This window comes from Nicotiana sylvestris, chromosome 5 (genome assembly GCF_000393655.2).
Source record: "Nicotiana sylvestris chromosome 5, ASM39365v2, whole genome shotgun sequence".
NCBI lineage: Eukaryota > Viridiplantae > Streptophyta > Magnoliopsida > Solanales > Solanaceae > Nicotiana > Nicotiana sylvestris.
The window spans coordinates 107,843,928-107,916,016 of NC_091061.1; the positions used below are offsets into that span (position 1 = coordinate 107,843,928).

The 72,089-nt window shown below is 39.3% G+C and overlaps 2 protein-coding genes and 2 long non-coding RNA genes across 10 annotated transcripts; 1 reads left to right on the forward strand and 3 right to left on the reverse strand.

Moving 5' to 3' along the window:
* Positions 1 to 19,340: 19,340 nt before the first annotated feature.
* Positions 19,341 to 27,688, reverse strand: LOC104212693 (uncharacterized). The gene is made up of 2 exons (XR_707411.2): positions 27,011 to 27,688; positions 19,341 to 19,674 (listed from the first exon to the last, which is right to left on the reverse strand). It is a non-coding gene; the product is annotated as an uncharacterized lncRNA (long non-coding RNA).
* A 4,736-nt stretch (positions 27,689 to 32,424) lies between these two features.
* On the reverse strand, positions 32,425 to 33,475 carry LOC104212692 (uncharacterized). Its single transcript, XR_707410.2, has 2 exons — positions 33,048 to 33,475; positions 32,425 to 32,660 (listed from the first exon to the last, which is right to left on the reverse strand). It is a non-coding gene; the product is annotated as an uncharacterized lncRNA (long non-coding RNA).
* A 1,637-nt stretch (positions 33,476 to 35,112) lies between these two features.
* Positions 35,113 to 38,632, forward strand: LOC104212694 (uncharacterized). Of its 7 annotated transcripts, none has more exons than XM_009762039.2 (4): positions 35,113 to 35,271; positions 35,375 to 35,456; positions 35,897 to 36,847; positions 37,095 to 38,632. In XM_009762039.2, exons 3-4 carry the CDS (start codon positions 35,912 to 35,914, stop codon positions 37,989 to 37,991), a joined length of 1,833 nt encoding a protein of 610 aa, XP_009760341.1. In that variant the 5' UTR covers positions 35,113 to 35,271; positions 35,375 to 35,456; positions 35,897 to 35,911; the 3' UTR covers positions 37,992 to 38,632. The 7 variants fall into 7 exon arrangements, with proteins under 7 accessions (XP_009760341.1, XP_009760340.1, XP_070030676.1 ...); XM_009762038.2 differs by having other exon boundaries at positions 35,902 to 36,847; XM_070174575.1 differs by having other exon boundaries at positions 35,406 to 35,456; positions 35,902 to 36,847.
* Positions 38,633 to 67,820: 29,188 nt separating this feature from the next.
* On the reverse strand, positions 67,821 to 69,183 carry LOC138869126 (uncharacterized). Its single transcript, XM_070146719.1, has 2 exons — positions 68,823 to 69,183; positions 67,821 to 68,080 (listed from the first exon to the last, which is right to left on the reverse strand). Exons 1-2 carry the CDS (start codon positions 69,181 to 69,183, stop codon positions 67,821 to 67,823), a joined length of 621 nt encoding a protein of 206 aa, XP_070002820.1.
* Between the last annotated feature and the right edge of the window lie 2,906 nt (positions 69,184 to 72,089).

Genomic DNA, 72,089 nt, shown 5'->3' on the forward strand with positions numbered 1-72,089 from the left:
TAGGCAAACTACAGGCTTAATTATAAAGTTGCATATAGATACCATGTTTGTAAGACTCTTGTTAAAAAAGTGTTAAAATCAGTTAACGTATAGAAAGCATGCCTATAGGAACTTCGAGTTGGAATTGTATCATTTGTTTAAAACAGCACCAACCGTTTAAATTAATATATACTTTGGTAAAACTGGCAGTCTTCTGTGATTTTCTAAACCTCGTAAGTTAACAAACATTTTCTAAACCAAACTGGCATTTTCTGAAACTCACTTTTTCTGATAAGGTTCGTGAAACTCTTTTTTTCAACTAGTCTGCATGTCTTCTGAAGCTCCTTTCTTTTCTTTTAAATCTTTTTCAAAACAGTACATTCTTTTTCTGAAACTCGTTTCACTCTGATAAAAAAACTGGTAACTCTTCATAACCAGTTCGTTTTTTGAAATCGTTAGTTCTATCCAACACATAGCTGAAAGTAGACTAGTCCTTAAGAACTGCATTCGAGCGAGCCTAATACGGACTTCCTGTCTAAAAATATGTGTTGAACCAGTCCGCTTATCGCTTTAATTTTAAATACCAAACCAGTACATACAAGACATGCTAAACTCTATGGCTTATCTAAATTAAGGAGGTTTACTTGAGCCTTACTTGCTTATCTGCTTCCCCTTTTACTTACATTATGTGTTTTGATTGACGCCTAGTGTTTTGTCCTTTGAAAGCTCTCAAAAGGCCCCAAATCCCTTTCCCTTTAGGATTAGTAGTCCTAAATGCCTCCGGGACTGATAGGATTGGGACGGGTACTAGCATGCAATAAGTAACGAAACTTTCCGCGTTTTAATACCTTAACGGGGTGGGATGGGTAGAATATAGAAATGATGACCGATGCGCTAATATCACGTGCGACCCCTCTTTTTTGAGGAGTGATTGCTGGGTATTGCATTGAAGTGATCCATATTAATCGTAAACTTAGGACCCCCCTGCCCTTATTTGCTTTCATCTCTTCTCGTGAGACCATTCAAATCTTTTTTTTCATAAATTTCTGTCCCCTCTACTTACCTTCAAAAGTTTTCAACCTAATTGCAATGTTGTATGCAAGTCCTTATTTGAGCCTTGATTGTTTACTTGTAAAGTCACAATTGTAACATGGCCAGGACCATACTAGTGGATCTTGAGGGGTGCCTAACACCTTCCCCTCGAGATAATTTCTAGCCCTTACCCGAACTCTGGTTTTTCCAACTCAAACCTTTCATAAAGTGTCCTAATGCACTATAATCATTAGGTGGCGACTCTTCAACTTCTAAACCCAATTCTCGAAAGGGAATACAGTTGTCCTCCCAAATGTTGTATATCCAATTTTGACCCGTAGAAAAAGGGGGCATCGACAGCATGCCGACTCTGCTGGGGATTATTTAGGCTTTTACCACTGCATGCTGCAGACTCTATTATCTCATTAATTGCTTTATTTATTGTCTTTTATTCTTTCACTGCGAAACTGACTTGGCTCTTCATGTCTTTTCTTTCCTTTAACTGCTTTCATTTACTACTTTATTTCAATACTGTTGTAATTACTGCAATTATTGTAATCATTTATCTTATGAACGTGGAAATACATGTCAATTTGTTTCATTCTTGTAAACTGCATCTTCAACATCATATTCCACTCGTGCCAAACAAATACCATAGCAACGCTTATAATGAGTGGTTGCGCTCTTCCAATATTATCACCCTTTAAATTCGGCAAAGGCGTATTTGCGGTAAAACCAGTCGATCAACAGTGCAGTCGACGGTTCTACGCCATCCCTCTTGAGTTGTCCGCTCAAGGGTACCTGTCTAATACCCCAATAGAAACCTTACTCTATTTAACTATGCATGCATCATGGTCAAACCTAGCTGAGTCAGTTATGTTGTCCACATAATGACTTATTAAGATAGCCTTGTCCAAAGTCCACTGGGTTTCCTTGAAACCCAAACAGACACCACCATATTCTGTACATTTATTTGGAGAACTAAATGCTTTTTATGCTGATTATTGGTATTAAATAGTCGAGTCCGATGGGGTGAGATCTTAACCCTTTTGTTTTGCAGAAAATGAATGACAAAGTTCCTGACTTCGGTATGGTAAACATACCTTCACTTTTGCAGACTTGGTGGAGAAACCTCCCATCGAGCAACCAAATCAACGAATGGAAAGAGAGAGTCACCAAGGCTAGTGAGAAGCTAGAATACCTGGAGTACAGCTTGCTGGAATTGGAAGGGAAAGTGAGGAAAAGAGTTATCGACTGTCAAAATGCTGAGGAAGGCAAAGGAGAACGTCTGGCGATAGCATTTTTACTAGAAAATCTGCGCGAGCTGGAGGACTTGATCAACGAGAACATTCAACCTGAAGAAGGTCCTTCTGGGACCAAGTAGTTAGGAGTCTTTCTTTTCGCTTTTAATGTAATAAGGCCAGTGGCAATTAGTGACATTTTTACTTTCCGCTATTTTAGTGTCGTTTTGGGATTCGTCTTATTTTTGTCAACAAAATGAGGCATTTAGCATTATAAGTTCTCCAAATTAACTTGTCTCTAGGCCTACCTCGGGCACAACGAGGCACCCAAATTAGGACGCGATTTATATTCTTGCACAATGTGTTTAAATACTGCAACATTTTTCCTCATAATTCGCGCTAACTTGTTACCTTTTTGTTTTTCTTTTATTTTTATTCCCCTCTCCAAAGGTTAGTTCGTGCATTCTGGCACCATCATCATATAGTACGAGATCCAAGGGCCCTCCACCTCCTCCTCCTCCGAGTCCTATCCGAAACAAGAACAAAAGTAGAATGGAAGATTCAAGCGCCGGAAAGGAAAGAACTGAGATTCTTCAGGGTACCCCGATTGCTAAGGAAACTACTGCCCAACTTGAGCAGAAATTATTGAAGTTCCGAGAAGAACTGGATCAAGTTCAGAACTTGACAAATTTATCATTCTCTCTCACCGCTCCTGATGTCAACTTTCCAAATGCTCAAAATCCCGCACCTCCACAAAACACCCCACAACCACAGATGCAACCCACTCATGCTCAACACTGCAACACATGCCACACTCCAAACAACACTCCACTACTCATTCCTGAACCACTAAACACCACAAATGACCACCTCCACAACACTCCCATCTACGTAGATACTGTACCCCACTACACTCAACCAATCTCAAGTGCACCTGAGTCTGATGACAAGGACTCTCTTATCAGAAACTTGGCAGCAGAACTCAAGAAGTTGACCAGCCGAGTCCAGGGCATGGAAGGAAACAGAGGTATAAAGGGACTTAATTATGAGGACCTCTGCATTCAGCCAGATGTTGAACTTCCGGAAGGGTACAAACCTCCCAAGTTCGAAATGTTCGATGGCACGGGAGATTCCAGAGTCCATTTGAGGACATATTGTGATAAGCTGGCTGGAGTCGAAAGGGATGAGAAAATCCGTATGAAACTCTTCATGAGAAGTCTGAAAGGGGATGCTTTATCCTGGTACATCAGCCAGGACCCCAAGAAATGGACAAGCTGGGTAGGTATGGCATCGAATTTCATGGATAGGTTCCGATTCAATACAGAAAATGCACCGGATGCATTCTACATCCAGAATTTGAAGAAGAAGCCTACCGAGACATTTCACGAGTATGCTACTCGTTGGAGATCAGAGGCTGCTAAGGTCAGGCCAGCCTTAGAAGAGGAACAGATGAACAGATTCTTCGTCCCGGCTCAGGATCCATAATATTATGAGAGGTTGATGTTGATCGAGGGCCAGAAATTCTCCGATATCATCAAGATGGGAGAAAGAATTGAGGAAGGCATTAAGAATGGTATGTTTACTAATCTTGAAGCATTGCAGGCCACCAACAAGGCTTTACACTCTGGGGGCACGTCCAAGAAGAAGGATGTCAGTGCCATGATGGTCGCACAGGGAGCCAAATCACCACTAAAATACCACACTTACCTGTCACCTCCACTTACAAAGCAGCCTATCCCGAATTACCAAGCACCTGCACCCTCTTACCAAAATCCACCGCCCGTTTACCAATCATCTACACCCCCACATATCAACACACTTCACCCAGCTACTCTCAACCTGCACCTGTTTACCAAGCTTATAATGCCCAACCCTCTCACTACCAATCACCTCCCACTTGCCAAAATTTCCCTAGACCTAGACCAAATTTTGACCGCAGACCTCCCAAACAATACACAGCCATCGCCGAACCAATTGACCAGCTATATGAGAGACTCAAAGCTACTGGTTACGTCTTCCCTATCCCTGCCATAACTCCAGAAAATCCTTCCCTGTGGGTCAACCCTAATAAGACATGTGTGTACCACTCCGGCATGAAAGGTCACACCATTGACAAATGCCGCTCATTGAAGGACAAGATTCAAACCCTGATCGACAATAAGGTCATCGTAGCAAAGGAGCCTGCTCCTAATGTCCGCAACAACCCTCTACCTGACCACAACGGTGGAGACATTCACATGATCGAGATCGAAGATGACTGGGACCCCAAGGGGTCGATAGGATTGATTGCTGAGGGCGATAAGCCAAAGAAACCAGCGGTCACGCTTAACCCAATTATTGTGCAGATTCAGCCCTCCAAGGGCGATGAAGTAAATATGTTTATACCTCCAATGGCATGCAGTGGTAAAAGCCTAAAGAAGTTTAGCAAGTTCAAAACGCACATCGATCGGAGCAACTCCCTACATGTTGGTTTATGGTATAGAGGCGGTCATCCCCGCCGAGGTAGAAATTACCTCCTTAAGGATCACACAAGAAGCAGAGTTGGATGATGCAGAATGGGTAAAAGTATGCTACGAGCAGTTAGCCCTTATAGGTAGAAAAAGGATGAATGCAGTTTGCCACGGTCAGTTGTATCAGAACAAAATGTCCAGAGCCTTCAACAAAAGAGTTAAGCCAAGGAAGTTTACACCGGGGCAGCTGGTGTTGAAGAAAATATTCCCACATCAAGATGAAGCCAAGGGGAAGTTCTCTCCCAATTGGCAGGGTCCGTACATGGTTCACCGGGTTCTAACTGGAAGAGCCCTTATTCTTGCAGAAATGGACGAAGAAGTCTGGCCAAAGCGGATCAATTCAGATGCAGTAAAACGATATTATATGTAATCACTTATGATTCCCTCTATGATGTAATTTGAACTACGCCTGACCTGATTCCCATTTAAGAGGGGATATGTAGGCAGCCCTATGGGTTCGATCACAATTTAATAAAAAATTCATTTTTCCCCGCTATTGGAACTGGGGCAGAATTTTGAGGAGGACCCTCAAAATTTTGAAGACGATTTTTTTAGTCATTCAGCACAGTCGTCAGAAATGTTCGCTCAGCAAACTGGGGCAGAATTTTGAGGAGGACCCTTAAAATTTCGGAGCGAAAGAGGTTGCAATGTCTGGAACCACGTCGCAATCGTTGGTTCATCTAAAGAAAACTATTTTCGATTATATACTTATGTTATATTTACTAAATCATGCATAACTATTATCCGGATTGCTGTTGTTTAGCGATGCTACCCCAATGACACACAACGTCAAGAGCCCGGGGAAGACGAACTAACCTTTTCCCCTTACAGAACTCACAATTTTTCTTTGGATACAGGCACTCGACTTGCAGTATCGTTAAGTATATTTATGTACGCATACTTTCCCAAGAATGAAACTTCTCAGAATCATCACTTTCCCGCAATTGCTATCCGTACACAATCTCCCCAGCAGTCATATTGTTGTAATCGGCTATCAGCTAAGAGATCTTACTACTAATTGCCCTTTTACATTCTTGCACTGCATAAGGCTACTTATCTGCCTTTCGAGACTAAGCATTGTCTCCATCTGCATAAGGCTACTTTATCTGCCTTTCGAGGCTAAGAATTGTCTCCATCCTGCATGGCTGAAATATCTCCTCTTTACTTTTCTCGCACGGCTGCAACATCGCCACCTTCATTTAAATTCTGTACCGGCTGAAAGATCGCCACCTTTTGCATTTCATGGGCTGAAAGATCGCCAACCTATTCAAAGGCATCATAGTTTGGAGGTACCATCTACATGGCCCGAGAACATCATTTCATGTCCTGCGAATTTTTATTTACGCTCTTCATAGCCCGGGACGTCATGGTCCGAGGACGTCATCCTAACCGTCCAAAGACAGCATTCATGGTCCAATGGGAACTTGCATCACGTTTAAATTTATGTACAATCTATGTTGTATTGCCCACTTGCAGGTACACCGACGAGCAAAGGGTCGTCTCGGTAGTAGCGATCCCGCTCCGGTTCTCGCAGCCTATCAGACTTCGACTGTCCTTCTCAACTTAGGCATCGCGTCCGTTCCTTTCAATAACTCTATCGGCATATTTCGTTGATGGATCCTGAACTACATATGACCTGATTCCTGTAAGACTAGGGATATGTTGGCAGCTCAAGAGCCAGAGCTCGATCAGAATTCTTTGCAAATCATCTCTTTCGGTCAAAATTGGCCATCATATCTTTACCCGACAACTCTTTCATCCTTCCCAGGTAAAGAGGGGCAGCTGTTGATACCCAATTTTTCCCTATGTATTTCTTTTACATACAAGTACTTTCAAATATCATATACATACATATATAAGTATGCCCAAGTGTTTTAGTATTTTTCAAATTTTTTAAAAGATTTTTAAATTGATTTATTGCTCAATAATTATATCCAAAATTATCACTTTGGTGAATAACTTATTTTATTCTCATATTTATACCAAAATATAGGTAGGTTACTTTTCATATATTTTTACAAATTAATTTGGTATTTTAAAAGCTAAATTGCATATAATTGCAATTTTAGCCTGCTTTAAGATTTAATAGCATTTTATAATTATGAAACTGGTTCCAATATTTTTAAATTAATATTTATATACTATTAACGGATCCAGTGCTTTTAATTTGCTTTCAAAATCATTTTTTACTATTTTTATAAAATAAAAAGGGAAAACTGGCTATTTAAATTTTGGCCTCAGTTCGTTTCAATTGTAGCCCCATTACATTTCGATTTTAGCCTAAAATTGACCCAATTTCAAACTCAAATTTGGACCAGCCCAATTACCACTCTAACCCGACCCAACACCTATTCAACCAACCCAGCCCATAACCTTTTAATCCCGGCTGTTGATCATTTAGATCAACGACCACCGTTGCTTCTTACTTTTTTTAATCCAAACGACCCTAAACCCTACCTCATTCTTTCAGAGACGCTGCCTTTGAATCCCTTCTTTCTCTCAGCTCACCTCAAACCCTAGCCGCCGTCTCTCACTGAAACCCTAATCCATGGCTTCCCAGGCTTATTGGAGGCCTATATCAGCCTCGCATGGCTTCTACGTGCTCATTTCTAAGGTCCTATGACCAGATCTTGAAAAGGTTTCGACCAAGCCTTTGCTTGATAACTGTTCTCCGGTCGTCTTCAACCTTTGTCCAGCCAACCATAGCTATCCGAGTTCGACCTTCGACTCTCCTTCTTAGATCGATGGTTTCAAAGCCTTCCTCATTACCTGGGTTTCTTACGAAACCCTAATCTCTAAGGTTCCTCTGATTTTATTTCAGATCTGCTCCGGATCTATGTGTGTTTTGAACTTGCTAAGCATTTTTTCTCGAAGTTTCTTTAATTTTGCTTTCAAAACTCTTTATTCTTCAACTAGGGTTTCATGTTAAGTTATTTCGAATCTCTTCTCTGATTCTCGACATGTTTTGCTGTGTTTTGCTTGTGTTGTTTTTCTATTTGAGTTAGCTTGTTGAAAACCCTAATTTTTGAAATTTTGTTTGAGTTTCTTAGTTTGTTTGTTTGTATTAGTTTGATTTACCTTGTTTACATCTGATTAGCGTTGAAAACCCTAATTTTTGGGGTTTATTTGAGATTCTGAATTCGCTTGTTTGTTTCACTTGTTTATCGCCTCTAAACTCGACTAATTTTCGAAAACCCTAGTTCTTTGGGGCCTATTCGAGTCCCTTGAGTTTATTCGTGCAATTCGTCTGTCTGAAGTTGCTCAACCTGATTCTTTTTGTTTCAGCATCTCTCTTCCTTATGTGATTCCTTTTTGTTCTGAGTTCCGACTATCTGTCAAACTCTACTGTGTTTTCAGAAGGGTTTTTACTTGATTCTTCGCATGCTTCTGATCTTTTCCTCTACTACTAAATCACTGAAATCTGACCTACGTGACTATCATGCTATGAATGTTTGCTCTATGCTATTACTGTATACTGTTCCTTCTCGCCATAGCTTGGCCTCACATGCTTACTACTTGTGCACTTCCTTTATATACTGAGTCCCTTCTGTGATTGATTTTCAAACTCGTGATGAAATTCTGATTTTTTACTCGCCCGTTAAGGGTTAATTGATTCTCTCTCTTTGTTTGGCCTTACCAGATCCTTTCCAAAATAAGTACATTCCTGTATTTAGACTTAATCCCTTACTATATGGTTTTACTGCTCCTTTTATGGTAACAATCATTCTGCTTACAAATTGATCTTCTTTCCTTATATTAATCCTGTTAGTGTCCGTTTGAGCAGTAATCCCTTGATTAAAGGGGAATACCTGTGTTAATTGATTCTGACTGTGTTTATTTCCATGTTTGTGTTGACACCTTATTTGTTACCTTATTCTATACTCGCTTTCAAAACTATAAATACTTGTACCTCTTCTCTTTCAAAAAACAAGTTCGAACACACAGCATAAGTCACCACTTCTTCTCTCAAATACACTTAGGTTTTCTAAAAAAGCATTCGAGTTTTCTCTGAACTCATAAGCTCTCTTCTCTGATTGTGTTTTGGCTGCAAGTATCCTGCTTTTCTTTGTGCTTACTTTTCTGCAACTGGTATGTCTCTTCTTGTTTAAATTCTGCCCCCTCTCTTATGTATTTATGCTTCAGTTTTTTCTTTGTTTATTTTACTGCTTTCTGCAAGCTTGTTATTCCTGCTCCTATATGAATCTCCATCCCTGAACCCTTTGTTTGCTGAGTTATGGTTCAGAAAACATGACAACCCTTGACATTATTGTTCATGTATATGGACTGGACTCCCTGAGTCCTAAACTCTTTCAATTCCCTTTTCTTTTCCCCCTTATATGTATTCTGCGCTTGAGACCTTGGTCTAGGAGTGTCCTAATCACTGCCCAGACCATAGTTTGACCTTCAATAGGTCTGTGCTCTTATTTGTTGACTGACCAGGCTTGGTCAGGGGTGTGCCAGCCTACCTTGTGGCTAGGCATGACCACCAGCCTGCCATGGCATTCCCCAACCCCCTCTCTTACACTTACACTCATTCTTAGAACCTAAGTTCTGCCCCTCTCTTGTGAGCCTTGCTTTGGGATCCATGAGCTCCCTCTGAACTTGGACACCTGAGGGCTGGCTTTCCCACACTACACTGTAACTCTTTCTAATTAACATCTTGGGTGAAATCACTGCCTGGAGTTCCTGAAACTCCTTGGATCTCTGAAACACCCTAGATAAGAGAAGGCTTTGGAAATCTGGATCTCGGAAGGGTTCAATCTCATATTGTTAGATACTAAGTCTGAATTAGGCTGCTCGGATGAAGCTATAATTTCTGATGTATTTTTAATTTCTGTCTTATTTGTTTACTGGTCTGTAATAATTTGTATAAACTCATGGGATTTTAGTGAAAAGGGGAGGGGGTTACTTTTCATGCACAAAAGGGTAGAAATCATGTCTATAGGTTTAATTTCTACACTGCGCAATTTCACACGTAGAGACCATGCCTATAGGATTTAACTTCTAAACTTTCTGCAACTATGCATATAGATACCGTGCTCATAGGGGTTTACATTTCTGCACATAATGATACCATTAGGCAAACTGCAGGCTTAATTATAAAGTTGCATATAGATACCATGTTTGTAAGACTCCTGTTAAACAAGTGTTAAAATCAGTTACGTATAGAAAGCATGCCTATAGGAACTTCGAGTCGGAACTGTCTCATTTGTTTAAAACAGCACCAACCGTTTAAATTAATATATACTTTGGTAAAACTGGCAGTCTTTTATGATTTTCTGAACCTCGTAAGTTAACAAACATTTTCTAAACCAAACTGGCATTTTCTGATACTCACTTTTTCTGATAAGGTTCGTGAAACTCTTTTTTCAACTAGTCTGCATGTCTTCTGAAGCTCCTTTCTTTTCTTTTAAATCTTTTTCAAAACAGTACATTCTTTTTCTGAAACTCGTTTCACTCTGATAAAAAAACTGGTAACTCTTCATTACCAGTTCGCTTTTCGAAATCGTTAGTTCTATCCAACACATAGCTGAAAGTAGACTAGTCCTTAAGAACTGCATTCGAGCGAGCCTAATGCGGACTTCCTGTCTAAAAGTATGTGTTGAACCAGTCTGCTTATCGCTTTAATTTTAAAGACCAAACCAGTACATGCAAGACATGCTAAACTCTACGGCTTATCTGAATTAAAAAGGTTTACTTGATCCTTACTTGCTTATCTGCTTCCCCTTTTACTTGCATTATGTGTTTTGATTGACGCCTAGTGTTTTGTCCTTTGAAAGCTCTCAAAAGGTCCCAAATCCCTTTCCCTTTAGGATTAGTAGTCCTAAATGCCTCCGAGACTGATAGGATTGGGACGGGTACTAGCATGCAATAAGTAACGAAACTTTCCGCGCTTTAATACCTTAACGGGGTGGGATGGGTAGAATATGGAGATGATGACCGATGCGCTAATATCACGTGCGACCCCTCTTTTTGAGGAGTGATTGCTGGGTATTGCATTGAAGTGATCCATATTAATCGTAAACCTAGGACCCCCCTCCCCTTATTTGCTTTCATCTCTTCTCGTGAGACCATTCAAATCTTTTTTTCCATAAATTTCTGTCCTCTCTACTTACCTTCAAAAGTTTTCAACCTAATTGCAATGTTGTATGCAAATCCTTATTTGAGCCTTGATTGTTTACTTGTAAAGTCACAATTGTAACATGGTCGGGACCACACTAGTGGATCTTGAGGGGTGCCTAACATCTTCCCCTCGAGATAATTTCTAGCCCTTACCCGAACTCTGGTTTTTCCAACTCAAACCTTTCTTAAAGTGTCCTAATGTACTATAATCATTAGGTGGCGACTCTTCAACTTCTAAACCCAATTCTCGAAAGGGAATAGAGTTGTCCTCCCAAATGTCATATACCCGATTTCGACCCGTAGAAAAAGGGGGCGTCGACACAAGAGGGGGAGGATGTAACGACCCGACCAGTCGTCTCATGAGTTACAACTCTGTTTTCCTTGTTTCTGCTTTCGTATGTGTTTTTCAGTTGTGTTTTATTGTATCATGTTGGTTGATTTGGTTCCGAAATAGTTTTGGAGTGAAATGAGGCACTTAGCCTCCTATTTAGAATCTTAAGTTGGGTAAAGTCAACTAGATGTTGACTTATGTGTAGACAGTCTCGGAATGGAATTTCGAGAGTTGGAGTAGCTTTGTAGGGTCATTTGTGACGTGTGTGCAAAATTTGAGAATATTCGTATGAGGTTTGATTGGTTTCGGAGTCATTTGTGGAATTTATGAGTTTAGAGTTCTTAGGCTTGAATCCGAGGTTTGATTCGATGTTTGGTGTTGTTTTGAGTGATTCGCAGATTCGACTAAGTTTGAATGATGTTATGGGATGTGTTGGTATATTTGGTTGAGGTCCCAAGGGCCTCGGATGTGTTGAAATAGGTGTTGGTTGCTGAAGGGAGTTGTTAGAGTTTCAGTGGGATAATCTGAAGTTGAGAATGCGGACCGTGCCAGAAATTCGCGGTCAGCGGTGTATTTTCCCGGAAGTGGCAGAATTGTGCGCTCAACAGAGGAGGTTGGCGTGGACAGCGGTGAAGGATGCGGGCGGCTGTAATTCCGCGGCTAGCGGTGAAGGACGCGGCGGCGGTAGATTTTTGGCGGTCAGCGAATTTGGTATCCGGGAGTGCACTATAAATACGAGATTCAGGGTTTTAGTTTTATATTTTAACCTAGAGAGCTTCGGCTTTGGCGACTTTTCGAGGGGTTTTCAAGAAAACTATCAGGGTAAGTGATTCTAACTCAATTTTGTCTAAACTACATGATTATAACGTTGGATTCATCATTTGGGTAGAGATTTGTGATGAAAATTGGGGAAAATTTGTGGAACTTCATAAAATGAACAATTGAGATTTGAAAGTCGATTCAAAGTTAGAATTGACTAAAACAAGTATGGTTAGTCTCGTAATTGAATGGATTGATGGATTTTGTGACGTTGGTCAGATTTCGAGACGTGGGCCCGAGGCCCGTCTTTTGAGTTAGCTTTTTGACTTTTGATCTTAAGCTTAGCATTTTCTTATAGGATTGATTCCTTTAGCTCGTATTGATTGTATCAAATTGTTTATGGTTAGATTCGGAGCGTTTAGAAGTCGATTTGAGGGGCAAAGGCATCGCGGAGTAGGATTTTGGCATGGTTGAGTTAAGTAACGCTTTCAAACTAGGTTCAAAGGGTTCGAAACCCCGAGCTATGTGCTATATAACGTTATTGAGGTGACGCACATGCCAAGTGACCGGCGTGCGGGCATGCACCATGTGAGTTGTGATCTGGTTCATTCCATGGCACCGATTAGTAATTCTATCATGTTGATATCTGTGTTTCTTCATGTGATGAAGTAAATGGTGTCACGATCCAATTCCATTATAGGTCATGATGGCACCCAACACCCTTGTCAGGAAAGCCAACGCGGAAGTATTAATAAGTTCTCATTTTCACTTTACTAAAACAAGTATAGAAATTTCTAAATTTAATGTTAAAAGCATGTGATAATTAGTAACATAAGAAAATAGTTATACAATCCCCAAAAGAATAGTCTACTAATGTGTGTGCCAAGACCTGGTGTCACAAGTTTATGGGCAACTAGTAGAATATACAAAAGAATAAATCTATCCTACTGTCTGAAATAGAATAGACAGCCAAAATAATGAGAGACTCCATCATGCTGCTGAACGGCACAGAAAGGGAGCAGCTCATCGTGAAAGTCTCGAACACTGATCAAGAATGCGCACCAGACGAGTAACCAGATGTACCTGCCTCAGATACTGTACAGTTAAGTATAGAAGTGTAGTATGAGTACATAAAAAATATGTACCCAGTAAGTATCCTGTCTAATCTCGAAGAAGTAGAGACGAGAGGTCGACTTGACACTTACTAGGGTCAAATAATATGAGAAATGAATCATATTGAGCATGGATAGTACAAATAATTAACAGTTTATATCAGGAAATAACAGATCCTTTCCTAGATAATATCACAGTTGGCCACTTACATTTTAGGGAATATAACAAATCTCAATCCACATAAAAAATACTGAGTAAAAGCATGCGCAAGTAGTGCAGAGATCGTACGACCCGATCCAACATAAAAGTAAATTGTCGAGGGTCGAACGACGTGAACCATAGATGTATCTATTACTCCGCTCGCAAATCAGACATGCGACACGGTCAAATATAATTAAACACAACAACAGGCAGACAAGAATATATATCTGGGGAGCAATTACTCACAGAAATATCAATTTCTCTTTAAAAGGGGCAAGAAGATAATGTTCCTCCTATTAGTCTCATTTACCATAATCATCATGTTTTAAACAATCCAAATTAAACATAAAATTACAAGAATATCACATAAAGCATGCTTTTGGGTCCTAGACTACCCGGACTTAGCCTATTAGAACCTACGCACGGACTCTCGTCACCTAGTGCATATGTAGCCCCCGCATTCAATGGCAAAATATTTGATTATATCACCTATAGGGACAATTCCCTTTTACAAGGTTATATAGGAGACTCACATCACTCCAAAGTGTACTTCAAATACCAAGAACGTGCTCAAACCCCTCAATTTGGAGCCGAACGATCTAAAACTAATTAAACGAGGTAGGAACTAGTCAATACAAGCTCAAGAGTTCATATTTTAATTATTAAAGTAATTTTCCAACCTTAAACACAAGTTTTCTAAAATCCGACCCCGAGCCCACGTGCCCGGATTCCAAAATTTTACGAAGAAAGTTGTTCTTTATAACCTAAGGATCAATAATATATGATTTCTAATGCATTTCATAACAAATTTCGTGGTTAAATCTAACTTTTATCAAAACCCTAGGTTTTGCTCTAACCCCATGATTTTACCTTAATCTTTGTGTGTTAATCTACCCAAGGGTCAAGTATTAAACTAGAATTAGGTAGGATAAACTTACCTCAAGATGCTAGGTGGAAGTCCTCTCTCAAGAGCTCCAAAATCACCTAATGGGTGAGTGAAAAATAGCCAAAATAGCTTAGAGCCCGACTCGTAACACCTCATAAGAAATCTCCCCAACTCGCTTCAACACCTCAAATGGGCCAATAAACCTTGGGCTCAGCTTGCCCCTCTTCCCGAAACTCATAACACCCTTCATTGGCGAGACTTTCAAGAGGACCTTCTCGCCAACCATGAATGATACATCGCGTGCCTTCTGATCTGCGTAACTCTTCTGTCTGGACTGAGCTATGCGAAGCCTCTCCTGAATCAACTTTACCTTGTCCAAGGCATCTTGCACCAAGTCTGTACCGTATAACTTAGCCTCACCAGGATCAAACCACCCGATAGGAAATGACACCGCCGACAATACAAAGCCTCAAATAAAGCCATCTCTATGCTGGACTGATAGATGTTGTTGTAAGCAAACTCTGCCAAGGGCAAGAACTGATCCCACCATCCTCCAAAATCAATCACGCATGCTCTAAGCATGTCCTCCAAGATCTGAACTGTCTGCTCCGACTACCCGTCGGTCTGAGGATGAAATGTTGTGCTAATCTCTACACGGGTCCCCAACTCACTCTGAACGGCTCTCCAGAAATGGGAAGTGATCTGAGCGCCTCTATTTGATATGATGGAAACAGGCACACCATGCAACCGGACTATCTCCCGAATGTAAATCTGAGCCAATCTCTCTGAAGTGTAAGTAGTCACAACCGGAATAAAGTGTGTTGATTTGGTCAACCTGTCAACTATGATCCATACTGCATCAAACTTCCGCAAAGTCCGGGGCAACCCAACTACGAAGTCCATAGTAATGCGCTCCCACTTCCACTATGGTATAGGCATCTGCTGAAGTAGGCCACCCAGCCTCTGGTGCTCATACTTAACTTGCTGGCAATTCAAACACCTAGCCACATACTCTACTATGTCCTTCTTCATCCTCCGCCACCAATAATGCTATCTCAAGTCATGATACATCTTTGTCGCACTCGGATAAATGGAATACCACGAACTGTGTGCCTCCTCTAGTATTCTTTCCCTCAGACCATCAACATTAGGAACACATAGGCAACCCTGGAGTTGCAAAACACCATCCTCACCAATAGAAACCTCTTTGGCACCTCCTTGCATCACTGTCTCTCTGAGAACTGCCAAATATGGATCATCGAACTGTCGGGCCTTGATCTGCCCCAATAATGAAGACTAAGCAACTACACACACAAGAACTCGGTTGGGCTCTGAAATATCCAACCTCACAAGTCTGTTAGCCAACGATTGAATGTCCAAAGTTAGTGACCTCTCCTCTGCTGGAATGAATGACAAGCTACCCATACTCTCTGCTTTCCTGCTTAAGGTATCGCGACCACATTTGCCTTGCCTGGATGATAAAGAATGGTGATGTCATAATCTTTCAGTAACTCAAGCCATCTACACTGCCTTAAATTGAGATCCCTCTGCTTGAACAAATGTTGTAAGCTGCGATGATCAGTAAAAACCTCACATGACACCCCGTACAGATAATGCCTCCATATCTTAAGAGCATGAACAATCGCGGCCAACTCCAAATCGTGCACAAGATAATTCTTCTCATGAATCTTCAGCTGACGCGAAGCATATGCAATAACTCGCCCCTCCTGCATCAATACACATTCCAATCCAATGCGCGAAGTGTCACAATATACCGTATACATCCTTGAACCGGAAGGCAACACAAGAAGTGGCGTTATAGTTAGAGCTGTCTTGAGCTTCTGAAAGCTCGCCTCAAAATCATCGGACCAACGGAAAGGAGCACCCTTCTGGGTCAATCTAGTTAGGGGTGATGCAATAGATGAAAAGCCCTGCACGAATCATCTGTAATAACCTGCTAACCCCAGGAAACTCCTTATATTGATCACTGAAGTAGGACGTGGCCAACTCTGAACTACCTCAATCTTTTTGAGATCCACCTTAATACCTTCTCCTAACACAACATGCCCCAAGAATGCTACTAACTCTAGCCAAAACTCACACTTAGACAACTTAGCATATAGCTTCTACTCTCGCAAGGTCTGAAGCACTACTCTCAAATGCTGCTCGTACTCCCCCAGGCTACGCGAGTATATCAAGATGTCGTCAATGAAGACGATGACAAAGGAATCAATATAAGGCCTAAATGCCATGTTCATCAAGTCCATAAATGATGATGGGGCATTAGACAAGCCAAAGGAGATCACCAAAAACTCATAATGGCCATATCTAGTCCGGAATGCAGTCTTCAGAACATCCGAGTACCGAATCTTCAACTGATAATACCCTGACCTCAAGTCGATCTTAGAGAACACCCTAGCACCCTACAACTATCAAACAAATCATTGATATGAGGTAATGGGTAATTGTTTTTTATGGTGACTTTGTTCAACTAGCGGTAATCAATGCACATCCGCATAGTCCCATCCTTTTTCTTCACAATTAACACTGGTGCACCTCAAGGTGATAGACTGGGTCTAACAAACCCCTTTGCTAACAACTCCTCAAGCTGCTCCTTCAACTCCTTCAACTCTTTAGGAGCCATACGGTATGGTGGGATAGATATAGGGTGGGTGCCTGGAGCCAAATCAATACAGAAATCAATATCACGATCCAGTGTCATGCCAGGAAGATCAGAAGGAAACACATCGGTGAAATCTCAGACTACTGGAACTGAATCAATCGTTGGAGATTCTATTGTGGTGTCCCGAGCATAAGCCAGATATGCCAAACATCTCTTCTCGACCATATGCTGAGCCTTCAGGAAAGAGATAACCCGACTAGATGTATCAATAGTGGAACCCTTCCACTCCAACCTCAGCAACCCTGACATTGCTAATGTAATAGTCTTGGCATAGCAATCTAGGACGGTGTGATATGGAGATAACCAATCCATGCCTAGGATGATCTCAAAGTCAATCATATTAAGCAACAGGAGATCTGCACTAGTCTCGAGACCACAGAATATGAGCATGCAGGACTAGTAGATCCGATCCACAACCACAAAATCACCCATAGGAGTGGACACATGAATCAGAGTGCCCAAAGGCTTAGGAGAAATAACCAGGAAACAAGCAAACAGAGATGATACATATGAATAGGTGGACCCTGGATCAAATAATACCGAAGCATCTCTACCGCAGACAGAAATAATACCTGTGATGACGGCATTTGAGGCCAATGCATCTGGCCTAGCCGGAAGAGCATAGAATCTGGCTGGAGCGCCGGCTGGCTTGCCTCCACCTGACTGAGTAGTAGCTGGCTGACCTCTCCCTGTTTGGCCTCCACCTCTAGGACGACCTCTACCAGTCTACCCCCTCCCCCACCTCTAGACGACTGGGCAACTGGTGCTGAAATCATAGGCAACCCTGTTGTACTACCTTGCCCCGAAGCCTGGGGTAGGTCCTCTTCATGTGACTCGGATCTCCACACTCGTAGCAACCTCTTGGCACCATAGCCTGCTGCCCTGAAGTCTGAGCCTGCTGACCCGAATATCCATTAAAAGAACCCTGAATGGCTGATGGGCGATATGAACTCTCTGGCATGGCACTGAAGTAAGTACTGGAAGAACCCTGATGACCAGAATACCCGCCGGAGGAACCTTGAATAGCTGGTAGACGGTAAGAACTCTCCAGCATCACACTGAAATAAGGCCTCACTAGAGTACCTCGGGGAGGTGGTGGTGGTACTGAATACGGGAGCCTGCTGGGCTGACCCCTCCCGGAGTGCCCTCTACCCCTAGCTGGGGCACCTTTGAACTCTCCAAAAAATCGGGCCCTCTTGTCCTGCTGAATCTGCTCTCTACCCCTCTGACGATAACCCTCTATCCTACGAGCAATCTCAACCACTAGCTGATACTCAGTACCCATCTCCACCTCTCGAGCCATGCTAACTCGAATATCGGGGTGCAACCCCGCAATAAATCTCCGTACTGTCTTTGAATCTATGGGAAGTATCATGAGTGCATGGCGAAACAACTCAGAAAACCTCGCCTCATAATCGATCACGAACATCTGACCTTGCTCAAGATGCTCAAACTGATACCGTAGCTCTTCCCTCTCAGAGGGTGGAATATATCTGTCCAAGAATAACTATGTGAATTGACCCCAAGTGATGGGAGGAGAACCTGCTGGCCTGCCAAGAACATAAGACTACCACCATCTACAGGCCCTGCCCTCCAGCTGAAAAGTAGTAAAGTCAACCCCATGTGACTCCAATATCCTCATGTTGTGCAGTATGTCCCTGCATCTATCTATGAAGTCTTGGGCATCCTCATGACGCTCACCCCCGAAGACAGGAGGGTGAAGTCTAGTCCATCTATCCAATAACTTCTGTGGGTCACCATCTGCAGCTAGTCTGGGCTCGGGCACCACTGCAGTAACTGGCTGAGCCCCATCTACGGGTAGTGCACCCAGAGTCTGATACACTGTAATTGCATGACCAGGAGCCTAAGCAGTAGGGGTCTATTCTCCCCTTCCTGCTTGTGATGTAGCTGTATCCGCTGGAAATAAACCAGCCTGAGTCATGGTGTCCATGAACCACAACATATAGCCCATGATCTCCTGGAAACCTAGTGTTGTCATAAAGTCCGGTCGGGGTAGGCTCAGCTACGGGTACCTCGCCCTGCTCCTCAATGATAAGATCTCTCGCAGGATCTGCTGGTGGTGCTACTAGGACAGCTCTAGGATGCCCTCGTCCCCTACCTTGGGTCGGTTCCCTCCTCCGGCCTCTACCTCGGCCTCTAGAAACAGGGGGAGCAGCCCCTCCCGCGTCTGGAACATCAGCTGTGCGTATCCTCACCATCTGTGAGAGAATAGCAGAGGGAAATTTAGTATACCAACCATTGCACGATAGGAAATGAATAAAGAGTAGTTTTCCTAATACCCTATAGCCTCTCGAAGATAAATACAGACGTCTTTGTACCGATCTGCAAGACTCTATTAGGTTTTCCCATGACTTGTGAGACCTACGTGAACCTAGAGCTCTGATACCATGTTGTCACGACCCAATTCCATTATAGATCATGATGGCGCCCAACACCCTTGTCAGGCAAGACAACGCGGAAGTATTAATAAGTTCTCATTTTCACTTTACTAAAACAAGTACAGAAATTTCTAAATTTGAAGTTAAAAGCATGTGATAATTAGTAACGTACAAAAATAGATATACAATCCCTAAAAGAATAGTCTACCAATGTATGTACCAAGACCTGGTGTCACAAGTTTATGGGCAAATAGAATATACAAAAGAATAAATCTATCATACTGTCTGAAATAGAATAGACAGCCAAAATAAAAAGAGACTCCATCGTGCTGCTGAACGGCACAGGAAGGGAGCAGCTCATCGTGAAAGTCTCGGACACTGATCAAGAATGTGCACCAGACGGGTAACCAGATATACCTGCCTCAGATCCGGTACAATTAAGTACAGAAGTGTAGTATGAGTACATAAACAATATGTACCCAGTAAGTATCATGTCTGATCTCGAAGAAGTAGAGACGAGAAGTCGACTTGACACTTACTAGGGTCAAATAATATGAGAAATGAATCATAGTGAGCATGGATAGTACAAATAATTAACAGTTTATAGCAGGAAATAACAGGTCCTTTCCTAGATAATATCATAGTTGGCCACTTACATTTCAGGGCATATAACAAAGCTCAATCCACAGAAAAATACTGAGTAAAAGCGTGCGCAAGTAGTGCCAAGGTCGTACGACCCGATCTAACATAAAAGTAAATTGTGCATTGCCGAGGGTCGAACGGTGCGAACGATAGATGCATCTATTACCTCGCTCGCGAATCAGACATGCGATGCGGTCAAATGTAATTAAACACAACAACAGGCAGACAAGAATATATATCTGGGGAGCAATTACTCACAGAAATATCAACTTCTCTTTAAAAGAAACAAGAAGATAATGTTCCTCTTATTAGTCTCATTTACCATAATCATCAGGTTTTAAACAATCCAAATTAAACATAAATTACAATAATATCACATAAAGCATGCTTTTGGGTCCTAGACTACCCAGACTTAGCATAATAGTAGCTACGCACAGACTCTCGTCACCTAGTCCGTACGTAGCCCCCGCACAGCTATGGGCACAATTCTCTCTTACAAGGTTAGATATGAGACTCACCTCGCTCCAAAGTGTACTTCCAATACCAAGAATGTGCTCAAAACCCTCAATTTGGAGTCGACGATCCGAAACTAATTAAACGAGGTAGGAACTAGTCAATACAAGCTCAAGAGTTCGCGTTTTAATTACTATAGTAATTTCTCAACCTTAAACACAAGTTTCCTAAAATCCGACCCCAGGCTCACGTGCCTGGATTCCGAATTTTTTTGAAAAAGGTTGTTCATTATAACCTAAGGATCAATAATATATGATTTCTAATGCATTTCATAACAAATTTCGTGGTTAAATTTAACTTTTACCAAAGCCCTAGGTTTTGCTCTAACCCCATGATTTTACCTTTAATCTTTGTGTGTTAATCTACCCAAGGGTCAAGTATTAAACTAGAATTAGGTAGGATAAACTTACCTCAAGATGCTAGGTGGAAGTCCTCTCTCAAGAGCTCCAAAATCACCTAATGGGTGAGTGAAAAATAGCCAAAATAGCTTAGAGCCCGTATTAAATGAAGCTACTGCTTTAGTGATTTCCGCATCTGCGGTCAAGGGACCGTATCTGTGGTCAAGGGACCGCATCTGCGGTCCCGCTTCTACGAGAGGAAGGCCACATCTGCATAATTGGCCAAGCGAGCTGGGACCGCTTCTGCGGTCTTGAAGCCGCTTCTGCGGTCTTGAAGCCGCTTCTGCGGCTTTGGCTTGGCCTGCCTTGGCCGCATCTGCGAGAGGACGACCGCTTTTGCGGTCTCGCACCTACGGCTGACCAACCACAAATGCGTTTATGACAGCAACCTGAAGCTTCTGCTCTTCCCAAATTTTCCAACATCACTCGAGCCTCGTCCGATTGACGCTCGGGGCTCCCGGGCCCCGCCCGAACATACCAACAAGTTTGAAATTATGAAACGGACTCGCTCGAACCTTCAGAACGCCCAAAACAATGCTAAATCTAAGAATCACCCCCTAAAACCAATTGAATCAAACTTATGAACTTCAAGTTCTTCAATTCACTTCTCACGCAAACGTGTTACTACTCGGATTGACACCAAATTTTGCGGGCAAGTCTTAAATGTTATATTAGACCTGTACCGGGCTTCAGAGCCAACATACGAGCCCGATACCAATATGATCAATCATTATTTGATTTCTTTAAATCCTTACAATTTTAGTTTAACAATTTCTAATAAAAATTTATTACGCGGGCTAGGGACCTCGGAATTCGATTCTGGGTATACGCCCAAGTCCCATATTTTTTCCTACGGACCCTCCATGATTGTCAAAACACAAATTCAGGTTCATTTGCTAAAAATGTTGACCAAAGTCAAACTTAGCCTTTTAAGAAAATCTTAAGGAATCAAATGAGCCTATTTCAACACAAACTCTTTCTAATCCTGAACCAACCATCCCCGCAGGTCGTAAAATAGTTAAAACGAGCGCGAAAAGTTTTATTTGGGAGGACGAGGTTCTAAAACGTAAAATGACCGGTCGGGTCGTTACAAATGGACTAATTATCATGCTAGGGTTTTACGCCGACACTGTTGAGACCCGAGTGCCGTTTCTTGATGTCATTTTAGCAGGTTCATTAATATTCTTTACTCAATCACACTCATGCATATCATATCATGTCTCAGTATCTGTTGTTGTTATTTGGCACATCATATCATTGTTTCAGGCTAGTTTCATAGCATTGTGAGCCCATGTGTGTGAGACTGGAGAGTGATGACTGAGTGAGGCCGAGAGCCTGATTATAGGTGACAGTTATGGGATCGGGCTGCACGCCGTAGCGGTTATGTTGATGATTATGATAATGCTTGGGTTGTAGGAGCCCCTCCGGGGTCTGTAACACACCCTCAGTGAGCGGGGATGATATTATTGAGGGATGGATTTCCCTGGACATGGATTTGTCCGAAGTATTGATATATGGAGCTGGATTTCTCCATAGGGATGGACTTCCCTTTTTCCTCGGTACCGAGTGACATCTAGTCATGGTTGAGTATGTTCTGGGATGGATTTTCCTGGGTCGGATGGCCATATGCGATACGTATATATATATATATACCTAGAGATGGATTTCTCCTCAGGGTTGGATTACCCTTGTTCCTCGGTACTGGATGACTTGCAGTCAGTGTTGTATATATTCCGGGATGGATTTTACTGGGCCGGATGGTCATATGCAGTACCAAGTGGTTGAGCTTGAGAGTGGGAGCACATGGTGCATTTCATACATTCTGTGCATTGGCATGTAGAGTTAGCTAAGCTTTGTATTTTACATTGTTCAGCTCTGTATATATTTCACTGTTGAGTTGTATTCCTGAAAGAATAACATGCCTACTTTTTTGCACAGTTTATTTCTATTTTTTGTTGAGGTTACGTTCATCACTACCTATCAGTCTAAAGGTTGGACTTGTTACTTACTGAGTTAGTGTACTCACGTTACCCCTTGTACCTTGTGTGCAGATCCAGGTGCGTTCGGTCCTGGTAGCAATCACTGATCGAGGTTGCAGGCTTGGAAGGTTGTTGAGGTATTTGCATGGCATTCGCAGATCTTGATCTTCCTTCTTTATTCCAGTTGTATTTCAGTTGTTCCTCAGTAAACACTGTAGTAGACTACGTTATTTCTCCAGACGCTCATGTACTCCGTGACACCCTAGTTTTGGGCTGATTGTTTTCGTATTATGAATTATGCCTTATATTTTTAAAATAGTTTACTTAAATGATGAATGCGGTTTTTCGCAAATATTCTAAATTCTAGTATTGTGGTTTGGATTATGTTGAGTTGAGGCTGGCCTAGTTCCACGATAGGCGCCATCACAACGGTTGAGTTTGGGTCGTGACACCCCTTCTACTCCTAATTGGAGCTACTATAGAATGAAGGCCATCAACTATGATGGCACAGCTAGGGGGAGCAGTAGATGTAGTAGAAGTTGAAGATTTGGAAGCCACTGTCAATAAAAAAAGAAGTTGAACGCAGGAGTGAAGAATTGTTAAGAGAGTTTAAAGAAGAAGGCAAAGACAAGAGAGTAGAAGAAATTTGTAAAGGTTAATAGTTCTGTATTTATAAGGAAATACGTCATCATGATACTGACACATCCATCTGTGCATAGGAAAACGTTGCAAATTTTAGAGTCAATTATATTAAGACACGTATCTCGGGATTAAATGGAAGAGACACAGGTCTCTTTACTTTTTCAACACATCATAATAATATTGGGAAGAGGTGACAAATATTATCTCCATAAATAAACTCTCCCCTTACTGAATATTCAGTTGAGAATATTTTGAAAGTAGGGGGACTATTTGCATTAGTAAAAAATAAACCTGCCACGTAGACTAATAGTACGGTGACATGCTTCAAAGGAGTTAAAACGACAAAGAAAAATGATGTGTACATGAGATGTGAGCAACACCTACAGGATCACTTGTGTAGATACCGTACATGTTAGTCACTACGTTAAATATAAAAAAAAAAATAGTAACGAGACTTATAATTAAGTTCATTAACATCCATGAATATGAAAATGTCATTAATACTTATGATTATGAACAGAATCAGTAAAATCACTAATTACATGTAATTTGTTATTATTTTCTCAACTGTTACAAATCACTCACATAACAGACAATTAATATAATAAATTGCAGTAAGGGACAAGAGCTAAACAAGACAAATTGTTATAAGAAGTAGTACTATTTAAACCCCAATTTTCATAACTTATATCCTCATTGAAAAATCTGCTAAGTAATACTGTCAGTTATTAATATTCTTATTGTTTTCTATTATTGGGAGAACTACTCTTTCCTACTGGAAGAAAGTGGCAATCATTGATAAGATTTCTATTTCCTTATTCTCAGTTTAATTCTTTAATATCGTTATTCCTTTTCATATCAATCATATTTGAAATAGTGAAGTAATTTAGCTGTTAGAAACCCAAATTATTTTATTTATTTGCTTTTAACTTCAAATACTAAATTTTGGGTTAAAAATGGCACCTAGCTCGTAGCGTCGCCGCACTAAACCTATATCTGAAAAGTAAAATATACAACAAGGGAGACCTGAATATATAATGCACTTTAGACGACCTACTAATATTGGAACAAGTCCTCGACAAGCATTTACAATTAAGACATAAGATACTATGTTCAATTTATAACAAAATATGAACAAAAGTTCATATCATAGGCATGTCAATAACATGTACGTATTCGATAATACGGTGAACTTCACTTCATAATCATATTTATCGATTGATCAACATCTAAAGTATTCAAACATACGCCCAAGTTGAATTAAATGCAACTGAATCAAGCCCGAACCCCGAGCCATGTCAGCTCTTTGCCCAAGCCAAAATGAGTATTACTAATTGTGAGCGGTGAAAATCATTTACACACCTCATCTTGCTTTAAAAATCAAACTCCCCCTCAACATTAAATAATAGGCATTCTCCCCCCTATCATGTCTATTGACTTTTTTAATACCTATTTTACCCTTACATATCAACCTCTCTCTCTCTTTTAGAATTATGATATTTATTTCATTTTTTAAAATTTATATAACAAAAGAAAAATATTCCTGAGACGAAAAAAGAAGAGTGAGAAATAGTAATTAAGTAATATGTTCAATAGTGAAATAAATGGGCAGAATAAAAATAATTTAATTTTATATATAGCAATCAAAGCTCTAATATATATTTATAAAGTGACAATAAAAGGGAGTAAAAAATTATAAATATTTGAATGCAAGTAAAACAAAGATAATTGTCACACCTCCTTTTTTTTTTACCCGTAAGGAGTATATAAGGGAGTTTTTTCAATTAAAGTGGCATAAATAGAAATGAGATTATTTTATTTAATTTTTCAAAGTCGCAACTTGGGATATTTATTATGGTGTCTCAAGTCACCGGTTTATTTTAAATCCCAAATCGAGGAAAATCGAAAGTCTGCAAAATCAGAAATCTAGATAAGGAATTCTGTTAACCCGGGAGAAGGTGTTAGGCATTTCCGAGTTCCATGGTTTTAGTACGGTCGCTTTAATCATACCTAGCTCAATTAAATTGCCTAATTACTTATTTTAGAACCTATGTGCATCTACCCCTTTACCGGTTTTATTTGCTTTATTACTCTTAATTAAGGAATTATCTATAAAAAAAATGAGTCACGCGTACGTATACTCATTTCATTTGGCGCGTCAAAAATCATGTCACACGTACGTATCTACAATTAATCACGCTTTATTATTATCAAGAAAGTTTGATCGAAGTTGCGCGAATGCATACCTCGATTTGTTATTAGGATCATAATTATGTCACGCAAACGTATACACAATCACGATGATAGATTAAATCGCGCCTTAAGCAAGCTACAAATGTTCATAGTATTTTCTACACTAGTTAGTATTAATGTGAGGGCCATGTGTTATGGATTTTATTTGTGTATAGCACGCCTCAATTTATTCTAAAAGATTTGTACTCAATTAAAGCAATCTACGGATATTCATAGAATCAATTACTTTTCTATATTCAAGATCATGTGTTAAAGTTGAGAGCTACAGAACCATGTATTGGGTTGGAGGAGATGTTGATAACTCGAAATTCATCAACCATTAGCCTAAACTCATACCAGTTGAACCAAAGGAGACTTTGAGAACATAAAATTACCAACTGACTTTATACATCTACCATAAATATGGGAACACTATTATAAGCTTGACTCCAACAAATTCAAAACTAAAGGTTTAGCTCAATTGAAGCCAATCAATATACGAATGGACACGCTTAGCTTCCTTTAGATTTTAAATCTGTTCAAGCCTTAAACAAACTCATGACTTGATACTGACGTTTTTATTATTTTATCAATAAATGAGAACATATATGATAAGTGGCTATTCCTTGGATAAACATTAATTATAATATATTTTTATGAACCCCACAAGCAATTCTTTCAATATCCTAGATATTTGTTTTTTTTTTGGATCAATCACAAATGAAGACACTTTTACTAAACAATATTTTCACAATAATCACTTCATTACTTACAATCATTCAAGTTGTTAGTAATCAAATTAATACAATCATAGGCATCAGGACTGTCCGTTCTTGGTCAGCAAGTGCTGGGGACAAAGAAGAATTAACACAAACTTTTACTGTTCTCGAAACATCTACTAACTTCTAGTATCAGTACAAATTCCTTGCACACTACTTTTATAGCAATAACCACTACAGATTGAGAACCAAGCATGTCCATACGCCAGGCAAAAAATATATCAGCATATACTAGGTTGCTAGATTAAGCAGTGTTGATATTTGGTTTTGAGAAGAATAAGAACTGGATAATGCTGGAATATATTTTTTTTACCTCTTTGGCTTGTGAAACAAATAGTTAGATACTACTAGATACACAAGACATTAAAATAGAGATCTGTATAACGTAGTCTCGTGAAACTTAGAAAAGTAAGACGAATCTAGGATTAATATGATAACTCCAAGACATACTCGAATAAAAAAAACAGATCCAACACGAAAGAAACTTTATCAAAAGAGCTAAATCGATTTGATTCTGTTTCAACAAAGATGCCTCTACATTTTCAACTTAAGAACTTAAATTACATACCTGATTTAGCCAAAATACACCAAAAAGAATAAATCTCTGAAATTGCAAGGAGATGAAAGCAAAAGAACGACACAACAACAGTAGCAGTGTTTAGGAAAATTGATGCCAAAATTCCTGCTTCCTTTTGATTTTTGTTTGAAATATTTTTTCCGAATTTTTCTTCAAATTTCGATTTCCTAGTGTGTTTATCAGAGAAATGAGGAAATGTGGAGTCAGATGTGAGAATTGGGTGTTTCTCTATATGTGTTTTGAGAAAATGATTAAGCAAACAGAAGAAAGGGAGCTGGGGTTGCGCCGTTTGCTCTGGTTTTTGCAAAGGTCCGAGTCCGATTTTCTCTTTTGGAAGGAAAGGGTTCTCTTCTGATTGTTCTTAGGTTGAAGACGCAGACCGTGGGGGATGCGCCGTTTTGGTGAAGGAAAATTAGGAATCTGATCCCTTCTCTAGGTTTCCTAATGTGTATATATATTAGAGTGTAGGAGGTAGGGTTTTAATAAAGGGGAATGAGTATTTGGGTGGTGGGCTGAGATTGCATGGGCTTGGGTAATTTGGAATTTTTGGGCTTCAAATTAAACTGGGCCAGATGAAATTGAAAGACCAAATCTACTTTTTTTTTCTTTGTTTTTCTTTTGATTTCAAAAACTAATTGAATTAACTAAACAAGCTAAATAAAATCCTAAATTAGGCTCTACCTTAAATTATTTTGTAAAGTTAATTTTACTTATTTTTACTAATTTAAAACTAATTAATTTAAAACTAAAAGCTAAAATGTGGACATGACTATTGTAGTAATATTTGTGATTTTTTGTTTAATGAATGCAATTAAACTATGAAACTAAATCTAAGATGGCATGAAATTAAAATGTGACAATTGTTTTAATGATTTTCTTATGATTTAAAAATATTAAAAATGCATGAAATGCAACTAAATAAAGAAAAACTTCTAAAATCCCTAAAAAATTATTTTTGGTCTATTTTTAGGAGTTATTTCCATGAGGGGCAAAAATTAGGTGCTCACAGCTGCCCCTCTTTGCTCGAAAACATGAAGAGTTTTTAGGCAAAAAATAAAGTGAGAAACTACGAGCAATTTTTGCCCGTTTGAAACTCCATTTGGCAGCATTTTGAAAGAGTTTGACTGAACCTTACTTCAGAGGTTGCCTACGTATCCTTGGCTATAAAGGAATCAAGTCGGTATAGTTCTGGAAATTTTGGTAGCTAGGACTACCGAAAAACTGTGATTTCACTGTTGTTGCTTGTTGTTTATGCTTGCTGAGCTCCTTATTATACCATAATGAAAAATGAAAAGTTAAACTAGTTAAGACTATCAGCTACGAGTTACAAGATTTCTATCTATAAACCTTCTAAAGCTTGATCTTGAGTCTTGGCTGGTTCTTCCTACAGACTCTGATCTGAATCTTGATGCTCGTTAACTGCAACCGTTGGTTCATTCTTCTTCAGCTTTTCGGATCAAGGAGGGACATGCAAAGCTTGTGATTCAATCATATCTTGAGCAGTCCACATCTTTCTTCCGCTTCTACACTTAGAGCTCACTTTTTTTCTTGTTTTTTCTTTTCTTTTATTTGAATCGAGACTTCTTCTTTTGGCCGCCTTGAAACTTGTGCCTCAAGGTAAAAACCTGATCAGGTACTAAAACAAATAAACGAACGAAATTTTCTGCCCTAGTTTTCACTAGAAAAATTTCGTGAGTTATTGTAACAAAAATCTAAACTACTTCTTTATTGAAAGCAATAAAATCAGGATTGTGTATCCTTGGTAGAAAAGAAATTAGGGAGTGGAGCCCTATATCTAAAATGAAATCAAATGGGGATCGGAGATCCTAAGTTGGAAAGGTTACCAGGTTATGCTGGCATCAACTAAGGAATGGGACACTATGCCGGAAAAGATTACTAGGTTATGCTAGCAGAGCTAGGGAGTGAGACCCTATATTGGAAAAGATTACCAGGTTATGTTGGCATCAGCTAGGGAATGGGACCCTATGTTGAAAAAAATTACCAGGTTATGTTAATCATCGAGTTATTCCGGAAAGGTCCTCGAGTTATGCCGAAAGATCCTCGGGTTATGCCGGGAAAGGTCATCGGGTTATGCCGGAAAAGGTCATCGGGTTATGCCGGAAAGGTCCTCGGATTATGCCAGGCAATGTCATCGAGTTATGCCAGAAAGGTCCTCGGGTTATGCCAAAAAGGTCCTCGGGTTATGCCGGGGAAGGTCATCGGGTTATGCCGGAAAGGTCCTTGGGTTATGCCGGGGAAGGTCATCGGGTTATGCCGGAAAGGTCCTCGGGTTATGCCGGGGAATTCATCGGCTTATGCCGGAAAGGTCCTCGGGTTATGCGGGGGAAGTCATCGGGTTATGCTGAAAAGGTCCTCGAGTTATGCCGGGGAAGTCATCGGATTATGCCGGAAAAGTCCTCGGGTTATGCCAGGGAAGTCATTGGGTTATGCCAGAAAGGTCCTCGGGTTATGCCGGGGAAGTCATCGGGTTATGCCGGAAAGGTCCTCGGGTAATGCCGGGGAAATCATCGGGTTATGCCGGAAAGGTCCTCGGATTATGCCGGAGAAGTCATCGGGTTATGCCGGAAAGGTCCTCGGGTTATGCTGGGGAAGTCATCGGGTTATGCCAGAAAGGTCCTCGGGTTATGCCGGGATCAACTAGGGGGTGAGACCCTATGTTGGAAAGATTAACAGGTTATGCTGGCATCGACTAGGGAATGAGACCCTATATTGGAAAAGACGTAGCTAGAGACTGGAAACCCTATGCTACCATGATTTTTAATTTTTCTTCTTCTTCTTCTTCATTTCATTTCATTTTTTTTTAATTTCAGAGAATGAGTAAAGGCGGGAAAGAATTTTGGAGAAGACTTCCCTTTTGGAGTTGTTGCGAAGTTGTTTTTAGCCCTTGCGCCATTTCTTTTTGGTTGCACCTGCTTCTTGCAAGGTTGCTTTGGATTGCATTTATTTCCTATTTTCTTTCAAACAAAGAACAGTTTGTTAGTTTGAAACGGTGGTTGATTTTGTGGCCTTGAGCGTTTTAGTCACTTGATCTCGGCCCGGCTTCGTTGATGAAGATTTCAACTGCAACTGCTTGTTCCCTGAGGACCGATTTCATTTCTGACCCTGGAGAACCTCTAGCTTTTCCAAACTTTGCCATGACGGTTGGGCACGTGGAACTCAACCTTTCACTTTTACTACCCGAGAGGGATATAAGGGAATTTTTTCAATTAAAGTGACATAAATCGAAATGAGATTATTTTATTTAATTTTTCAGAGTCACCACTTGGGATATTTATTATGGTGTCCCAAGTCACCAGTTTATTTTAAATCCCAAATCGAGTGAAATATACTTTATTTAAAAGTCTGCTAAACCAGAAATCTACGTAAGGAATTCTGTTAACCCAGGAGAAGGTGTTAGGTATTCACGGATTTTGTAATTTTAGCACGACCGCTTTAACATATCTGGCTCAATTAAATTGTCTAATTACTTATTTTAGAACCTATGTGCATCTACCCCTTTTACCGCTTTTATTTGCTTAATTACTCTTAATTAAGGAATAATCTAAAAAAATGGGTCACACGTACGTGTACTCATTTCGTTTGGCGCGTCAAAAATCATTTCACGCGTACGTGTCCACAATTAATCACGCTTTATTATTATCAAGAAAGTTCGGTCGAAGTTGCGCAAACGCATACCTCGATTTTGTTATTAGGATCATAATTATGTCACGCGAACGTGTACACAATCACGATGATAGATCAAGTCGCGCCTAAAGCAAGCTACAAATGTTCATAGTATTTTCTACACTAGTTAGTATTAATGTGAGGGCCATGGGTTATGGATTTTATATGTGTATGGCACGCCCCAATTTGTTTTAAAAGATTTGTACTCAATTAAAGCAATCTACAGATGTTCATAGAATCAATTACTTTTCTATATTCAAGATCCTGTGTTAAAGTTGAGAGCTACAGAACCATGTATTGGGTTGGAGGAGATGCTGATAACTCAACATTCATCAACCATTAGCCTAAACTAGGAGTGACAAATGGGCGGGTTGGGTCAAATTTGGGCGGGTCAAAACGAGTTGTGTTGATATCTGGGTCATGACCCAACCCACCCAAAAGTTTGCTTGGGACAAAATGGGTTGGGTTAAGATGGGTCAAATAACGGGTCATAACCCAACCCGCGCAACTATTACTTAAATAAAATTGTATTATGTGTGCTGCAAGTTACAATTATTCATCATCTATTTTTGTCAAATATTAGTTTTAGGATCGTATCTTGTCTTCTAACGTAATTCAAAACTTGGTTGAAACCATTTAAAAAATTTAATAGTTGGGTTATGTTATCTTTTAATAACAATCAAAAAGATCTAAATTTAGTAAAAAGGGCAGCATTTAATTTCGGCTTTAACTTTTTCCTGACAAAAAATCTTCCTCTAAAACAAGGTCTACAACTTTAAAAAAATGTAAACTAGTGAATAATAATTTAGTAAAAACCAATATTATAATTGTTACCTTACATAAATATATCGGCTAGCTTGCAGAATGTATATGTTTTTTTCTTCATATCTTCATGAATCATGCATTAATCTATAAAGAATTCTCTAAATCAATTTCACAAAAATTTAAAGACGCCTAAGAAATTACAAGTTGTATGATTTTAATATATACTGCAATCATTTACCTAAAAGAAATTTTATGAAAGAAAACATCATCTCTAAAGGCATTTAGGACAAGGTTCTGTTACAAATGGGAAATTTTCAAATGCAATTAAATCTGTTATAATAAAATATAGGGATTTAGGAGAAGTTGGGTTTTGTCTTAGAAGACACAACTAGATGAAAGTCAGGAAAGTCCCAGGTTGATAAACTGACCCGTTGAGTGACCCAATTTGACCCGTTTTAGAGATAGGTCAGTTTGGGTTACAACCCAAATTGACCCGATAAGAAAAAATCATTGAACCAACCCGTTAAAGTTTGGACGGGTTGGGCGGGTTACACAATTATGGGTTAAATTTGACACCTCTAGCCTAAACTCATACCAGTTGAACCAAAGGAGACTTTGAGAACATAAAATTACCAACTGACTTTATACATCTACCACAAACATGGGAACGCTATTATAAGCTTGATTCCAATAAATCCAAAACTAAAGGTTTAGCTCAATTGAAGCCAATCAATATACGAATGGACACGCTTAGCTTCCTTTAGATTTTAAATCTGTTCAAGCCTTAAACAAACTCATGACTTGATACTGACGTTTTTATTATTTTATCAATACGTGAGGACATATATGATAAGTGGCTATTCCTTGGATAAACATTAATTATAATATATTTTTATGAACCCCACAAACAATTCTTTTAATATCCTAGATATTTGTTTTTTTTGTTGGATCAATCACAAATGAAGACACTTTTACTAAACAATATTTTCACAATAATCACTTCGTTACTTACAATCATTCAAGCTGTTAGTAATCAAATTAATACAATCATAGGCATCAGGACTGTCCGTTCTTGGTCAGCAAGTGCTGGGGACAAAGAAGAATTAACACAAACTTGTACTGTTCTTGAAACATCTACTGACTTCTAGTATCAGTACAAATTCCTTGCACACTACTTCTTTAGAAATAAGCACTGTAGATTGAGAACCAAGCATGTCCACACGCCAGGCAAAAAATATATTAGCATATATTAGGTTACCAGATTAAGCAGTTTTGATATTTGGTTTTGAGAAGAATAAGAACTGGATAATGCTGGAATATATATTTTTACCTCTTTGGCTTGTGAAACAAAAAGTTAGATACTGCTAGATACACAAGACATTAAAATAGAGATCAATATAATGTAGTCATGTGAAACTCAGAAAAGCAAGACGAATCCAGGATTAATATGATAACTCCAAGACATGCTCGAATAAAAGATCCAACATGAAAGAAACTTTATCAAAAGAGCTAAATCGATTTGCTTCTGTTTCAACAAAAATGCCTCAACATTTTCAACTTAAGAACTTAAATTACATACCTGATTTAGCCACCAAAAAGAATAAATCTCTGAAGTTGCAAGGAGATGAAAGCAAAAGAATGACACAACAACAACAGCAGTATTTAGGAAAATTGATGCCCAAATTCCAGCTTCATTTTGATTTTTGTTTGAAACGATTTTTTCGGATTTTTCTTCCAATTTTGATTTCCTAGTGTGTTTGGGTGTTTATCAGAGAAGTAAGGAAATGTAGGGAGTCAGATATGAGAATTGGGTGTTTCTCTGTGTGTGTTTTGAGAAAATGATGAAGCAAACAGAAGAAAGGGAGCTGGGGTTGCGCTGTTTGCTCTGGTTTTTGCAAAGGTCCGAGTCTGATTTTCTCTTTTGGAAGGAAATGGTTCTCTTCTAATTGTTCTTAGGTTGAAGATGCAGACCGCGGGGGATGCACCGTTTTGGTGAAGGAAATTAAGAATCTGATCTCTTCTCTAAGTTTCCTAATGTGTATATATATTAGAGTGTAGGAGGTAGAGTTTAAAAAAAGGGAATGGGTATTTGTGTAGTGGGCTGAGATTGTATGGGCTTGAGTAATTTGGGATTTTTGGCCTTCAAATTAATCTGGGCCAGACGAAATTGAAAGACCAAATCTACTTCTTTTTCTTTGTTTTTCTTTTGATTTCAAAAATCCAATTAAATTAACTAAACAAGCTAAATAAAATCCTAAATTAGGCTCTACCTTAAATTATTTTGTAAAGTTAATCTTACTTATTTTTACTAATTTAGAACTAATTAATTTAAAACTAAAAGCTAAAATGTGGACATTATTATTCTAGTAATTTTTGTGATTTTTTGTTTAATGATGCAATTAAATTCTTAAATACAAATTAAACCTAAGATGACATGAAATTAAATGTGACAATTTTTTTAATGATTTTTTATGATTTAAAATATTAAAAATGCATGAAATGCAACTTAATAAAGAAAAACTTCTAAAATCCTTCAAAAATTATTTTTGGTCTATTTTTAAGAGTTATTTTCATGCGGGGCAAAAATTAGGTGCTCACAATAATGAATAAAATTAGAGATTAATTTATAATAGAATTCTATATAGATAAATGAGTTTTAGTCGCCACTAAAGAAATAAAAATAGAAATAAATTTTATAACAGAATTCTAAAAGATTATCTATTTATAACGTAAATGCATTCTAAATTATAATTTAAATATTGTTTCATTTGTGACAATCAAAACTCATTTATCCATATAGATGCTAGAAAATAAGAGAGAGCAAAATTTAAATATATATGTATGCACACACTCAGATATACATACTTAATGTATGTTATATTTAAATAACAATTATAAAAAAAATAGCGTTAGATTTTGTAATAAATTTTTTAAAAGAATATTTTGCTTTTAATGTTAATAAAATTAAGTAAAAATCTATACTAAGATAGAAAATTATTTAAACTGAGTAAAATGTCTAGGTTAAAAAATAAAATATTATTCTAAATAATATTAAAAGGTATTATATAGACAGAGAATTAAAAATGTCAAAGGCAAAATTAATATTGCATAGGATAAGAGGGGGAGAATGACTATCGTTCAAAATTAAGGGGAGAGTTTGATTTTTAGGGCAAAGTTGGAAGGTGTAAATAACTTTTACCCAATTGTGAGTAAGATGAGAATTTGAAAAGAATATTATTTTCTCACTATATAGGTTATGTTCCATTTTATGTGTTACATAATGTTTCATTTTTTTCCTTTAACAAAGAACAATACCCTTTTATATTTAAAAAAACAATTTAATTTAAAATCTTCATTTATTTTAAATGCATACTTAAGATAATTAAAAAAACTCTTTTTTAAACTATGTGCCAGATCAAAAGTTAGGGACTAGCTAGTAGTGAAAGAGAAGTCTAAAAGCTTGGATCTTTGAGCCGTTAAACCGTATTCGGAGCTGTATGCTTCTCTTGAATTAGTTTGACAGCAAGTATGTACGAATTTTGTTTCCGTTGGGGTAATTGGGACCTCCTGCAAAACTTGAGGGGTCGTAATAAAAATATTGGTTTCTTATTTTCACATTAACGGCTTCAGCATACAGATTACAGAATGGAAAAAAAAAATATACGCTTAGCAGCTTAGGCTCATCGCGCATGCTTAAAAAAAGAAGGAGAAAGGCGATCGTGGAGGGACGGTTTTGTCGGTCAGAATAATTTTGTAGAAAATTATTTAGCTTCATTTGCGGAGACAAAGTCGCAAAACTGAAGGTACTGAGGTTCTTTTTTTTCTTTCTTTCTGAAATTTGTCTTCTTTTCTTTCACCTTTTTGTTTGGTTCTTGTCTTTATGTTTTTTCTATCTGCATTTTGTAGCTCTTGACTTCCTTGAAAAATGTTTATATAGCAGAAAGGTGATTTGAGCTGATTTTGAATTCGAGGCTTGGTATTTAATTAGGTATGTGTTTATACCCATTTTTATGGATTTCAAATTTTTTACATTTGATCCAATCTTACAGTTAGACTGTGTTCTCTTTTGGGTTTTATGTCTGATTCTGTAATGGCCATTTTGCAAATGCATTCCTCTGATTTCTCTTTGGTTGGAAATTTGGGTAAAAGCAATTCACTAATTTGAATTTAGTCTAAAGTTTCCCTTTTGTCTTTCGGATTGGGTGTTATTTCTTAATCTTTTACTGCTTCTGTTTCTTCATCATAAATCCTGTGATCAAATAATGTAGCATACCTAATATGAAACCTAAAGCTTGGTGAATTTTTTCAATCCTCTTGTTCCACTGTATCTGTTTATTTGCGGTTAAAGCTCATTACTAGTGCACATTTTTCTTGCTGAAAGTTATTTCTTTCACCAGTATTGTTTTCATGTATTCATTTGCTGTGTAGTGCAGTTCATACATAATGTTGGAAGCATCTTCAAACATGGACCCCCCTACAAATGAAGGGGATTCGACACTTGAAGAAGTAAAAGAGGAAGGTCCTCTCTTTTCTTGTAATCTATTCAATGCAGAAATGGTTCGCAAGGTTGCACAGGAATTCCTTACAGGATTAGCCTCGGCCTGTGTTGACAACACGACTGGTGGTCTATTCAAGAGCCCTGCTTCTGTCGCTGTTGATGTCAGAAGAGAAATGGTGGATTATCTTATCCAGAGAAGCGAGACATTTGTTGCCGAGTCTGTTGTTTTAGATGGTGGAACAGAAACAGTCGTCTCTGACAACCCTTACGATATCATTTCAGATTTTATTGATGATTTTGGACAGTCAAAGAGGAATTTCTTTAGCAAGGTTTCGGGATGGGTACTAAGTGAAAGGAGAGAGGACAGAATAGATGATTTCGTACAAGAAATGGAAATAAATGGCTTTTGGTTGATGGGGAGGAGGGAAACCGTAGCACAAACAGTGATTAGAAATGTTGACTTCAAGAACACCTTTCACTGCAATATGAAGTTTAAGTCCCAAGAAGAGCTTGTGCAACATGTCTCCTCGTGTGGTTTCAGGGAAATAAACTGTGCAAATGAGGGCTGTAATGCCAGATTTAGTGCAGCTCAACTGGAACAGCATGATTCTACTTGTCCTTTCAAAATACTTCAGTGCGAGCAGAAGTGCCCAGAAATGCTCATGCAGCGTGAAATGGACCGGCACTGTATAACTGTTTGTCCGATGAAACTCGTCAACTGTTCCTTTTACCCAGTTGGTTGCCTTTCTACCATTCCCCAATGCAAAGCAGGCGAGCATCGTCAAGAGAATCTCCAGTCTCACTTGGTCTACATTTTAAAACTTATTCACAAGGAAGCATCTTTAGAAGCTCTTAAGAAAAGGGCTGAACAATTGCAACAGGTAACTTATTAAATGGTCCCGCAATTTTGTAGCATTCAAATGTGACTTGTGAACTTGTTGCTAACATTGATCACTGATTTTGGAGCTATCCATTCTGTTGCTATGAAATTATTTAACTACTTCTGGGTTCTCTTTGCAGTAATTATCAGATAATGATAATAACAATAATTATACTAATAATAATACCACTTAAGCCATGAATAACTACTTTGATGTGGTGATATCTTCTTTTCTTCTCGCAAAACAGGCATCATCACCTGAACGGCTAGCAGCTGCTCGTGATGCAAGATCATTAACAACTGCAATTAAGAATAGTAATGCAAAGCTTGGACCTTTGGAATTTGAGAAAAAGACAGAGGTCAATCCAGAGGTTGCAGAATCGATAGACAAAAAAGAGGACAACACGGATATATCCACCAACAAGGATGATGGCACGGATTCACCTCATAAGAATGAAAAGTCTCTAGACTCACCCAGGACTCAGCACAACTCTACAGCTATGCCGGCGAAAGTGGAGTCGCCTGCCAAATCAGAGAATGTCGTGGAACCAATCAGCAAAACTGAAGTGAAAGAAGACTCAACAAATCTATCCCCGAGCAAAAGTAGACCTCCAGTAGAAAATGAAGGTCTGAAATCTCCTGGCAAGAGTGTAGTGTCTCTGAAATTACCTAAAAATGAAGGATCTTCTAAGTCACCTGAGGAATATCAGGGCCTCACAGCATCCGCCAAATCAGAGAATGTTGCGGAACCAACCAGCAAAACTGAAGTGAAAGAAGATTCAACAAATCTATCCCCCAGTAAAAGTAAAATTAGACCTCCAGTAGAAAATGAAGGTCTGAAATCTCCTGACAAGAATGTACTGTCTCCAAAATTACCCAAAAATGAAGAATCTTCTAAGTCAGCTGAGGAACATCAGGACCTCACAGTATCCTCTAAGAAAGTGGAGTCACCCAAAAGTGAAGAGTCAGCCCCATCACCAAAGAAACATCAAAACTTCACAGTTTCGCCTCCTGAAATGGAGACACCTAAACCTAAAGAGTCTATGCCATCACCCAAGAAACACCATGACTCCAAAGCCTCCTCACCCAAAATGGAGTCTCCAAAAAGTGTAGACTCCACAGCCTTGGGAGACAAGATTGAGTGACATGCCAACACTAAGGATATGGTGGAAAATGTAATCAACAAATCCACACCTCAAGAAAAGAGATCAACAGAATCTTCATCAGAAAAGATAAAGAGCCTAAGTCGTCAATCCAAAAGTAGATGCACGTGTAGCAACAAAATGAAAGAAATTTAAAAAGTTGGAAGACATGAAAAAAGAAGGATCAGACAAAGCAAATGATCATTTCTTTTAGAGGAAAGAGTTGGTACCTGTTAAAAGAGCAGAGTGACAGTTTCCTAACCGTTCATGCTGGAAGAAGGAAATAAGTTGATTGCATTGAAGTGTACTCTCTCTTTCGGAAGTTAACCTGAAGTTAGGCCAGAGCATAGGAGATGCGCAGGTATCTTTTGCATGCAGCAGACAAAGTTAATAGCCAGTTTTGATCTTTTTAGCAACCTTTACCTTGCAGAAAGAGGAAAATAATTTTGTTTTCCATCTGTTTGTTCTCAATGATGGCTGGTTTTGTGTTTCGATTCTTTTGCACATTGCTTTTTGACACTTCTTCATACATCCAACATATGTTTTTTTCATATTCTTAGGCTTTGCATAGGTTTGTTCTATTGTCCGCTATGAACATTTTTGTAGTATGAATGTATGATTGGTGACTAGCGAGTTTTTTATTACTTCTTCAGTTTGTTCTTGTACAAGACAAAGATTGTACAAGTGGTGACTAGCTATTGGTATGTTTTACTTCTCCATTCTGTTGCTGTAATGTGTTCAATGAAGACCACCCAAATTGCAAACCTAAGGAGCAGAAATTGGAGAATTACTCCTGAACAGTTTAGCAATCGAGAAGCTGAGAGAGAGAGAGAGAGAGAGAGAGAGAGAGAGAGAGAGAGAGAGAGGGATTATTTCATAAGAATCAAGTTAAGCAACAACAACAACATACCCAGTATTATCCCACACCGTGGGTCTGAGGAGGGTAGTGTGTACGCAGACCTTACCCCTACCTTGTGAGGATAGAGGGGCTGTTTCCAATAGACCCTCGATTCAGGAAAGCATAAGCACCACATTAATATAAGAATCAAGTTAATGAATCCCAATTACAGAGGAAAGGATATTATATCCAGCTAATTCTCCTAACCACTGTTAACTAACTTCTAACAGCTTTTATTCCGACTAACCGACTAACTAACTCTTTTGCTACCAATGACTAACTGATCCCCTCATCTTTTCTTTTTGTATACTTAGGTCCCCATGGGGCAATTGAATCATTTCACTAGAACTTGTGTGAGCACCCTCTGTCCCTTTTGTAGTTTCCTGGTGTCCACTATGGATTTAGGTTCTAGAATAATGTGTTCATGAGAGGATAAGGCCACCGGTAGATCTGGAACTGCAGGCTTGTCATCAATGTGTTTTTTCAATTGTGATACATGAAAAGTGTTGTGGATTTTGGCATGCACTGGTAGTTCTAGTTGGTAGGCTACTGTCCCAATTTTCTGTAACACTTTGCATGGCCCAAATACTTGGGGCTCAACTTGTGATATGACATACGAGTGCCTCTTTAGTGAAAGTTGTCGATAAGGCTGCAGCTTGACAAACACCATGTCAAATGGGAGATCTTTTCTTGTCAGCTTGTTCCTTCATCCTGGATTGAGCCCGTTGCAAGTGGTGTTTAAGAAGCCTGATAGGGCTTTCTCTAGCCTGCAAACTTATGTTGACCTCCTCAACTAGTGAGCTATGTGCCACATAAGGTAAATGAATGGGTGGTTTCTGGCCGTATACCACTTCAAAGGGTGTCATCTTGATGGCAGAATGGAAAGTGGTGTTGTACCACCACTCAGCAAGTGGAAGCCATTATACCTATTCTTTAGGTTTGCCATTGCACATACACCTAAGATAACATTCCACACACTTGTTCACTACTTTAGTTTGACCATTAGACTAAGGGTGGTAAGTTGAAGAATGGTGGAGCTGAACCCCTTGAGCTTCAAATAAAGCTTGCCAGAACTTGCTCAAAAAGGTGACATCTCTATCACTAACAATGGTCTGTGGCAATCCATGTAATTTATAGGTGTTGTCTAGAAAGAGTTGTGCTACTGATAAGGCAGTGTAAGGGTGCACCAAGCTGATAAAATGGGCATACTTACTCAGCCTGTCGAATACCACTAAAATCACTGATTTGTTATGAGATTTAGGGAGTCCTTCTATAAAATCTAAGCTAATATCTTGCCAATTTTTTTTCTGGAATAGGAAGAGGTTGCAGCAAGACTGAGTAGTTTACATTCTCCCCTTTGCACTTCTGACAAGTGGCACGCTGCTTGACATACTTAAACACATCAGTCTTCATTTTCTTCCGATAGTAGAATTGGCTGGTCCTATGTAAGGTGGCAGCCATGCCCATGCGGCCTCCCACAGCACTGTCATGGAAAAATTGTAGAATGTCTTGCCTAAGAGCAGAGTATCAGCCCCAACTACAATTTTTTTCTTCCCATATAAGACCCCACCTCTCAACATATATACTGGATAGGATAATGGTTGGTTTCCAACTGAGTGATCACTGACTGGAGGTGAGCATCCCTACCATAAGAAGATTTAACTCTATCTAGAAAATCAGAAGTGATTGTGGATAGAGTTAGTAATTGAACCCCGACAACTAGACTTTTGATAAGTCATTTGCAGCTATATTATCCTTGCCCTTTTTATACAATATAGTGTAATCATAGCCATAAGTTTTGCCACCCACTTCTGCTGATTAGGAGTAGATATTCTTTGCTCCAACAAGTACTTGAGAGGTTGATGATCTGTTTTGATTACAAAGTGCCTCCCAATGAGGTAAGGCTTAAGTCCTTCGAATGCCTCAGCAACCTCTTGTGACCACTCAAACTTTTTTTTTAAATAAGTTGGTTAATGGACTAGCTAGAACTCCATACCCTTTTACAAATCTTCTGTAATATCCGGTCAACCCCAAGAATCCTCTGAGTTCTTTAATAGTTTTAGGTGTTGGCCAATCTCTCATAGCTTTGGTTTTGCTAGGATTAGCAGTTAGTCCTTCCTAATTAATGACGTGCCCTAGGTAATCCACTGCAGTCTTCCCATAGGTACATTTACTCAGCTTCACTAACAAGGCATGACCACAAATTCATAGTGGCCATGGTGTGACCTAAAAGATGTATTCTCTATGTCAGCATCAGCCTAATTTTAACCATAGATGGAGTGGTAGTTGGAGACGTACTCCCACAGAAATTATTTTAATTGTCTATAGTCGATGCAAAGCCTCCAACTACCACTCCAACTACCATCTTTCTTTTAACCATAACAATGAGTGAGGAGTAGGGGCGGTTGACGGCTAATTTTAACCCTCCCTTTTCAAATTAATTTATTTGCACTTAATAATTTATAATGAATGTTTTGAAATAAATGCCTATTTTATAAAAATTAATTATGTATTAGTTTCAAAATTAATACCCTGTATTAGCATTATGTAATTACAAATATACTACTTTAATTATCATTAAAATAATTTCTAAAAAACACCACCTAGGCTTTATAATTAATTTAATGAATTATTTCTCAAATTCTGATTAACTAGATTATTATGTTAAAATTAGTATTATAATTTAAAAGACAAAGTATTTTATAAATAATTAATTATAATTATTACTAGTATATTTGATGATTATAATTTCTGCTACATTTCATTGAAAATTAATTAAGTTTATTTAAATTAATTTCAAATGGGATTAAAAGGCAAAAAGTCTACAATTGCAAATCTCTAATTAAACACAAGATGACCATCTTTTAAAATCATTTTTCCCAAATAACAAGCCCATCGAAAAAAACACCCAGTCCAAACGGCCCTCTAATCCATTATGGCGATCTGCGTCCCTCTCCCTAAAACCAATCAATGCTTGCCACACACCGATCTCACACACTCACAAAACAAACACAACTGATCTGAGTCGTTTATTTCCTAGATCAACGACCCATAATTTTACTCTACTTTCCTCTTTAATTTTCAAAACACTCGGAGACTTATTCTTGACCATTAGATAACAAGGATCCAACGGCCACCAAAATTCCTTACAAAATTGATTTAATCCTTAATTATCAGGGTCGTTGATCCAATGATCCAATGGCCCAGATTTATTCTCGCAACCTTATCCTAGAGACGGCCAACCCCCAATGCCCTAACCCTAATCATTCACTCCAAACACTCAGCCGCCCCTTTCCCCTTCTTCTCTCATCTCTCTCAAACTCACCAGACCCGTCAATCACAAAACCTTGCACTAATTAGTGCAAGGTCATGAATCATGAACAAAAATTATTCATTCTGCTTTCATTACCCACGATTTTCGCTGAATCTTTGCTCATTTCGCCTTTGAGATTCAAAATTCCCAAATTCGTAAACCCTTTCCCCTTCTTCTCTCATCTCTCTCAAACTCACCAGACCCGTCAATCACAAGACCTTGCACTAATTAGTGCAAGGTCATGAATCATGACCAGGAATTATTCATTCTGCTTTCATTACCCACAATTTTCGCTGAATCTTTGCTCATTTCGCCTTTGAGATTCAAAATTCCCAAATTCGTAAACCCTAACCTAGAGATGAAACTTCAAATCATCTATGGTTTTTCAAATCCATGGCATGCATGACCATCTGTCTTGTCTCTGTACTACGAAGCTCATCACTTTGTTTCCATTTTCACCATTTAATTTCAAAAGCCCTAATGTTGAAGTCATAGACCAAAGGATGAAATCTCAAATCGTTTGAGATTTTCTTGTGTTCTTTCAATTCAAAGTGCATAGGAGCCTCCTCAGAACCTCATTTTGATTATTAGATGTCCAGAGGTTAAATGTAATGACCTCTGGAAATTGGAGCCTTACCCGATGGATTTTGCTATCAATGGTCAATTTCCTCTCTTCTGAGGTAAAAATCCCTCACCAATTTCACCTATGTCCTTTTGATTTTCACTCGCCTATGCTTGCATCATCTAGTAGTCGTCATCTTCCACTACTGAGTTTGAATTTTGTTAAAATCCTAAGCTATTAATGGCACTATAAATAGGGATTTTTAATATTCTCACCTAACATCTCCAACATACAGAGCTAACACACCCAACAGATACAAAAGGCTATCATGAAATTACTTAGAAAAATATTTATTTTAGTCTTGAGTAGTAAACTAAGCTAGGATTCTGACTAGCTTCTGATTTTTTTCTTATCCTGAATATTACAATAGTCGTTCTATACAGCTAAAAAAGAGTCTTTTGTCTGGTTTGCTGCTCAAGAGGAGGTCAGTACACCTCCATCCTCTCTCCCTCTTAATTGCTTCATTTGAAAAAACATGAACGTGCTATTGTTTTCCTGATAAACTGCTTAGTTTATAATGTTTATTCAGTTTGTAATTATTTATTTTTGGTTCACCATGATTTGTTGATGACCTATGATAAGTTGTTGTATTTATCTAATGTTAATTAAGTAGTTGTGTGACTTTAATGACTTCAATCTATGTATTGAACAACCTGTGTGATTAAGTTGCTTAACCTGCCTTGATGATTTATCATATGTACCTAGACTTTAGATTTTACTCTAATGTTCAGTTATAATCTTCATGCTCATCATGTTATATTCCGTTAAGTTCTATTATTCTATTTTAATGTTCTGTTATAATCTCCATGCTCATCATACTGTATTCTTTTGAATTCTAATATTCTATACTTAGGATTGTTGTTGAAGTCTATATGCTTATCATGCCATGTTCTTTTGAGTTCTATTATTATAAACTTAGGTTGTTGTTAGATGATCCTAGCTGGAACATACATGAAAGCATATAGTGTGACCCTGCATTACTTGGTTAAGGATTATGAATTATGAGCATCCAAAATGCTTTCCTTTTTTATATATAAATGTTTGTTATTCCTTAAGTGTTCTTTGAGTCCTCTTTATGGATGCTTTACATCCATGTCTAGTTGTCAGTTGTAAACAGTCCTACTAGCTAAACCTTTTGTGGCCATCAGTGATACATGTTTGATCAGCCTATTTCTTATGAGTTAGATTGTAGTTGAATGGAAATTATTTCTGCAACGTGAATACAACTTCACCATGCCTCAGTCTGTACAACTGAGTTAACTCTACTTAGTATGATGTTTTTTTCTATGCTTAAACCCATTAATGATATTAACAATATGATTCTATAATATTTGAGACTAATCCTATCTTGTGAGGTTCATAACTTTGTTTGGAGTCTCTGTATTTGTGAAAGTTTGGCATGAATCTTTATTTATCCCTCATGACTCCATACTTTGAACACTGTTTTGAAAATGTACTCAATCCTCCCTTTCCCTATTATTCTGGATTGAATATGGTATGAGAGAAACCTTTTGTTATTACTCTCTTTGGGTTTGGCGTTTAATGATAAAGAAAGGTGTTCAATGTGGATAATTTATTATGCATAACCTCCACATTAGTATGAGTTTTCCTAGTATTTAAATGCTGCTAGTGATCTTTGTTTGTGAATTATATATATATATATATATATATATATATCTTCTTTTTTTGGACATGTACAATGATTTGGGCCTGTTGAGTTCTGTAGGAACTCAGGCCGAAGTCTAGCCTTGCTATGGTCCAAAAGTCAGACATCGCTTATCCCTGTTGCTATTGGGCCTGCCTTTTGTGGCCCAAACCTCTCAGAGTCACTTCTTTTCCTTAGCTTCTTTATTTACTATTTTTCGTTATTCTCCAATTGCACTATGTTGTTACTCTTTGCTGTGTTTCTTGTTGTTTTATCTCATATGTATATGACAATTATATATTGGATTGAATGTTTTATTTTATCTTTTAACTCACATAAAATAACTTAGGCAAGCTTTAAAGAATCTAGGATTAAAAGAAGCATTAGTTAGCAACTAATTTTACACCCACAAATCGTAAGTTGTTATTAATTTGTCACGCTTTACTAACTCTCTCCTTAAAGATTTTTTAGGCCCAAGGGCATAACAATGGCAACAGTCCCTCTTTCAAAAGGAAAAATAAGAATTAAGTTGCGAGTTTAATCTTTCTAAAAGCGAATCAGTTATTTCGAAAAGATTAAGTGCTATCACACAAAAAACAAAGGCTTTCAAATGGTTTTCTATTAAAATCATGGTACATCTTAGGATCATTTTTCTTAACACTTTCACCTCATTAAAATAATATGAACTTCTATGCTTTAGGAAACAAAGTGCATTAACTTAGTTTCTTTTCGAACACTTTCATAACAAAGGTTCCATCTTTCAAAGTTCTTTTCAAGCTTACATATACTAACATTATTTTCCTATAAAAAACTCTTTTTTACAATTCATCCTCTTTAAACCATGCTCTTCCTTTATAGATATTATCCCCTAATATATGGTAAGCTACACTCTTACTAGTTAAGGCATAGTACAAACAATTAGTCACAAATTTAGTCTAAGTCCTATGAAGCTACCTCAGGTAGATTTTAAGGGATGTCTAACACCTTCCCCTTAGAAGAACAAGAAACCTTACCCATAATCTTACCGGTTAGCCAACTTGTAAGGAATATAACCTTTAGTAATTAAATAAGTACCCTAGCATAGCTTAAAATATTAGGTGGCAACTCTCTTTCATCAACAACAGAGAAACCACAAGTTGAATCTTATTTTGACTAGTGCAAAATAAGATGCAACACTATGGTGAATTTGTTGGGGATTCACACTTAGGTTCTAACCTTAGCAGACTTAGATTGAATTTGGAATTTAGATTTGTTTGTACGTTACTTTAACTGTAGTTAAATTTGCAATTACGTGCTTTCCTGCTTTATTTGCTCTTTGTGCTTATTATCATGCTTATTATTACTACACCCCTTACCTTTTACCGCTTTACATATACTGTCATCACATTCCTTCCTATCGAGTCTTAGCCGTACACTATCACACATAATGGCACGCGAGGGTTGTCTTTTACACCCCGGCGAACCTTCTTTTCAAAACTCGATAGTTTCAAAGAATGGCTTTGTAAGGACAACTTACATAACTTCTCGCAGTCTTCAGTCCAACTCAAAAGTAGGAAACAATCTTCTCTAGCACAATAGGTCATATTGCATAAACCTTAGGTGAGTCGGTCCTTGACATCGACACACAATTTGGAAAACCACCCTAATGTCAATGAGTCATGCACCCAAAGACATAACTTCTGTGAAAAGTTGAACAAACCTGATGAGACATCTAAAGATCCGAAGCAAACACTTACCAAAAACCTTTCTTTACCCACTTTAGAAAATGACAATCAACCAAAACATCCCCAAGATTAATATGGTGATGGGAGCGCCATACAAGTTGAAGCAGTGGTGGAAGAACATTCACCGGTAACACGGAGAGGAGATTCTGATACACCTGGGGACACTCACCGCTTTGCTAAACATCCGAGCAAACATGGTGCTCACCCGCCTGCTGATAGAGTTCTGGGATCCAGCTAAAGTGGTGTTCAAGTTTACTGACTGTGAGTTAGCACCGACATTGGAAGAAGTTACTAGTTTCATGGAGATGTCATTCATAGGAAGGAAACCAATACTACTAGTCACTATGCCTGATTATAGGTTCTTGGATGCTTTGGGTCTGGCCAATAATCAAGGTTTTAGAAATATCAAAGACGGATGGGTGTGCCTAGATCAACTGTTCGATAGATTTGGACATCACGAAAGCTATAAATGGTATTCGGGAGAGTTTTAGTGGGATCATGCAACGTGGGAGAGTCTTAGGCCTATCACTTTATCATTAGAACTGTTGGGATGATTGGTCTTCCCACAGAGGAGGGGTCGAATCAACATAAACTTATTACCCGTGGTTCTAGCGACCTTCCGTGGCAACCTTCAAGCTACTCTGGTTCCGATGGTGTTAGCTGAGATTCTAAGGGCTTTGTCCATATGTGCACGGGGGTAACATTTCTTCCAGCGAGAGGCCACTATTGACTACTTTGTGGGGGTCAGCAATATTATCTGCAGACACAATGAGAGGATGAGACATTGGGTCTCTCCACATGGGCAAGAAGAGTAGAGGGAGATGCTGACTAATCTAAGTGGAAAATGGGTTAACTGGAAGTTTTCATGGTTAGGTGGGAGCGCAATCTTAAGGACTCCTAAGAAATACTTCATTGAGTTGATCAGACTTGAGGCCATCCAACCATACTCACCCCTGCAGGTTCTCGGACAGTTCGGGATGATCCAGGATATGCCTCTATGGATGAGGACATTGCTATATGAGGATGAGTACAACATGCAGATTCCAATCCCTAGGATAAGAAGGCTCCAAGAATAGTGGAACGATATGGGCACAATGCCAATGGGTCAAAACTCATGGTGCACTCCAGAGTATTATGTCTGGATCAACGAGGAAGACGACCTAGCCCGACCAAGAAGAGAGGGTATAGCCTAGTTGGTAGACGCAGTGGCTGCTTTGCAAATCTGCCATGAGATTCTGCCACATTACCTTGTGAATACCTTAATTCACCATTAAGTGGTCCCAGGATCCGTAGATCATATGTTTCCACCTGCTGAAGATAATGATCGAGTAGTGGAGTAAATCCATATAGAATCTAAGACAGAGCTGAAGGGAGATCTAGGAGAGGTGTCTGAGTTCAATGATGACGAGGAGGAGTTTGATAAGATTCGGAGGAAGATCCAGAAGAAGAAACAGTAGAAGAAGAAGAGGATATGGGAAATTATTTCGGGGATAGTTACTAGAAGTTGGTTAATTTCCCACTTTGTACCCTATCCCCAGTTTTCTTACTTTCCTAAAGGACAAGTTGTTTAAGCCCATGCAGTTCTATGAATATCAGAAACGATGATGTAACCTTTGTTCCCACTTATCTTAGTCTAAATATTATCAACGAAAACAAACTTTCTTCGGATCCAAATGTGTTAATTCTAATTGTTTTTCAAACATTTGTGATTTAGGCCTACCTCCAGCAATAAGAGGTCACACGAATTCTAGAAATGCGCTAGCCTAAATACGTGAATTAATTGCTCTGCGTGATTTTCTGCTTGTATAAATAAATAAACTGACTTCTGTTTCTTTTTCTTTCTTCTTGTTTTTTACTTTATTATTACCCCCAAAAGAAAGTTGGTTTGTGTCGACCCGAAACTAGCAAAACCACCATACAATCTAAGATCACAGGGAAATATGACTGCTATAGAAAATCCGACTGAATATGCTCTGGTCATAGCCGATAGCCCAGGGCGATTGAGAGAGAAGGATGATACCAAGAATGACGAACACATGGCCAGGATGGCCCAGGAGATGGAGTCTTTAAGGGATGAAGTACAACATATCAGGGAACTAGCACATCTGGCCGTGAAAACGCTCCCTCAACCACATCATTTTCCTTCTTTGGATTCAATTCCTGACCACTTTCCTTCCACATCATGCCAAAACAACAACATTCCAACTTCAATCCCCACCACTCAAGTCATACCTCCGTAACCCTCGCAAACCCTCCAAATCCCCCGATCACACTCCCTACGTACCACAATATGTTATAACACCACAAAACCTGCCTAACATCACCAACTCAACTCATACCCCTCCTCGTGACGGAGTCTCTTTTACCACTCACACAAATTAGCACATACCCAGGGAACATACCGCCGCCCATGAGCGATATGTTCCTCCTGTATATGCCATTTATGAACCTACCTTTACAGTGCCTATCATGGTCAAGTTCCCTTATGAGATTGACCAATACGCCGAGATGGAGAGGGAAGCTAGGCATAAAGAAGAGGAGTCAGTATCTGAGCAGATGCAAATCTTGAGAATATAAATGAATAACCTCCAAGTCGCCAAGGGAAGTGAAAGTTTGGACTACGAAGATCTGTGTATCCTTCTGGATGTGGATATGCCCGCAGGGTATAAGCCTCCAAAGTTTGATATCTTTGATGGGACGGGTGATCCCTACGCACATTTGAGGGTATATTGTGACAAGTTAGTTGGACTGGGAAGTGGAAGCTAAGAATAAAGTTGTTCATAAGTGGCTTGACGGAAGAAGCACTTACTTGGTATATTCGACAAGATCCGCAAAACTGGAGAACCTGGCAAGATATGGCAGAAGATTTCATGAATTGCTTTCGATTCAACACAAAGATCACTCCCGATAGGTTCGCACTGGTAAACCTGCAGAAAAAGCCATTCGAGTCATTCCAAGAATATACACGTCGATGGAGGCCAGAGGCTGTTAAGTCATAACCTTTGCTGGACGATAATGAATTAATCAAGTATTTCATCTGGGCCCAGAAAGCGATATACTTTGAAAAGATTATGGGAATAATGGGATAGAAATTCCCTGATCTGGTCAAGTTGGGAGATTTCTTAGAAGAAGGTATAAAATCTAGTAAAGTACAATCCATGGCTGCATTGCAAGTGGCCAGCAAGGCAATCCAATCAGGGTCAATCGGTAGCGAAAAGACAAAGAAATAAGAAGTCTTAGCAGTCGTCCCTTCCTATCAACCCAACCCACACCACAGAAACACTTCTTATTCCCCAAACAACCATTCACCACACCCAATTATGCTCCAGTCTATAACACCCAGCCATATTTCCACCCCTAACCTTATACAACCCTCTTCGAGCAGAACAACCTGAACCCACAACGACCATATGCTCCTGTCCAAACCACTACCCATCAAAACTAACCCATTTATGCACCATGCCCTCTTTCCAATTTTGAAGAGAGGGATTCCAAAAATTATACCCCGATTGTTAAACCACTAGCCCAATTGTTCGAAAGATTGAGAAGAGCAGGATTGATACATCCAGTAGAAGGAAGGGTTCCTGATTATCCCTTTATGTATTTTGATGCAACTAAAAGGTGTGTGTACCATTCCACTGTGCCTGGGCATGATAGTGAAGATTGTTTTAAGATGAAAAATGAGATTGAAACACTTATCAAGACCAGAGCCATTCAGTGCACTCCGGCTCCGCCCAATATGAATCGCAATTCGCGACCAAATCATCGAAATCAGGGGGTCAACATGATCACGTTGGATGAAGAATATGATTTAAAAGGAATGATTGTCACAGTAGGAAATGCAGAGGCCGCAAGGATCCAAACTCAAAGGGTTTTGATGATCAAGTGAGACCTACGATGGCGGTTCAGACTTATCATTGGCAACCTGCCGTTGCTACGGGGGTCGAAGAGAGTCAGACATACAAAACTGTCCTATGGACATACGAGCAAAAGGGGAAGGCCAAGACGAACTTGGGAAGAGAGAAGATTCAAAGAAGGAACATAACAGACCCAGAAGTCGTCGAATTCTGGAAGAGAATGTCGACCAAAGAATAGTCCGTGGAGGAGCAGCTGAAGAAAACTCCAGCACAAATATCAATTATGGACTTGCTGATGAGCTTCGATAGTCATAAGGATGTGCTGTTGAAAGTACCAAGTGGGGTAAGTGTACCAAGAAACATCACCAGTGAGGCTCTGGCCGCAACAATTGGGAAAATGGTCGAAGCAAATATGATCACTTTCATAAGAGGCAAATTTCATGTCGAAGGCATAAGTCACAACAAACCCTTCATATTACTGTCAAATGTGGGGACAAAGTGTTGTTCCGAGTGCTGGTCGATGGAGGGTCAGGAGTCAACATTTGTCTGCTCTCTACTCTGCGGGAGTTAGGAATCCATTTGAGGGAAGTCAAGGAAAGCCATGTGAGTGTAAGGGCTTTTGATGGTTCACAAAAAGATGTTATTGGAGAAATTTATTTGGCTTTGTAGATAGGGCCGGTTGAATTTCCCATATTGTTTCAAGTAATGGATATCTCTTCTTCATACAATTTGCTGCTTGCAAGGCTCTGGATACACACAGTAGGGGCTGTCTCATCCGCTCTACACTAGTGCATGAAATTTGAGTGGGGATGTCAGGAGATCGTGGTCTATGGTGAATGGGGCCAATCAGCTTATCTGGAGCATGTTGTCCCATTCACTGAAAGGCTAGAGGAGTTGCTTTCCATGCAGACAACCGAAATAGAGGAGACTGAACAAAACTTGGGTGTGCATTCGCCATATAGATCCAAGATGGCTATGAGGGAGATGATGAATTATGGATACAGACCAGGAATAGGGTTGGGAGCCAGGTCGGATGGGATGACAGAGCCAATTGAACCTAATGGACAGAAAGGAAGGGCTGGCATATGATATCAACATCCGGTGGGAAAAGCTCATACCAGTAGCTATGGGAAAAAAGGTTTTTATGCTGGAGCATATTTCAAGTACGAGCTAGAGTTCAGTACCAGAAGATCATATCATCGATGGAATGGGAAGGTTGTTCATGAATATGATTGAAGAATGCTGTAAGGGTACTAACATCAAGACACCGATCATCAGGGATGTTGAACCAAGGGAAGAGCTGCGAAATTGGACCGCCAGTTGTACTATCAAAGGGAAAGCTTTAGTCGACCACCTCGTATAGAATCTAGTAGATGGGAATTACGAGCCACTCACTATGTATTTTCCTGACGAAGAGGTATTATTTGCTGGAGAAGATATTACAGAGTCATACCCTAGATGGAGAATGTTTTTTGATGGAGCACCAAACTTCAAAGGAGTCAGAGTTGGGACAATCCTAATTTCAGAATCCGGACAGCACTATCCAGCATCGGTAAAGATAAGATTCCCCTGTACCAATAATATGGCTGAACACGAAGCATTCATCATTAGGATCAAAATGGTAGTCGACATGAATGTCAAAGAACTTTTGGTCATAGGGGATTCTGATCTATTGACACACTAAGTCCAAGGGGAATGGTCCACCAAAAATGTCAAGATTCTTCCATAATTGCATTACGTAAAAGAGCTATGCAAGAAGTTCATGAGGATTGTGTTCAAGCACATCCCTAGGATTCAGAACGAGTTCGCCAATGCCCTTGCAACTCTATCATCCATGATTCAGCATCCAGACAAGAACTATATCGATTCTATCGAGGTAGAGATCAGGGATCAATATGCCTATTGCTTCCATGTAGATGAAGAGCTAGATGGTAAACCATGATATCATGACATCAAGAGATTCCTTGCAACCAGAGAGTACCTGAAAAATGATACTAATAGTCAGAAGCGAGCCCTCAGGAGGTTGGCAAATCATTTTCTCTTTAACGGGAAAGTCCTGTATATGAGACCCCAAACTTAGGTTTGTTGAGATGTGTAGATGTCGCTAAGGCAACCAGGATATTGGAAGAAATAAATGCATGAACGTGCAGACCCCGCATGAATGGGTTCATATTAGCCAAGAAGATCTTTAGAGCTGGATAATTTTGGATGACTATGGAAAGCGATAGTATCCACTGCATACAGAAGTGTCACCAGTGCTAGGTTCATGGGGATTTCATCCGAGTTCCGTTAAATGGGTTGAATGTGATGGGTTCACCCTGGCTGTTCGCTGCTTGGGGCATAGATGTGATTGGACCTATAGAGACCACTATGTCAAATGGTCACCGCTTTATCTTGGTAAACATCGATTACTTCACTAAATGGGTCGAAGCATCCACCTACAAGGCCGTCACAAAGAAGGTAGTGGTAGATTTTGTCCGAAACAACATCGTATGCAGATTTGGGATTCCAGAATCGATTATCACTGACAATGCCACTAACCTCAATAGCAATCTCATGAGAGAAATCTATGAGAAGTTCAGAATCATCCACCGTAACTGCACAGCCTACAGACCACAAATAAATAGGGCAGTCGAGGCAGCCAACAAAAATATCAAGAGGATCCTGCAAACATGGACAATCACAGGCAATGGCATGAAAAACTATCTTTCGCGTTACTGGGTTATCGAACCACCATGAGAACATCCATTGGGGCAACACAGTACATGTTAATAAACGATACTGAAGCTATGATACCTGCAGAGATTGAGATTCCATTTATAAAGGTCATTCAAGAGGCCAAGTTGGACGATGGAGAGTGGATACAGGTCAGGCAAGAGCAACTCATGCTTATCGACGAGAAGACAATGGACGCAGTATGCCATGGTCAACTATATCAGAAAAGGATGTCTAGTGCATTTAACAAAAGAGTGAAGCCTCACCAGTTCACACTAGGGCAGTTGGTCTTGAACAAAATCTTTCGCACTGTATTGGCAAGGTCCTTACGTGGTTCATTGAGTATTGTCGAGCGAAGCTCTAATCTTGGTAGAAATTTATGGAAGAATTAACACGAAGCCCATCAACTTAGACACAATCAAGAGATACTATGTTGAAGACAAATAGAATTAGGTTTTGCTGTAATAGAACTACGTTCAACCTGAATTCCCATAGAGGGATACGTATGATACCCACATAAGAATCGGTTTCTCCCCCTCCTTTCTTTTGTAATAGAAAATCCAAACATCATTTTTTGTATGTTGCTCTAGAACTGTGCAGGCTTGATTTCTCAAAAAGGAATACGTAGGCAATCCTCGTCAGATTCAGCCATCTTTTGTAATTGAACTATATTCTGGCCTGATTCCATTCAGATATGTAGGCAATCTGAGTCAAACTCATCCATTTCATTCCTAATCTCATCATTTTGCATATATTGTAATTGAACTACGCCTTGAACTAATTCTATTTGGATACATAGGCTACCTGAGTCAGGCTCCGTGATATTTATCATATTTTATCATCATCCAAGAACTACGTCCAGACCTGATTCCATTTTGGATACGTAGGAAACTTGAAAGAGTTCGGTCACAACCTTAGGAACAAAATTTGTAATGTATTAGTTCAAACAAGGACGCACTCGCAACGGTGAGCAGCTGCGTTGTCAAGCATTGCGAAGGATCGACATCAACGGGATAGAGTTTTCAAGAGAAGAAGCTCGTGTGTGGAGAACCTTTTGTAGCATGTCATAATCCGAAACGACGACACTTGTCTTAAAATAAAGCTTTTCAAAGTTGCTTTTCTAAAATATAGTAATTTGTTCCACCTACCGAACTTCGTGGCATAGCTGTATCAAAGGCTGGGGCAAACCAACACTGTGGTAGACACAAACCAACTTCCCCGCTCCCACTAAGAATTTTTCTTTGAGTGCATGGTCAGCCAGAAGCAAGGAAATGCTGAGACCACACTAGGGCAAAAGACGGATCCGTCACTTTCCCAGAATTATCTCCTTTTACACCATTACTTGAATTTTTTTGATACAACTGAAGCTAATCCTTGAATCCTTCATAGGTACCTCAGAGTCAGACTGCTGATGTGAAAAAGGCACATTGTACATAGCAAACCACATGCTTAGCCAATCGGAGCACCTAGTACAAAATGAATCGCTGGCTTCACCTATTGAATTCTTGTACATAGCAAACTGTCTGCTCACCCAATTGGAGCACCTTGTACAAAACGAGTTGTCGGCTTTACCAATTGAAGTCCTTTATATAGAAAATTGTCAACTCAACTGATCGGAGCATCCTGTACAAATCAAACGTCGGCTTCGCCAATCGCAGCCTTGTATATAGAAAACTGTTCATTCTGCCAACAAAACAATCCACATTGCCACTCTGTTGCAATGGAGGCCAGAATAGACAGTCGCAAACCTCATCACCGACGTTCTGCCAATCGATGGTCGCAACTTAGCGTCGCAGTTAAGAGTATCTCTTGGGCATGCTTTTCTTTCCTTTGCTATTACCTTGAATGTTTTGGTGTTTTGCTCATGCAGCTTCACGCATGATTACGATTTAAGTCTATCACTCCTTAGAGGAGATTATTTTGCATTTTAGTGCAAAGCTCTCCGAACTAGCAGAGAAGCAGTCCACAAACCTAGCTCTCCCAACAAGAAGAGATATTTTCTCAGTGCAAAGCTCTCCCAACAAGCGAAGACGCACTTTACAAGTCAATCTCTCCCAACAAGTAGAGATACTTTTCAATGCTCCGACAACTATGGAATGATACACAACCCAACTAACAAATCAAGTCAAGTTCAAGTATCCCATTATCCTGATCCCAAATAACAGCTCATCAGAAGATAGGCATCATCATTCCTACATCATTTACATCACATCATAATATATTCTGCATTACAATATTTGGGTATATGTGTATTTTTTTGCAGGAACAAATATCGCAATGTGGAACTCTTTCTAAGCAACAAACTAAATTACAACACTATGAGGGACAACAAACTCATTAGCAGGCCAAGGATCCAAGTTCAAGCACAAAACGACCAGTGGAACTCCAAATCATCAAATCCTTCAAGTCAAGCCACAAAATTCAAGCTATCATGAGTGCCCAATCCTCTGTATTGCCGTATCGTCATAATACGGTACTAGGTCAATTCCTACGAGTACTACTTCCTCAAAATCCTCACTCTAGAACTGTATGAGGCATGTTCCTCATTAAGCCTGAGGTATGTAAGCAATTCAAAACCAGAATTTGGCCCGATTCCCTAAATTTCCTCCTAGGAATTTTGCAACTATAATCTTCCTTTAATTTATATGCCATTCCTGCAATGTATGTCTAAAGTCGGGATAAAATTGGCTTTGATTCAATTTTATTGCCCGAAAACCTTCATCGTCTCCGGTCAAAGAGGGACAATTGTTGACGACTAATTTTTTTTTGGCAATCCGCTAGGCATGCGCCTAGGGCTAGATTTTATATATATAAAAATAAGAAATACAAATGTCTTGATGTCCTATGAAATGTAAAGCATAAACTTTGTAAAATACATGTACCCTATTATCTGACGACTAATTTGGCCCTCCCTTTTAAAATTAATTTATTTGCACTCAATAATTTACAATGAATGTTTTGAAAGTATTTTCATCAATAAATGCTTGTTTTCTAAAAATTAATTAAGTATTAGTTTTGAAATTAATAACCTAGTATTAGCATTATGTAATTATAAATATACTACTTTAAATATCATTAAAACAATTTCTAAAATACACCACCTAGGTATTTACCTTGAAAATGGTAATTACAATTAGATTTGATTTTGTAGTTCTAAATATACGTGATCTATTTTTATACTAGTTGTTAGATGATAGATGCTAAGTGTGAGACTAGAAAACAAGGTAAGAACTTGAAAGCAATGTGTTTAAGCAAACCGAGTGGCTGAGAATCGAGGCCTCGAACTAGGTTATACGGGGCTTTGAGGTCGGGCTCGATACTAGGCTATGGGTAGCCGATGAAGGACTAACAGTTTTGAGAGCTTTGATGAAGGCTCTTTATGGCCAATAATGAGCAGTAAATGAAGAAAAATAAATAGAACACAATAAATATAAGCAATAAATATAAGTAGTGAAACCAAGAGCCAAGAGAATATGTTTAAGTTAGAGAGCAGAAAATGTTCTTGTATTGAATGTTATGAATAATGTCCTACAAAATGACAAGGGTCCCCTTTATATGTGAGGGGGAATCCCAACATAGTTCAAATATATTTATTACAAAGATATACAGCTAGTACAACCATTTAATGCCACTGTATAAGCTTGAGCTAACCTAATAGACTTGGTTAGCTTTAGTCGCATGCCTTAGGAACTTCCCGTCAGTCCATCATAGCCGCTGATTTGTACTGCATCGAGGTCCATCATCGAGAACCCTCGGGGTCGAGACCTGAGCTAAACCTCGAGCCTTCTAGGGGCGGTCTTTACAAGGTGCCTCAACGGTCACAAAATCGGACCCTCTGATTTTTGCCGTATATAGATAGTCCCTGCGTTTCTTAGATTAAAATGATAAAAAATGATTTTGACACCGATCTCCTCATGCCTCTTGTGATAACATCATGCTTATGACGTAAGCTTTTATGATAGCTGACGCATCCCATCGGTACATCTTTCTAGAAGCATCCAATGTAGCACCAATTTATTTTCTCAAAGCGATAATATCGTTGCCGATCCGTCTCCCCAAAAAGCATTGATTGCGCCGTCGGTTATGCTGCCACCTTTCTATAAATGGAAGCTTTCTTGAATCAAAACTTCATTCAGTCATTCTTTGACAGCCTTTAACTCCTTCCTTCTCTTCATCCTTATCCAACTCTATTTCACATGTTTAAATCCCGTGGCCATAAGGTCATACGGCAGTGTTCTTGCTGGTTATATTATGGCTCGTTCTCAGAGCTTTCCCCCTCTGAGTGGGATCATACTGGTTTGTTGTTGTTGTTGGCCCGAAATAATGAGAGAGGAATCTCAAATTATCTTCGTATCATAGGATATGTGGACCATAGACTGCTGCTCCCCTCTCATAACTTCCACCTGGTGTGGCGCTTCACTCCTTCTGCTTTCCATGGAGTGAGGTGGTGACATTTACTAACTTTTGCATCCCACACTGGTGCAATATCTCAAGATGTGGCTTCCCAATAGCGGTGTTGGTGAGACCCACACTCGAAGATCGAGATGAGGCCCCCGAGGAAATGGTTCTCGAAGATGTTGCTTTCGAGGATATACCCTCGAGAGTAGATTAGACTTTTAGCTATTATTTTTTGCTTCTTTGTAAGGACCCTCCGTGGGATTTTGTAATCACGTGTAAGGACCCTTCGTGGGCTTTTGTAATTATAGTTTATTAATACAAAAATGCTTCTTCAATTTGTCTTTAATTTGTGCTAGATTTCCCTTTATTTACATTTTTGAACAATCTGAGCAAATGATTCTACCGATCAGTCCGAATACCGGGTCTCCGACTTCGAATTGAGTGAGATCGAATAGGGCTTCAAATTTTAGAATGAAACTTAGCCTTTTAGGCCCTGTTGATAGTCCTTAAGCGATAATTTGCTCAAACGCCTGAGAATAAAGATAGCCCAAAGACTTCCGCAGACAGTCCCCGAGTGAGAGTTAGCTCGAGCTCGGGCGGCCTAAAAAACTTGATTTGAACTTAGAGTAAAGATAACCCTAAGGCGTTATTGATAGACTCTAGATGAGGATACGCCCGGGCTCGAATGGCCCCTGGACTAAAGTAATCGAGAGAGTGTTTAACTTGATCTGAAGGCGAAAACAGCTCTAAGGCTTTATTAGTAATTCTCGAGTGAGAACCGGCTCGGGCTCAGGTAGTTCGAGGGCCAAAGGATCGGGTGGATGACCTGCACTTGTAATAGTAGAAACCCTCGAGATAAGGTACCACCTCGAGGTTAGGTTTATAAGAATAGCTCCTTAGGGCTTATTTTTTGTTTTGACAGAGATCCTCAAGATCGGGCACCATCTCGAGGCTTAGAGTGACGTTGATGGATCCTTAGAGCCTATTTTCATTTTGATAGAGATCCTCGAGATCTGGCACCATCTCGAGGCTTAGAGTGATATTGATGGCTCCTTAGAGCCTATTTTCATTTTGAAAGAGATCCTTGAGATCGGGTATCCTCTCGAGGCTAGGTCGATGCGGGGGTTTCTGATCCCTCGAACATCATACATTAGTGTTAATCGTACGACATGGCCATGAAATGATCGAGGTGATCCTGCCGGTACATCCCCCCGAAAGTGATAATGGCTTAGTCGGAATTAATTGGTCTTGTAGGGTAGGCGTACAGTCACCGCTTGCTCTATATATGAGTTTATTTCCTTCTTTTCTGAGGATTTTGCTATTTTGAACCGCTATCCCTTTTCATAGAGTTCTTCTTCCTTACGTCAGCTTTTCCGTCATTTTAATTCAAAGTTTTCGCCTGAGTTTTCATTTTCCTTCTCTTGCTTTATTATAGCCATGGTTGCCATGCCTAAATCCATTCACCAAGAAGAGGAGGGTTCTGCTTCTTCTTCCCGCTCAATTGGTGGTACACCACAGGCGTCTAGCGAGTTAATCTCAAGATGCTTTGCCTCAAGGAGGGACCTTTCGCTAAAGGGGCCTCCCAATGTCGAAGTCCATTGGGATCGTGCATCAAGGTTTACTTCATCAATAGGAGAGGAACACCTCGAGGTAGTGAGGAGAGATTGCGGATGGGGAGAAAAGGTGGTACTGCAGGTACCCTCCCTGGAAGAGAACATTACGACTCATACAGAGGGGTTTTTACACGTATACACGTACCTATTCACATTGGGTCCTATCGATAGAGTCGTGTTTAACTTCTGTCGAAGATATCGGGTTACCCTAGCACAGGTTCACCCGTCATTCTAGAGGATAGTGCTGATGATGAGGTTCTTTGCGGAAGAAGTCGGGCTCGAGTTCACCTTTAGCCATCTCATCAAATTGTACCGACCCTTTCATTGTCGAGGCTTGTTAGCTTTGCGATGCCGATCCACCAGACCCTTCGTTGTTAGTGATGAAGAAAACGGGGACCGAGGATGGATGAACCGATTCATCCGAGTAAGGACTGTAGATGTTATCCTTGTGGAGTTCCTTCCGTTTCCCGAGAAATAGAATGTCACACATAAGTGGTACACTTGTGTTTTTGCTCATGATGGAGACAGATTCAGTAAAGATGCTTTCTCTTTTTTTTTTCTTTTTTTGTTGCAGCAACCCTGTGGATTCCATACGAGGTTCCCGATCTGGCGGATTGGGCCTGGAAGCTGGCATCTCGTTCATCCTATGACGAGCGTAAGTGGCGAGATCTATCCAAGGGTATATGGTAGGCAAAACACTACGATACGTGCTGTGTGATTCGCTTTATTTGGAGGGCACTCTGTGTTACTAACCTCATCAACGCAGGTATTGGAAAGTTTCCTGAGGTGAGATCGTTCTCCCTGGAGAGGATGAGGGGTCATCGGCTTCAAGACTGAGGAGTAATAACAAACGGAAGGAACCCTCGCAGGGAAAAGGTGCTCATAGCAAGATAAGTCCTGCTCGGAGGCCCAAAGAAGGTGTCTCGACTGAGCCTGCAACACCCGAGGCTTCCGGCATTGGAAAAATGGTTCCTTCTTTGCCATCGTCTTCTTTTCCCGTCGAAGGTACTTCGAGGGACAAGGATCCTTTGCTACCGTATTCCCTTCCCGTCAAAGGTACTTTGAGGGACAAGGATTCATTGCCGCGGTCTTCCATTCTCGTTGAAGGTACTTCGAGGGGTGTTCGAGGCCAGGGGCCGCCAGGCTCAAGCGAGGTCTCGAACGATCATGTTTGTATTGGGAGTGGTTCTGCTGGGTCCAATGAAACCAGGCCGGTAGGTGTGTGTTTGACCTTTGAGGAGGCTCAACAGCTCTGCTTCGTGGTGAGTTTTGGCCGATTACATCAGTTTTTCAGTTTTGCACTCCCACTTTTTTATTGAACTCCTTTTTCATAGGCCTTTGACAAGCTCAAGTCCGAGCTGCTCTGTTGTGAAGCCATGTTGAGGAAAGCCTTGGATGGGGAGTAATACCCTCAGGCTTCTTTGTGATAATAGAGGAGAGGAGTTGGTATACCTGCGTTACGAAGCGAATCGGAGCCTGAACTATGAAAGCCATCTTGAGAAACAGGTAAACTTTGCTCCGAGGGAATTCATGCTTCTTCTTCTATCCTCGTGGATTAACATTTTGATACCTCAGTTGCACATCAAGGAAAAGGATTTGGAACGCCTTTGGGGCGAGGTCAGCCAGGCCAAGCATGAGCGTAGCTGTCACACCTTATTTTTACACCCGCCGGGGGTATATAAGGGAGTTTTTCCAATTAAAGTGACATTATTCGAAATGAGATCATTTTATTTATTTTTCAGAGTCACCACTTGGAATAGTTTATTTGGTGTCCCAAGTCACCGGTTTATTTTAAAAGCCCAAGTCGAGGAAATTTGACTTTATTTAAAAGTCTGCGAACCAGAAATTCTAGATAAGGAATTCTGTTAACCCGGGAGAAGGTGTAAGACATTCCCAGATTCCGTGGTTAGAGCACGATCGCTTAAACTATTAAATTGGCCTAATTATCTAATTAATTACATGTTTTAAACTTATTGTGCATTTTGACTTTATAACCGCTTTTTAGGATTTATGGATTTATTTTTTGAACAAGTTACGATTGTCGTACACTTGTTTGTTTTGGAACACACCGCAAACCACGCTACATGAAATGCACCCATGATTCGTGATATGTTTATTTTATTAATGTTCAAAGTTATTATGATCGGGTCACATGAAATGCACACCCGAATTTGGGAATTAGATATCATGACTATGCCACGAGAATCGTACCCATAATAAAAATGATTTATTATAAAACGCGCCTAAAGTAAACAACGAATGTTCAAAGTATTAGTTTTTGCATTAATGTGAGGGCCATAGATTATAAGATTTATTTGTGTATGGCACGCCTCAATTTATTTTTGAAGGATTGTACTCAACTAAAGCAAACTAAGGAGGTTCATGTTTAAAACTAATTTGAAATTCAATATAAAGCTATTAATTATATACATGCTTGGGTTAGATGTGTTGGACCTCTAAATATTATTGGAGAGAATTGGGCCAGCAGCTAGCCCACTATCTTATCTTAAAGAAAATTTGCAATAAAATGCTGCTTAGTGTTACCTGGGCTCGAAATTGAGCCCAAGCATGAACACAAAGCAGGATATGAACAAAGGGGCCTTTTTTTTGGCTTGACAGCCTTATTTGGGCCATCACCAGGCCCAATCACTTTCAAGAACCAAGCTTCAACATGAAATCCTGCTAAGGCTTAAATCACGCCAAATCACGTATAAACAATATTTGCACAAATCAAAATAAAAATGAAATGCTAAACGCCTACATGTTGGGCCTTAACTAACTAACGAGAAATTACAAAGCTCAAAAAATATTTAGGGGGAGGGGAAAAATTTCTTATTCAAACCCCCCATCATTATTAGAGTTGCTAATTGATTAAGTCCTTATAGCAATACTGCTGGCCTAGGTTTGTAAAGACAATCATGGAATGGATGAATTAAAAAATGGCCTTGTCCATGAAGTCTTGGGCCCAACACGGCCTGTTAGATGAGTTATGCCATCGAAACTCAAAGGGTCAATGTAATTGAACTTTGCAGATATGGGTCTGAATGTTTGCTAGGCCTAATAAGCTTTGTAGAAACCAAAATCTCAAGGAGTAACCACTTTATCATTACAAAATCAGACATGCTTATATCTAACTATAACAAGCTCAAATATTACAACAATGTTAATTTCTAAGTGAACTAATTAGTTATACCAATAAAATACTGAAATCCAATCATCGTTTGTCCTGAGACTTAAACTTAAAACAATTCAAAATCCACTATTGCTGACTAACTACAACTAATGAATTTTGATTTGAGCTATAACCAATGAACCAACTATGTATGTTATTGCTTCTTACAACTCCCGTTCTAACACTAATCGTTATTCAACATGATCCTAGGATGTGTATTGTCCATTTCTCCAATAAATCCATGTGATTTACAAGGAGAAAAGCTACTAGACTTTCCTTGTGCATCAGATTGGCCGTGAGCAACACCAAATGAGTGAAACAATAGACCATGATCAGTTATTACTACAAAATCATTGTTTAACATGGATTGTCAAATATTAAAATATAAATTACTCAAATAGATACCATATCAATCCTAGTTTATACTTTTAATCTAAGATGAACAAACAAAATCAATAGTGAACATAGAAGGAAGCTGTAAGCAGATATGGTAACTAAACCACCAAGAACACATAGAATTTAAGTATGGTTATATATTTATTGATTCAAACTCTCATTTTTATATTCAACGAAGAGTTACATGGGAGTTTCGCATACCTGATTGCATAAACAACAATTAAAAGACCAACTAAAGGTCAATTTACGCAGTGATGAACAAACAGAAGCAGCCCAGGAAAAACAACAGGATATTAACCACAACTTTAACCAGAACTTGACTCTAAAAAATCCCAGAACTCAAAGAGGAATTTCTTCCAAATTTTTGTAGAAGAAGAAAAATCAATAGGAAAAGCTGGGACTGTATATTTGTTTCAGAGAATTTTTCAGGTTTGTATGCTGATGAGTCCCTATTTGTGAGTGCAGTTTTCTTTTATTTTTATAGAATGTATATCCTAAATGGCATCTAAGGAATATTCTACCCGAAATTCCTTAGATAGTACAACATATTAATAGAGGATAAAATGTCCAGCTGTCCATTTCAGCATCTTTTAAAACCAATTCTGGACAGCTGGTACTTTCTAGAACCTTCCTTTTCTTAGATATTTTTTTAAGTTCTGAAATCCCCCCTAAGTTTTTCTTTTAGTTTAAATAAGCCCATACAAATTCCTAGTGAGTTACAAAGCAAAGCAAACAAAGACAAGACTAGAAAGGATCAAAAATCCAAATCAAAATACCAAAACAGAAGTATGATAATGCAATTTAAACCTAAAACTAAGCTAATTAGTAAACGAAAAATGCTTATCTAATTAACCCTAAATAAAAACTGAATTTAAACAAACACTGATGGCAGAAACAATAACAAACAAAGAAACAAAAATGGTAATGCAATGAAACATAATAATTAACCTATAATGTGATCGAATTAACTAAACTATACAACTAAAAATGATTTTCTAATAATTAGACATGTTGTGAACTAAATAAGTTGTACAGAAATAAACTAGACTAATGATTATTCACATGCAGAAATTAAAGAAACAAAATAAATAAAACAAGAAAAAGGTTTAAAGAAAGTACCAAAAAGGGTCTGGCAGTTCAACAGTCCCTCGATGTGGCTAAGAAATATGCTAACCATCCGTTCTTATTGAGAACGATTGGTTAGCATAGTCTTTCAACTGTATCGAATTTGGAAGCAAATCAAAGAAAGCTCGAAACGGACGAACAAAATGGAACTAGGTTTTTCTGGTTCTTCAAAGATTTGAAATTCGAGGACTTTGGCGAGGATTTTTGGGGAATCAAGGGTAGGGTAGTGATGAGGGGAGGTTGAGGATCCTTTGGTGTGAGTTTGGGGCCGTTTGGGTAATTTAGGGCTTTTAGGGTCAGATTTCAGATCTAAAATTGGTGGATTTGGGTGGTGATTTTGGGGAAGCTGATAGAGGGATGGTGTATAGGGGAGGCTAAGGATCATATATTATAGGTTGGGGGTGGTTTTAAGCACCGGCGCCGCCGTGGGGCGATTTCCGGCGGGTGGTCAGCGGCGATCAACGACTGGGATTAAAGCCAAGAAAACGACGTTGTTTTTGTGACTAAGGGGATTGGTCTGGGTATATTTGGGTATTGGGCTGGGTTTTTGACGGATTTTGTATTAAAATTGGCCCAATTTCAAATTAAATCTTTTTTTCTCAATTTCTTTTCTTATTTCCCTTTTTCTTTGTTTTTCTTTTTCTTTTTTCTTTAATTAAAATCCTAAATCAAATTCCTAAATTAATTTAAATTGTAATATTAAACTAATTATATATTATAATATTTACAAAAGTTAGTTAATCCTAAATTAATGAAGAGAAAAATACTATTCTAATATTTTAAAGCTAAAAATCTAAATGAATGATATTTTTGTGATTTTCAATTTAATAAAGCAACTAATTAACTAATTAATCCTAAAAATATGAAAACAAAATCTAAATGCAATGCATGGTGTTTTTTATATTTTTGGGCATTTTTATTATTTTTATAAAAGTTAAACGTGCACAAAAATACAGACAATTAATAAAATCCTACAAAAAATCCTATAAAATGGCAAATAATTGGAAAAATAAATCTATTTCTTTGATTTTATAGGAGTATTTTGCATATGGCAAAAATCTCATGCTCATAGCTACCCCTCTTTGCTCGGAAACACGATAGATTTTCGGGCAAAGATAAAATGAGCAATTACGAGTGATTTTTGCCCGTTTGAAACTCCATGTGAAGCATTTTTTGGAAAAAGTCTAATCGAACTTTGCTTCAGAGGTTGCCTACATATCCTTGGCTATAAAGGAATTAGGTCAGTGTAGTTCTGTAAGTTTTGGTAGATGGGACTACCAAGAAACTGTGATTTCACTGTTGTTGCTGCTGTTTTTGCTTGCTGAGCTCATTATTACACCGAATTAAAAGATGAAAAGCTAAACTAGCTAAACTTATCAACTATGAGTTACAAGATTCCTATCTATAAACCTTCTAAAGTTTGATCTTGAGTCTTGGCTGGTTCTTCCTATAGACTCTGATCTGAATCTTGATGCTCGTTAGCTGCAACTGCTGGTTCATTCTTCTTCAGCTTTTCGGATCAAGGCGGGACATGCAAAGCTTGTGACTTCAATCATATCTTGAGGAGTCTACATCCTTTCTCCGCTTTTACATTAGAGTTCAATTCTTTTCTTATTTTTCTTTTCTTTTATTTGAATCGAGACTTCTTCTTTTGGTCACCTCAAAACTTGTGCCTCAAGGTAAAAACCTGCTCAGGCACCAAAACAAACAAACGAACAAAATTTTCTGCCCCAGTTTTTAATAGGAAAATTTCGTGAGTTTTTGTAACAAAAATCTAAGCTATTTCTTTATGGAAAGCAATAAAAATAGGATTGTGTATCCTTGAGAAAAAGAGATTAGGGAGTGGAGACCCTATATCTAAAATGAAATCAAATGGGGATCGGAGGCCCTAAATTGGAAAGATTACTATGTTATGCTGGCATCAATTAGGGAGCGAGACCCTATGTTGGAAAACATTACCAGGTTATGCTGGAGCAATACCGGGTTATGACGGAAAGGTCCTTGGGTTATGCCAGGGAAGGTCATCCGGTTATGCCGGAAAGGTCCTCGGGTTATGCCGGGGAAGGTCATCAGGTTATGCCGGAATGGTCCTCGGGTTATGCCGGGGAGGTCATCGGGTTATGCCGGAAAGGTCCTCGGGTTATGTCGGGGAAGTCATCAGGTTATGCCGGAAAGGTCCTCGGGTTATGCCGGGAAAGTCATCGGGTTATGCCAGAAAGGTCCTCTGGTTATGCCGGGGATCAACTAGGGAGTGAGACCCTATTCTGGAAAAGACTACCAATTTATGCTGGGAGCGACTAGGGAATGGGACCCTATGTTGGAAAAACGTAGCTAGAGATTGGAAACCCTAGACTACCATGGTTTTGAATTTTTCTTCTTCTTTTCCTTCCTTCTTTTTTTTATTATTCACTTTTCATTTTATTTAGGAGAATGAATGAAGATTTTGAAAAGGGACTTCCCTTTTTGGATTGTTGCCGCAAAGCTGTTTCTAGCCCTTGTGCAGTTTTTTTTGGTTGCACTTGCTTTTCGCAAGGTTGCTTTGGCTTGCACCTGTTTTCCTATTTTTCAAACAAAGAAAAATTTGTCAGTTTGAAACGGTGTTTGGTTTTGTGGTCTTGATCATTTCAATCACTTGATCTCAGCCCAACTCTTCCAGTAAAAATCTCCATTGCTCGCTGGCTCTTCTAGATACTGGTTTCATTTCTAAACCTAGGGATCTTGACTTTCCAAATCCCAACATGATGATTAAACCGTGTGGGGCTTGGCCTTTTCATCTTATTTTGCCTTTAATGGGAACTTGACTTTGATTTCTTTTCTTTTCAAGATTTTTGACTCTGGAGCATCGGCCAATCATGGTCAGTCGAGGTCGACTTGATGCACCTGCTGAAGTTGGGAACTTTTCTTGAATTTTAGCTTTTTGTCAAACAAAATCCTGTAAAACCAATCTTGCCATCTTTTCTTTGTATTAGTTTCAGAGGAGAAGTAGACCGAAAAGGATTCAAAGAAAAGTAAACAACGGACAAGCTAATGAATTTAAAAGAAAAGTGTCCCGTTCGGGGAAAAAGAAAAAAGGACTTATCTGGAGTGCATGCAGACTTCAATAGGCATGACATGCTTCTTGGACTGGATACCCGATCTGTGCAAACCATCCAACTCTCATAAACCCATCATAATCCGTATCTCAAAACCGAGAAACCTTGCTAGGACTCTTATCAGTACCGATGGTGGTAAGGGATCCCTTTTTCGATCAGTGGTGCCCTTTGCGGGTTTTCACCAACTGACCTCTCTCATTTCTCTTCTCATCGTCGCCTTATAGTTCTATTTGTGAGTTTTCACTAACAAGACTCTCTCATTTTCAGTTCTTCTGCTCACCATCGCCCTATGGTGTGCCCATATGGGTTTTTACCAATAAGACTCTCTCATTTTATTTCTCTTATTTGGTTGTATTAGATCCAAGTAACCACATCTCTGAATTTTGAACACCTTTACCGCTTGATCAGAAGGACTTTGAACGAGATTTAGGGTAAAGAGAGTTTGGATTGAATTACAACTTTGGAACCTTTAAGGCGAATCATCGCCGAACCACTATAACATCTGCCCCAGTTTCACTTTTGGGGGAATTTGGCTGAACCCCAGAGAGAGGCTGCTATGTATCCTTTCAGAATCAAGTGAACGTAGTTCAGGGAACTTTGTTTTTGGATTTTTTTTTGTTGCTTTGTTTTGTCTTTTTTTTTGACAAATATTTTCGGGTTCCAAAGAGGGTAATCAAAGAAAGGTAAGCGGCTCAAAGAGTTTGCAAAGGGTTAATAGTTTTTGGGTAGCGAGAAGGAAATTCTTCATCATCCCAATCGGAGAATATCTGTACCGCAGAAGGGTTAAATGTAATACCTTTTGACCGCGTCTGCATTGACAGTTGTTTCAGGGTCATTCCCTTCAATGTCTCCCAAGTATAATGCCCCTTTTGGGAATAATTTTCTTATAATGTACGCACCCTTCCAATTTGGAGCGAACTTTCCTTTTGCTTCCTTATGATGCGGGAGAATACGCTGCCCCACTTCAAAGTTCCTAGGCGCACTTTTTTGTTGTAGGCTCGGGCTATTCGTTGTTGATACAACAACTCATGGAAAACTGCGGACATCCACTTTTTATCAATCAGGGTTAACTGTTCTAGATGGGTCTTGACCCATTCATTGTCCTCAATCTCAGCTTCAACGATGATCCGAAGGGACAGAATTTCCACTTCTGTGGGTATTACGACTTTAGTGCCATAATCCAATAGGTAGGGTGTTGCCCCAACTGATGTGCGCATGGTTGTGCGATATCCCAACAATGCAAAAGGCAATTTTTCATGCCATTATCTAGAACTTTGAATCATTTTCCTAAGAATCTGCTTGATATTTTTGTTCGCTGCTTCAACAGCACCATTAGCTTTGGGCCGATAAGGGGTAGAATTCCGATGCGTGATCTTAAATTGTTCACATACCTCCTTCATCGAATGACAATTCAAATTTGCAGCATTGTCCATAATGATAGTTTTAGGAATACCAAAACGGCAGATAATGTTGAAATATATGAAGTCCACTACCGCTTTCTTGGTGATGGCTTTGAGAGTGACTGCTTCAACCCACTTTGTGAAATAGTCAATGGAAACTAAGATGAATCTGTCCCATTTGAAGCTTTTGGCTCAATCGGCCCAATGACATCCATACCCCAAGCAACAAACGACCACGGTACTGACATATGGTGTAATTCTGCAGGCGGTGCATGAATCAGGTCACCGTGTACCTGACACTGATGACACTTTCGGACAAAACTGAAGCAATCCTTTTCCATAGTCATCCAGTAATAACCTGCCTGGAGGATTTTCTTTGCAAGGACGTATCCGTTCATATGAGGTCCACACACTCCTGCTTGCACTTCATTCATGATTCTTCCGGCCTCTTGGGCATCTACATATATTAAAAGGTTCAGATCTGGAGTCCATTTGTACAAGACTTCTCCGCTCGAGAAGAAACCACTGGTGAGCCTTCTAACGGTTCTCTTTTGGTCTCCACTAGCTTGGTCGGGATATTCCTTTATTTACAAGAATCTTTTGATATCATGATACCATGGGTGAACATCTGAATCTATCTCAATTGTGTTGCAATAACCATGTCTTTCTCGAATTTGGATTTCCAGTGGGTCAATATGGACATTGCCTGGATATGGCAGCATCGAGGCCAAAGTAGCTAGTGATCGGCTAACTCATTGTGAAACCGAGGAATGTACCTGAACTCAACGGATTTGAACCGCTTGCTAAGATCTTCCACATGTTGCATTTATGGAAGAAGCTTGATATCCCGAGTTTCATATTCACCTTGAGCTTGTCGGATAACCAAGTCAGAATCTCCCATGATTAACAATTTTTCCACATCCTGATCGATTGCTATGTTCATGCCCATAATGTAGGCTTCATACTCGGCAGTGTTGTTAGTGCAAAAAAACCGAAGTCGGACTGTGGCCGGATAGTGCTTACCAGTAGGTGAAATCAAAATTGCCCCAATCCCGACACTTTTTGCATTCACAGCTCCATCGAAGAATATTGTCCAAGAATTGGTGTCTTCTGGAATTACCTCAACTGAATTTACTTCCTCGTCCATAAAGTAAGTACTCAAAGGCTGATATTCATCATCAAAAGGATTTTTAGCAAGGTAGTCCGCCAAAGCTTGAGCTTCCATTGTCGTGCAGATGACATAGACTATGTCAAACTCAGTAAGTAGGATTTTCCACTTCGCTAACCTTCCTGTGGGCATCGGCTTTTGGAATATGTACTTCAAAGGATCTAATCTGGTGATGAGATAGGTGGTGTAGGCCAACAAGTAATGGCTAAGCTTCTGAGCGACCCAAGTTAGGGCGCAACAAGTTCTTTCCAACAAAGTGTATTTGGCTTCATAACTAGTGAACTTCTTGCTCAAATAGTATATGGCTTGTTATTTCTTCCCGGTCACATCATGTTGCCCAAGAACACATCCAAAAGAATTCTCCAATACTGTCAAGTACAAACACTAAGGCCTTCCCGACTCGGGTGGAACCAACAATGGCGGATTTGATAGATATTATTTGATTTTGTCGAAAGCTTCCTGACACTCATCTGTCCATCTAATCGCCGCATCTTTCTTCAACAACTTAAAAACGATCTCACACGTGGAAGTCAACTGAGCAATGAATCTGCTGATGTAATTCAACATACCCAGCAGACTCACAACCTCTTTCTTGGTTCTCGGAGGAGGAAAATCCCGAATAGACTTTATCTTTGTTGGATCTAGCTTGATGCCCCTCCAACTAACTACAAACCCCAAAATTTTCCCAGATGGTACTCCAAATGCACACTTAGCTGGATTTAGCTTTAAGTCATATTTACGCAGACACTCAAAGAACTTTCTCAAATCTCGCACATAGTTGTCCTGCGTTCTTGATTTAATGATTACATCATCCACATACACCTCAATTTCCTGGTGCATCATGTCATGAAAGATGGCAATCATGGCTCTCATGTAATTTTCCCTGTTGTTCTTTAAACCAAACAGCATGACCCTGTAATAGTAAGTACCCCAAGGTGTAGTGAAAGCTGTCTTTTCTGCATCCTCTTCATCCATCAGAACTTGATAATACCCAGCATAAAATCCACAAAGACTGTATCTCATGTTTGGCAAAGTTGTCAACAAGGATGTGGATGTTTGGTAATGGAAAGTTTTCCTTGGGGATCGCTTTGTTCAAATCCCAATAATTAACACACACTCGGGTTTTTCCATCTTTATTTGGCACTAGGACCACATTAGCCAACCATGTGATGTATCAGACCACTCGGATCACACCCACTTTCAATTGTTTGGTGACTTCTTCTTTAATTTTGTCTCTAATATCCGTTTTAAACTTTCTCTATTTTTGTTGGACAGGGGGATAACCGGTGTAAGTTGGCAATTTGTGCACCACTAAATCAACACTCAGTCCTGGCATATCATCATAGGACCAAGCAAACACGTCTTTGAATTCGAACAAAAGTTGGACCAATGCATCCCTAGTTCTTTCATTAGCGTGAATGCTTATCATGGTTTCCTAGACCTCTTCTAAATTACCCAAATTAACCGGCCCAGTTTCATTTAAGTTCGGCTTAGGCTTATTCTCAAATTGTTCCAGTTCTCGGTTTATTTCCCTAAAAGTCTCATCTTCATCATATTCTGGTTCTTGATTCAATATTTCACAGTTAGACAGCGTGTTAGGATTTGGGCATGAAGTCCACAAGCATGTCATGTTATTTAACTCCATATTATTAGAATTGAAAGAAGAAATAAGAAAAATAACAAAAATCAGAAAGAATAAAGAGAGAGATTCATAGACGATGAAATATTGATTTCATTTCATTGAATTTGAAGTTAGAAGGGTTTACATCAGAATTTAAAAGATAATAAACTAAAAATATTCGAGTTACACCCTGAAATAACTCGGAATTAAGAAAAGACGACAAGACTGAACTACCGGGATTCCCGCTTGACTGGGAATGGAGTAGTCTTCCAATTTTGAACATTGGCATTTGGCCCCATATAATGCACCTCAGCTGTGCTTGAGCCTTCACCCGACTGGACCATATGAGTCTCATATAACATTTGCCTCATTGCCCCACAGATGTCCTTAATTTCTTCGGTTGTGAAGGCCTCATCTTCTTCTTTTATGTACCTTGGCTTAACAAACGTTTTTGAGAGATGTAGGACCGGCTAAGGCAAGACCCACCCATTGTTCTTACATTTCATTATCCCATGTTATGTCAGCTTCTGTGGCCTGGAAACCCACACCAAAGAATTTCTCACTAGCAGTCAAGGTAATAGGCTCTGTAATGCCTTGCAAAGATGCCCCGAGCCCTTTCCCGAGCTTTTAGCCATGTTTGATCATTTCACTGGCGACCATGATTGACACGTTTGACAAGAAGGGTTGAGGACACGGGGTTCCTTCCTCACACTGGTCTGCAACTACGATCTCAAAAGCTTGGTAGACTATGTGTTCACTACCTTCCTTAGCCTCCAAACATGGGACTGATAGGTCCCTGTAAATTGATTGCTCATCTTCTCCGTGGACCACGATTTCTTGGTTTTCATGTTCAAACTTAACCATTTGGTGGAGAGTAGATGGTACGGGCCCTACCGCATGGATCCAAGGCCTTTCTAAGAGAAAATTGTAGGAGGTGTCCATGTCCAAAACCTGAAATGTTACCTCAAAATCCACACGGCCGATGGTTAAGATCAAATCAATCTCCCCGATCATATCTTTCTTGACGCCATCAAAATCACGTACGCAGACATTGTTGGGTCTAATTCATTCAGTCCTAATTTCCATTCTTTGTAAGGTCAAGAGAGGGCAGATGTCAATCCCAGATCCGCCATCCAACATAACTCTTTTCATGTAGTATCCTTCACACTTAACAGTCAAATGAAGAGCTTTGTTGTGGGCGGCCCCTTCCGGAGGCAAGTCATTTCGCCTGAATGAGATCCGGTTGACTTCTAAAAATCATTTCACCATTCTTTCCAATTGCTCAACAGTGGTCTCGACCGGAACATATGCCTCATTAACGGTTTTTATCAACACTTTCTGA

Excerpts from the sequence above, each read along its gene's own strand:
- LOC104212694 (XM_009762039.2), top strand. The coding sequence starts at position 35,912 with ATGTTGGAAGCATCTTCAAACATGGACCCCCCTACAAATGAAGGGGAT. Across the intron at positions 36,848-37,094 it reads GGGCTGAACAATTGCAACAG|GCATCATCACCTGAACGGCT; the intron begins GTAACTTATTAA and ends CTCGCAAAACAG.
- LOC138869126 (XM_070146719.1), bottom strand. The coding sequence starts at position 69,183 with ATGGAAGCTCAAGCTTTGGCGGACTACCTTGCTAAAAATCCTTTTGAT. Across the intron at positions 68,081-68,822 it reads GGTTATCCGACAAGCTCAAG|TCACTCTCAAAGCCATCACC; the intron begins GTGAATATGAAA and ends GGGTTGAAGCAG.